A 72089-nucleotide genomic window follows, 5' to 3' on the forward strand; every position below is an offset into this window, starting at 1 on the left:
AATCGGTTAAATTGCCCCGGTCAAGTCAAAGCGTGACAGTTGATGTCAGTTGGTCACTTGGACATGATAAAGTCTGAGTAAGTGAATCAAAGTGACCTGATGGTGACTTAGACAATTGATGTAATTGTCCGATGAAGTCAAGGTATATGAAGCAAAATACTCGTTGAGACGTAGACAATTGATGTAATTGTCCGTTGGATTGTGTTTGATTGGTTGATCAATTGATAGTGTGTGCGTGTGATGGATGGTTGTGGGGAATCATGGTAGCCCCGTTGAGACTAGGTCATTATGATAAATGCCTGATGTAGTCTAGGATTACCATAATCGATTACCTGTTGAGACCCGAAGATACTTGATCAGAGTATCTGTTGATAGTCTAGGTGTGTGGGAGTCGATGTATCTGTGTAGATAGAGTAACTGGCTTGATTGTGTGGATGAATGAGGATGGGAAACACAATCCCTCCTATTAGAGATGGATGGTGATGAACGTGGCTTGATTAGGTTGATGGGAAACGATGAAGGATATGTGATGTTGATTATTGAGATGGGGAGGGTTGGGGGGGTTCGATGTTAGAAGAAATGGAGGACCTATGACTCATTCCTATGGAAGAAGAGGAAAATAGAGTATGCATTATTATGACTATGTATGCATGATATGCAGCTATTATGAATGTATGGATGGTTGAAATGCAACGGAATGCAGTATATACAGATGAGATGGAATGACGATCCATAGTGCTCTATTTTCATCATTGAGCTTTAAAATGTTGTAAGAAAATACAAGCAACTTGACATAAAGATTCAAGATGACCAGAGTATTTCTTACATGGATTTTGATATAGCAAGTTAATACAAGCAACTTGATATAATGGATCAAGTTGACCTGAGTATTGCTTGCGGAACAGATAAGGATTATCTCCCTTCATGCATGACTTGGAACGTCCTCCTTGATCTTAGGCTGATCATATCCTGAGACAAGTGCATACCGTAATAAGAGATAAAACCTTTATCCAGTTTGGATGAGGTAGGAGGAACCAAAGAAAGAGAATTGTACCTGCAAACAAACAATATATACATAAAGAATAAAGAATATGGATCCTTGGTAATGGTTCATGCCCATATGGTCGAGGTATACGCTGTAGTCAGCAAGCCATAGTGATCTATGACTGCATTTTGCATAAGATCACGTAGCTTGGTGAACTTCCCACGTAGAAACCATTAGTACATGTCCCAGAACTTCATCGGAAATAATGCGCAAACGATACAAAACAATGCTGAAAGATCCCGATACAGATAAACAAATGAATTACTCACGAATCAACCAAGCATTTGATAGCTTAACATAATTTTCTTGTCAAAGAAAATGTCATCTTGTCTTTGTTTTGGTAAGGAAGGATGCATCCTTGTTTTAAAGACAGTTTTGGATTGTTGATGTGGATTGTGTGGTTGTTTGGTAAATGGTCATTTGTGTGAGTATTTGTCAATGCTTGTTTTGGTATCTGCATGGATGAATATGTACAATGTGTTGCCATGTTTTTGTGTGATTTTTGATGGGTTTTCTGACGTTTTTTTTTTTTTTTTTTTTTTTGATTTTGTGAAACAATTTTGAATGTTTTTGGTATTTTGAGAGTCATTTTTGAATGTTTTTGATATTTTCTGAAGATTGCCTAAATGAAGAGCATAATGATATATAAGACAATGTAGAATCCACTTCCATCACTAGGGTAAGGGTATTGCCCCCAGTTTGTAGACCTGACTATAAAAAGGTGGGATGCTAGACGCATGGAGTACTTTCTTAATTGTAGATCAAATAACAAGCCATGGTTGGGATGGATGGATGTATGTGTGCATGAATGTGATTACAACGAGCCTGAAAGATACTAGAGCCATTGCCTTTACGAGTGGCACCTGTTTGCCAGGTTTTCACCATCGCACTTACCCAAGGTGCCACCCGAGTGGTTGTTCACCGTTTGGATGCATGATTTTTCTTTACTTTTTTGAATGTTTTTGTATGGTTTTGTATTTTCTTTAGGACATTTTCTGAATGTTTTTGATATTTTCTGATATGTATACCTTAGGTATAAAACCGTTTGAGGTGCATGCTATTGATTGGATCTGCAGGCGGTTCTCCGTCTGATGTAGCCAACTGATATGCCCCGGACCCGAATACAACAGTGACAACATATGGGCCCAACCAGTTTGATTCAAACTTGCCTTGATGTTCTCTGTTTGGTTGGTTGCGAGGATTTTCTCGAAGAACAAGATCACCTACCTCAAATGTACGAGATCTAACTCGGTGATTGTAGCTTCTACTCATGCGCTGCTGATAGGCTTTGAGATGGTTGTATGCAGCTTGTCGCTTCTCATCTAGTAACTCTAAGTCCTGAAGACGAGATACTCTGTATGCTTCATCATCGATGAGATTGTGCAATGAAACTCGTAAGGATGGTATCTCGACCTCAATAGGTAAGATAGCTTCAGCACCATAGACCAATGAATAAGGAGTTGCACCTGTAGGGGTCCGAATGCTAGTTCGATATGCCCATAATGCTGGATTCAATTGAACATGCCAATCACGACCGGCATCATTGACTGTCTTCTTTAGGATTCTCAATATGTTTTTATTGGATGCTTCAGCCTGACCATTGCCTTGTGGGTAATAGGGGGTGGAAAAGCGATGTTGGATATGAAATTTCTCACAAAGCTCACGGACATCCTGATTTTTAAAAGGAAGACCGTTATCTGTGATGATGGACATGGGTACACCATACCGGCAGATGATGTAATTGAGGATGAATGAGGCGATCTGCTTGCCGGTGACTTGGGTAAGTGGAACAGCTTCGATCCACTTGGTGAAATATTCGGTGGCGGTAATAATGAATTTATGGCCATTGGATGAAGATGGATGGATTTTACCCACAAGATCAAGACCCCATTGACAAAAAGGCCATGGTGTTGTGATTGGTTGCAGTTCTTGAGCTGGTGCATGTATTAGGTCGCCATGAACTTGACATTTCTTGCATTTTCTGACAAAGTAGTAGGAATCCTTTTCCATAGATGGCCAATAGTATCCAGCTCGCATGATTTTCTTGGCTAGTGACGGACCACTTGAGTGAGTCCCGCAAATTCCTTCATGTACCTCTTCCAAAGCCTTTGTTATCTCATCTTGTTCCAGACATCGAAGGAGAGTACCATCAAGACTACGTCGGTATAGGGTTTCAGCAATAATGGTATATCGAGCAGTTTGGCGAATGAAGGTTTTACGTTGGTTATTTGATTGGTTGGGAGGAAGGGTGTGATCGCGGAGATAGGTGTAGAACTCACCGTACCATGGGGATTCAGAACCAACAAGGCAACATATCATTTCAGATTCGGGGATATCATAAGCCGGGATCCAAAGTTGTTCTACCAAGAACTCGTAGCGTGTTGAATTCTGTGGAAGATCTAGTAGAGATGCGATGGTAGCCATAGCGTCAGCAGCTCGATTCTGATCTCTTGGTATCTGCTCAAAAGTGATAGTAGTAAATGATGTCTTTAGATTGTCCACCAGTTGCTTGTATGGCATGAGTTTATCATCTTTGGTCTGATACTCATCTGTTGCTTGTCGAATGACTAGTTGGGAATCGCCATATACTTGCAGTTCTTTTAATTTCCATTGTATGGCTAATCTGAGTCCTGTGATCAAGGCCTCATACTCTGCTATGTTGTTTGTGCATGGAAATGTGAGCCTGTAAGACTTCGGGATGCTATCACCTTGAGGTGTGATAAACAGAATGCCTGCCCCCGAGCCGTGCCTAGTGTATGAACCATCAAAATATAGCTTCCATGGTTGTGCTTCTGTGATCATGAATATCTCTTCATCTGGAAAATTGGAAATGAGAGGATGATCGCCTATGAGTGGTGCATCGGCCAATTGATCTGCAATGACCTGACCTTTGATAGCTTTACGGTCCACATACTCGATGTCGAATTCACTTAGAATCATTACCCATTTAGCTAAGCGACCTGTCAATGCTGCTTTGTTAAGTAAATACTTGAGTGGATCAATCTTTGCAATGAGTTGCACCTTGTGTGTTAACAGATAGTGCCTCAGTTTAGTGGCTGCCAAGATTACTGCTAGGCAAGCTCGCTCAATAGGTGTGTAATTGAGTTCATAGCCCACAAGTGTGCGAGAGATGTAGTAAATAGCACACTCTTTTCCTTCTGCATTATGTTGTGCCAGTAGTACACCCAATGCTGTACTTGTTGCTGAGATATAGAGCAATAATGGTCTACTTGGATCTGGTGGCATCAGCAATGGTGGATTCATGAGATAGTCTTTAAGCGCCTGAAATGCTTGCTGGCATCTGTCATCCCACTGAAAGCGGATGTTCTTGTGTAGCAGGTGTGTGAATGGGTGACACTTATCAGCCAATTGTGCAATGAATCTGTGGATAGATTGAAGCCGTCCTTGTAGTGTTCTTAGCTGACTGATATTCTTTGGAGGTGGCATGTCCATGATTGCTTTAACCTTTGCTGGATCGACCTCAATACCTTTGCTTGAGACAATGTATCCTAGAAGCTTCCCGGAGGTCACTCCGAAGACACATTTCTTTGGGTTGAGTCGAACATGGTACTGTTCCAGTCTATCAAAGATTTTATCTAAGATGTGAAGATGTCCTTCTCTAGTAAGTGATTTTGCTAGTAAATCATCCACATAATCTTCCATTATAGTATGCATCATGTCATGGAAGATGGTGGTCATTGCTCTTTGATAGGTCGCTCCTGCATTCTTTAGACCAAAAGGCATTACATTCCAGCAGTATGTGCCCCATGGACATGTGAAGGCTGTCTTATGTTGGTCCTCTGGTGCGATCTTTATTTGATTGTATCCCGAAAAACCATCCATGAGTGAAAGCATGGCATGTCCTGCTGTCAAATCTACTATGATGTCGATATTTGGTAGAGGGAAGTCATCCTTAGGACATGCCTTATTCAGATCTTTGAAGTCTGTACAAATGCGGATGCCCCCTTTTGGTTTGCCAACTGGTACAATGTTGGAGATCCATTCTGCATAATCAATTGGTCTAATGAAACCAACATCCAGGAGTTTCTTGAGTTCTGTTTTGACTAGCACGGCAATCTGAGGATGCATCTTACGAAGCTTCTGCTTGACAGGTTTGGCTCCTTTTGCTACTATGAGATGATGCATGACTAAATTAGGATCAAGCCCAGGCATGTCTGCATATGACCATGCAAAGTTGATCTGACGCTGTTGGAAGAACTCTATAAATTGAGGTTGTTCCTCTGGAGTGAGAAGAGATGCCAGATGTATGATATGAGGATTTTCAGGAGTCCCCACATTGTATTCTTTGGTTTCCTCGATAAGAATCGTTGATCGTTCCTGTTGTGTACTAGCAGGGAGGATGTCAAACCCTTCATCCTCAGGCGCCTCAGAGAGGTTTTCACCATTGGATACGCTCTTTCTTTTTACTTTTGTCGGATCAAATAGTGCCACAGTGTGGTTTTCACTGGAAGATCCATGTTTTATTGTTATATTTTTGCAGCTGAAGGATTTGGCATCCGCCCCGAAGTATGCTGCGCTATTAAGTTCAATGGCGAATCCAGCTTTGTGATCCCCGCTTGGTAGATTATCCCTTAATTCCAAAAAGTCAATGATAGCCTCATCGTTCTGGAAGAGGTCAAGACATGGGGGATTTGGTTGGTTCCATTCAATGAGTTCAGGGTGGATAATGGGCATTACTTCATCGATTAAGTTAAGTGCGGGAGATGTATCAGTGAGGGTTAAGACGGTGTGGTGAAGGTCGTTGATGGTACTCTCCCTGTCAGAATCAGGCGTAGGATGAGACGTAGGGTCTGTGGAAGATGTTTCCAGCTCAGGTACCCAAGTGGTCTTTATCTGTGCTTCTCCGTAAACAGGGATGTCTTTGCGTGGTGGAGGTGGTGATGTGTCTTCCTCATCTGAAGTATTAAGTTGCACTGAATCGAATTCCCACTCATGTGAGTCGGTCTCTGAATCACTTTCCAGCATCCGATTGCTATACCATACTGGGATGTCTTTGGAGTTGAACACGGCAGGTGTGATTGGTTTATGTATCTTTGTAGTGATCGGTGCTGCAGGAACCGTGATGGGGTTAAAAGGATTTGTCACTGGAAGTATTGGTAGTGTTGCCTCAATGGCTTCTGTTGGAATGGCTGGTGCCATAGATGCTGCTGTGGGTTCTGATACAGTTGTTGCTACAAATGGTTTTATTGATGTGATGGCTACCGCGGATGGGATTACTGATTCGATTGGTGGGATGTTTGGCATTGATGACGGTTGCGGTGGGGTTGTGAGCCTCGATGGGGTAGTGGCAATATTGTCTGATGGTGCTTTGATTATGAAAGGTGTCCTCTTTGCAGTAGGTGGGCAAAATGGTTTGCTAGGTTTTCCTTTGAATCTGAGTTTAGGAAGGATCTCTTTTTCAAAACCTAGGCCTGTATTACCTTTGGGCTTGAATTCTGGTAGCAGCGGTTCGTGTCGTCCTTGTTTGCAGTATCCCAAAGCACTCTGACCATCATATCCCATTCTTTGCATAATGAGGAGGCCTTTGCCATATTGTTCCGTAGGAAGTGTAACTTGCGGTTTGTCAGTGGTGATGGGATCTTTATAGATCCAGTCCGCCAGGTCCTCATCTTGTGTCTCTTCCTCTTGACTCTTTCCAAGAATGAAAGGCGTTAAGGCACATGGAGGCGTGATTAGTGGTTGCTGGAGCAACTGCTGTGGTTTACCATGTGTTCTAGGAGAAGTGGGCATTTGTCCCACACAAAAGAGCTGACTCAAGTTATATTCTCCAGGACCTTCCTCTGCTACTTTCATCTTTAGCTTTTCTTGCTTGGGCATAGGGGTGTTTGAACTGGCAAGAGAGGCGGGATTTACATATGATGTGGAGGAAATGGCTTCCCTATTATTAGGAACAGTAATCTCTGGTTGATGGCTGATATTATGGCAAAAAGCAAAAGGATTTGCATCACCCAGGATTGTGATCTCTGCACCATTATGTGGGAACTTGATACATTGATGGTAGGTAGATGGAACGGCTTGCATGGCATGTATCCAAGGTCTCCCTAATAATAGATTATATGGCAGAGGAAGGTCCAGAACCTGACAAATGATGTGCTTTACCACGGGGCCTACTCGGATTGGTAGTACCACAGCTCCTTTGGATGAACGCTCTGCATCATCATAGGCCTTGATGGTGATCTTCTTGCGAGGATCCACTGATTCTATTGCATATCCCAATGCTGTGACCAACTGTAGTGTACAAATGTTTAGGCCTGCTCCATTATCAATCAAGACTCGCTTGATCCTGTGTTGGTTGACAAAGCCTTCAATGTGGAGTGAGGCGTTATGAGGTTGCTGGAACGAAGAGTTGTCACTTTCGGAAAAAGTGAGACAAGGTGATGACTTTAGATTTCCAACCATGGCTTGAAATTGGTCTGTGTTCAGGTTTGCAGGGACTGACGCCTCTTGGAGTGCTTGATCCAAGATTGTTTTATGAGATGGCGATAGGCGTAATAGTTCTAAAATGGATATGAGCGCAGGCGTTTTGTCTAATTGTTCCACAAGATTGTACTGCTTTGGGACGGAGGTGGTGCCTTGTGGAGCTGCCTTGATGGTGACCTTGCCACGACGTGTAACAACATTGCAATTTGAGGTGGGATTTTTGAAGGTTATGGTTGCAATTTGTTCACTGGCATCATACAGGTGATTTACAGTGTAGTTATACGCAGCCTGCGTATAATCAGTGGTATCAGTGCCTCGCCGGGAAGTGGAAGGACCCCTTTGATCTTGTGATGGAAGTGGATTCTTGAACATCTGATGATCATTATTGGTTGTTTTTGGGTCATGCCCTTCAATTTCAATTTCTCCTCGGTCAATAAGATCCTGAATGAGATCTTTCAATCGGTGACAATTACTTGTCTTGTGTCCTCTTCCTTGATGGAACTCACAATGTTCAGTATCCTTCCACCATGCTGGTTTGACTTGGGGCTCATAATTTGATAACTTAGGTAGAGTGATCAAATTCTGAGAAATAAGTTGTCGCATCACCGTTTCAATGGGTTCCCCTAAGGGAGTGTATGTGCGTTTTTGTTTTTGTGGACGGGGTCTTGGTTCATCATGAGATGTGATGCGACCTTGATTAGGAAGAACATTTGTGTTATTTTGAGGTGGAGGATTTTGTCCTGCAAATCGAACCACAGGTTGTGCATTTTGGATAGTTCGAGCATCCACAACTCCATTGTTGACGATATTCTTATTCTTGTTCCAGAAGTTCGGTTTATCACTATTGAAGCGCGGGCGAGGAGCATCTTTTGGTTCATTAAAGATTTTGATGAGTCCTTTTTTGATGAGTGCCCTTTCACATTTTATACCCTTGGTGATCATATCGTTAAAAGAGTCTGTGTCTTTGACATCCAGGTGAAATTCCATTTCTTCGTTTAAGTTGGAAATGAAAATTTCCACTAGTTCTCGTTCAGGTAACTGAAGAGAACGTCTGCTAGACATTTGGCGCCATCGTTGCAGGAATACTGAGAATAATTCACCTAGTTTTTGTTTGGTGTTGCATAGATCAGCCATGGTGATGTCGCGTTCAATATTATAAGAGTAATGAGATAGGAACTTCTGGATGAGTTCCTCAAATGTTCTAATGCCACCTGGAAGTCGGGAAAACCATGATGTGGTTGTTCCTCCCAAGCTTTGGGGAAAAAGGCGCATTAGGTATGTGTCCTCATAAGCTACTTCAAGACAAGCAAAATGAAATTCTCGGACATGATCACGGGGATCCCCCTTTCCTCTATATTTTTCAAATTTGGGTGTTTCAAACCCGCGTGGAAAGGGTGGCATATAAAGATTCCTATCAAACGGATAGGGACAGATGTCGTTAAGTGAAAATTGATTGGTCTTAACACCACTATGAAGTTGTTGGGCGAGATTCTCGACTTGTTGCCGCAACATCTCCATTTCATTTGGAGGAGGAGGTGGTGGGTTACCTCGAGGGATGTTATATCTGATGTGATTTCTACCTCTTTCCTCCTCATGGCGACTTTGTCTTTCTGATGCTTGTCTTAATTGGGCAAGATCAAAGTCTGAGGGGAGTTTGGCTCCTTCTTGAGCGAGTCTTAAAAAGTGAGCATCCGCATTGCTCCTTAATATTTCATCAAATAATCTGTTAAAATGAGGATTATGCTGAACCCTTTCGATTGTTGAAGGAGTGGGAGTACTTGGGTTTTCGTCATTCACATTTCCTCCAAGTGCTTCTTGAAATTCATTGAGGTTGTCCTCTTCTTCCTCAATTTCTATTTCTCGTTGCCTTGATCGCGATCGGGTTTGAGCCATTTTGTTTGCAAGTTTGTGTTGAAGTTGATTGAAGATGATGATGAGTTGGTGATGAAATGAAAGATTGATGATTGGTGATTTGTGTTGTATGTGGATCTCTAGCACTTTAAGGTAGATGTAACCGAAATTCCTTCTTTGATTTGCTTGTTTGTTTGATAAGTTTGGATGTGATAAGGTGCAGAGAAATCTGAGATGTGTTACAGATTTAACTACCTAGCAATGAGAGGATTCACTCATGAACTAGTTTTAACCTGCGTAGATGTGTCTCTTAGGATGAGCTTATCCTAGATGTAGAAACAATCTAAAAAGTGATGTGATGTGTTTTGATTCAAGCAATATCTAAAAGAGAACTTGGGACAAGAACCTCTTAATGTTTTGAGAGTTTTGGGATGGATTGATGATGAAGTGATGATGTATGAGTGGGATGATGGATGAAAATGTTTTCAGCTTTCAATAAAAACTTTGTGTCACAAATGGGACAAACTCTTCTTCTTCCCTTTCAGACGTTGGTGGCACTTCTCGAGCTGTGTTGTAGGTGATACAGATGTTTGGGAAGAAATTGGGATTAATCTTTCCTCCTTGATTTTTGTGATAACTCAGAGCTCTATATTGCATAAAAGCTCTGCGGTTCAATGATTCGGAATCAAACTCGTTTGTTTTACCTTGAAGATAGAGACGCATGCGATGTAGAAAGACTCTATGTGAGACAAAGATTTGTCTATTGAGATAGAAGAATTTCCTCCTTTTGATCAAAGCCTTTGAGCTTAATGGTCTTCTTTTCAAGGTAATATTCTGATGACACTTCTTCTTTCGCAAGATGTGAAGAATGGTCATAAATTTTTGACTCTTTGTTTGTTTGCACTTTGTTTTTGGTATTTTTGGTTGTGTTGACAGATGTTGGATGAATACTTTGTTTTTGGGATTGATTTTCTGATTTTTCTTTGACAAGAAAACAAAGCAAGCACACAAACACAAGAATGTTGCCTCAAAAGGCACAAATGAGTATGGGTCTAGATCAACCCAATCCTTGGACTTGTTTTTGACCCTTCCTTTAGATTTATTTTAAGGTGTAATTCCAAAGCCTGAAGTCGGCTCAATTTGCACTAGGTCTGTAAAACGAACACACTTCAAACACTCTTTATCCCTAAGGTCAAATGGCCAGTTGTGATAAATTTAGCCCACATCTTGATATTTCTTCGACTTTGGTACTACATACCTTATGAATCCCGCCGTGGCAGGTAAGGATGTGATATACTAAGTCTTGCACGAGCATAACAAATAGATGATCCCTATGATGGGGGAGTCACCACTTTTATCAAGCCACAAGTGACTTTTCAAAAAGCTATGTTTCTACTCAAGGAAATATGTATGGTGAGTATCTTGGGAGCAAAACCATCTATGCTCTTGCACTAAATTATATCTCAAATATCCTCAATCAATAGAACAGGTGGGCTACTACTTAAAGGTGTTTAGTCATGTTCGATGTTTTTGGACATAAGTTCATTCTGCAGTGACTCACTTAAGAGCCTTGTAACTGGTGGTGGGGCCCATTTGTCCTTTCGGCCAGTTACACTGTAGGAACAGCTATACCCAAGGCTACAGCTTTCGCTCTCACCTGATTTCTATAGCGGCTCGAAGGATTTACCGCTCGAGGTCGTTCCCAAGAGTATTGATCCCTTGGCAGGCCTCTCTTAAAAAGATAAAATTTGAGCGTTACTAACACTTTTCTCTTGCACCTAGGACCACGAGAGCCAAGGGAGAGGATAGTGTGTGTTAGAGGTAGGACCACTCGACCAACTCTTTTGCACAAGTGTGCCAAACACAAAATTCACTTGTTCCTTTTAATTTGTCATCGCAATGATTTTCTATCTATTTGGAGATGTTGCTCCAACAATCATGGTGTTCTTTTTAATTTTCAAAGGCAATTGTTGGAGTAAACTAGAATTTGAAAATCCTGGTCAACTTAATGAAAAACACGTTTGCATGAAGTAAAATTGCTTTAAAAATGAGACAAGTTGATTGTGAATTTTATTTGCACCAAAAATGGAAGTGTGGATTGTGAGTTTTATCTTGATGCAAGAAATAAATTTTGCCTTGTTTATTTTAAGCACCAAAACGAAGTTTGTTTCCTAACTTGCAAAAAAAATAAAGTTGTTTTTGTATAAGTTTGTGGTTCTTTTTACCTTGGAACAATGAAATTCTTTTTAATAGCCCCAAACAAATGTGTGATTCTTTTTCAAAAGCCCAAATTTGAAATGTGAAGTTAATTTTAAACCAAAATAAAAAGTGAATTCATTTTTAAAACCAACTTCAAAAACAAGTTAGTAAAAAATATAAATCTACTCTTTAATCTAATTTAAATCTGCACAAAAGAGAAAAATAGTTAGTAAAATCTGCCTATTTGGTGGGCTTCTACAAGCCTAAATTTTTTATTTTTTTTTGGTTTTTTATTTTTTTTGGTTACAAAGTGATTTGTACAACGTTTTGTTACAATAGCGCTAGTCTGCGTTTGAACAGAGGCACTATTTAACACAAACGTATTAAAAGAAAGGGAAAGACAGAGAAGGGAAAAGCACTGAAACAGGGGGAATAGCGCCAAAATAATGCCAAACGCACCAAAACAGTGTCAAAATCGCAACCTGTGTGACATTTTCAACATTCAAACATGTTATTGGTTAAAAAAAAAAAAAATTGATCTTTTTGGTGTTTGGATTCACGTCGGGTTCACCAAATGATGCTCTGCAAAAAGGATTAGAAAACCTGTTTGATGGAAACACACACAAGAGCACAAGAAACAAACGTTAGTGTTAGCAACAAAAGATTATCCTAAACAGGCATATCAAGAGAGATATTAAGCATGAAATAGAAAGCATATAAACATAAAATGAAATAGCTAATCAAGATGCTCATAGTTGCTCCTCCCTTGTTCCTCTCCTCTCCAAGTCCCAAATGAGTGTAGCTCTCAGCAGCTTTTTGCACTATGGATGCTTATGGAGGATTGAGATTTAATACTAAGCTTCAAATATGAAATGAAAAGCTAAATACTATGCTAGAGTAGATAGTGATGCTATGAAAAAGCTCTATGCTAATGCCAGTATAACAACAATACTCTAAAATGCTTCTCCTTTGCTTGAGGAGAAGGGTTCTATTTATAGAAGAAATGGGGAAATGAAGGGTTAAGATTGAATGGTTTAATCAAGGGCCAAGTTTGAAAGTTGGGGATCCATGTGCACAATTGGCACCAATAAAATGGTGACAAGTGTCAACATAGGATTGGGTTGAGAGAAGAGGTTGGAGGCATTAAAGGCCTGAGAAGACCTCATGGTTATCTAGAAGGTAAGGGTCAAGTCTAAATTAAGATTACCCATTGGATTAAGAGTTAATCCAAGGATAAACCTTTGTGCAAGTGTTTAAGAGATAATCATGGTCAAAGCATTAATGGCCTGATGAGACCTTTGGGTTGGGTAGAGGTTGAGTCAAAACAAATGTTTTAACCATGTGGGAGGGTTTGAGGTAACCATTAATGGTTATTGGAGACTTTGGGGATTGAGTGGTTGAAGGTTGAAAGCCTTCAATGGTTATCAAAGACTTTGAGCCATTTAGTGGTTGAAGGTTGGAAGCTTTCAAAGGTTATCCAAGACTTTGAGGGTTAATTTGTTGAACACACAAAGCATTAATTGCTTTTCAAAGACTTTGGAGTCTTTGAGAAGTGACTCCAATTTGCTTAGGAATGTGACAATATTTAAGGGATGAATTAGGCTAATTAGGAAGGGTTTAGAAGAATTTAGAAGGGGTTTAGGCATACAAGTGGATTTTGTAGGAAAATGCAAGTGGAAGAAATTTTGGTATTTTCAATTAAAATAAAATCATTTATTTCAATTAAATGGTGTAATTTGCATTTGGATAAATATTCAAATAAATATTAATTTATTTAAATGAGAAAATGAAGATAAAGCATTTAAATGCTTGAAGACTTTGAGGGAAACCATTAAAGGCTTGAAGACTTTAAGGAAAACCATTAAAGTCTTAAGAAGACTATAGAAGGAAGCCATCAAGTTTGAAGACTTTAAAGCCATCAAGTTTGAATACTTTAAGGGAAACCATTAAAGGTTTCAAGTGGGTGAGGATAAATAAGATTTTAAATAAATAATTTATTTAAAATAGTTGTGCAACTTGCTTTTGTAGGAAAATACAAGTGGGTGGAGGATAAAGGTGATTTAAATAAATTATTTATTTAAAATAATTGTGCAACTTGCATTTGTAGGAAAATGCAAGTGGGTGGAGGATAAAGGTGATTTAAATAAATGTTAATTTATTTAAATGTGAGAGGTGGGATTTTGGGGGATTTAAATAAATATTAATTTATTTAAATGTGAGAGAATATTTAATTAAATAAATATGATTTATTTATTTAATTAATGGTCTGAATTTGGTTAAGTGAATTAAATCAAATAAATTGAATAATTTATTTAATTAATAGGAGAAGAGGGTTAAGATGAATTAATTAAATATTAATTTAATTAATTATTAATTGATGGTTAAATAATCAAATAAATACTAAGTATTCATTTAATTAAGTGGACAGATTTATGTGACTACAACTATCTTTATAACATTATTTTGTCATTGATGTCAAGAAATTGATTTTTTGATTCAGTATAATGTTGCCATATCTTAAGAAGTATGTTTTGATGAGTATTAAGTGGTCGGTAAAAGACACAAAAAGAATGTTATAAGAAAGGGGAGAAATAAGTTATTCAATGGGCAACTATTACCGAGTTAGACAATGATGAGATCATGATGTTTAGATTGTTTTGATATCCTACATATGTTGTTGATTGTAAGGTTAATACTATACTATGTTACCAAGCAAAGAACCTAGTCGGTAAACCCTAAGGTTATCGATATCGGTTAATGAAGGCAGAATGTCTACCGAGTAAATTTTAGTATTTACCGAGTTGCAACCGAGTTATGATAGAGTGCATTGGATGGATAAAATCATTATTTAATGAAGGACAATGATGAGCTGGAGATGTATAAATGATTGGTATGTTGTGCATGAAGTTTGTTAAAGGATCTATGGCAATGGAAGATCGACGGGAAGATCTACAACGCAGATTGAACCACAATAACCTTGTGCAAGTTCCAAGAAAGTAATGCAAGTCCCAAGGCAAGGTAAAACATTTTCAAATCGAAGGATACATTGAACCTAGTCAAGATTGAAGATCTGATGGCTAAGATTGATCATGGGGAATGTGATCAAGGAGATTAAGAGGTTAGCAATTGTTTATAAATAAGAAATTGTTGATGAACAATGTATGCGAGCAAGTGTAAGCATAGGGATGCTACATAGTGATTATCGAGCACAAAAGCTTGAAGACCTGTTTGAATAACAGAGTAAGGAGCCCAGCAGAGGGACAAGATAAGTCCTATGACAAGATTGTTTTGAGCAAATAAGAATCTGCTTTAGCATTTTAGATGTAAAGTTTCAGATATAGTTTATTACTGTTATTTTGTAAGTGACAGAAAATATCTTAATTGAGTGGACTTAACAGTCTTATTTGTAAACCCTCTAGCAAGGTAACATTCTAAATGAGTGTTTGAAACCTTTGACAAGGTCACTTCTGACAAAGTGAATATCCTAACAGATCTAAGGGAAATCCCTTAACCGGGTCACATCTAGCAATGTGTTTGTAATCTTTAACAAGATTTGCTTTTAACCGAGCATACTCTAGAAGAGTATATTTCTTAGTGGGTCCAAAATCCCACAGTGGTTTTTCCCTATTTGGGTTTCCATGTTAAATCTGGTGTTATATGTGTTATGATGATTATGTGTTTATGAGTTTGCATGTTTAGCAGTTTTTGGTTATATTGCTAAAGTATAAGTTACCGAGGTTGAATCTGTTGATTTTATGGGATATTAAGTTTGTATGATTCACCCACCCTCTCATCTTGTTAGCTATTGGCATCAGTTCTTTACATTTAGTATCATAACTTAACATTTGGCAGTGTTGAGACTATTGAAAATCAAATCCAATCAAAGAAAAGGGTAAAGAAGGTGGAAGCAATAGTTAGAAGAGGATCTAGACAAGATAAAGCTATCAAAGAAGATGTACTTAAACAAACTGGTATTATTGAAGATGAGTTCGAAGCACTACAGCCAGAAACTCACCTTTCACCAGTTGCAACCTCTTCGGAAAGTGATATGCTAGCTGCATTTAAAAGAGTTATGAGAAAAAGGGAACCTTCACCAGTATCTACACCTTCTCCCAGAAGAACCAGACATAAACAATAGGCAGTAAGGCCCCCAGCTAGAAAAGTAACTCCAAAGAAGAAGTTAACACCCAAGAAGAAGACTCAACAAACCATTGCTCCAATTGACAAACTTCTAGATGAAATTATAGAGGATGGAAAGCTGAAAAACATCAATAAATTGTATGATTCATTATCAACTGATGACAAAGAAAAAGTTGAAAACAATGTAATTCTACACTTGGACATTTAAAAGAAATTTCTAATGCAAGTTGTAGATGAATTACCAACAGAACTATTTAAAAGAGTTGAAGCTAGAAGGCAAGCTGTTGTAGAGCTTGATAAGAAAATAAAAGTTGAAAAACTACTTGTTGTTTATCCTGTCAACTCACCAAAAGAGATAGATGATCTGATCTCTGAGGCTAACCGGTCAGTATTTTCAACTGCACACTGGCATGTAGCACTTATGGTTGGTAGAGTGAATGAGGTAGCAAAGGAAACTGCTAATGCATGGGACATATTCCTTGTAGAGAAGGAAAAGCAGGAAGAATATAGAAACCCTAAACCCATCAAGGTATATCAGAAGGATAAGGGAAAAGGCAAGGTTGGTGGACCACCTAGCATAAAAATAATAGATAACTTATCCCCACCGCCTCTGGATACTCCACCAGTAGTTACCACTAACAATCAACCGGCTAGTGAGAGTATGGACATACCACAAGAGAACACAAATCCAAATTCTAAGGTGTTATATATAGTTGACATTGACACACAAAAAGTCAATATTGTGGTAGATAAGGATTCAATAGGGAAAACATATATGGCTAATGAGTCACCGGTAACAAATAGTACAAAAGGTAAACTGACAGATGACAACACTAAGCAACAGGCTCACACAGAGCAACAAGCTCCCTCTCAGCAACAGGTTCATACAGAGACAGTGCCACTGGCATCAACTGAGCAATCCAAACCTTTGCTTAAAGAAATGGAAACACAAACTAATGTATTAGAGGTCACCACAAGCAAGGAAATTTCTCCCACTGGCAGAATACAGATTGTTGGTTCATCAAATGCAGAATTCAAATCAACTAATGTAACAGAAGTTCTTTTGGATTCCATAAAGAAGATAACAGATTGTAGCTCACAAGCATACAAGGCAATAGATGATACCATTCCAATTTTGAAAATGATAGCACCTAAATGTAATGTAGATAATAAAGATTCTTTGAGTCAACTTGACACTTTGTCTAAGTATATTACTGACAACACTGTGATAGTTGAACAAATAAAAGAGGAAGCATTCAAGGAGAGACTAGAGAAGGAAAAACACAAATTATTTGAGGAGGAAATAAAGAAGTGTACAAGATAATTTGACACTCTTTTACTAGAACTATGTAGTACACTAAAGGAATTTAAAACTTTATATAGGGATACATGTAAAACTAAATTTTTGACAATAGATATAGACAAGAAAATCAACAAGGTACATGAGGAAATAAATCAACTAGTTGATAATTTCATTAATTCATCTGATTCATTATCAGTTTTTGAGCATAAAATAACAAGTTTTGAGGAAGAACTACTAAATTTGGAAAGAGAGAAGGAAAGAATAAAAGGAAAGGCTAAAGATCTAAAATGGAGACTTAGTCCAAAATTGGACTACCTCGCCTCCTTAAGAAAAGAAATATCTGATGCTTTGATTCAAGGATAGAAAACACCGACAGAGCAAATGAAACACCTCACCGATACAGTTCAGAGGACTGAGGCTGTAATAAAAGACAACAAAAAGTTCATTGAAAGCTCGAATCTGGTTTTGGCAGATCTATTTCAGATTGTAACCAACCGGTTACTAGGGTGAAACTGGAAACCATACTCAATTGACACTTTGACAACCTTTGTCATTGATGGCAAAGGGGGAGTAGTGGAATGAGAAAAATAATTAGTAAATGACTCATCAGCTTAGGGGGAGCACATACTCTTTTGGTACACAATTTTGGCAATTCTGGCAGATTCTTTTTAGATAACAATTTTTGGATTTTTCTCATGAGTGTTGCCATCAATGCCAAAGGGGGAGATTGTTGGCAAATGCACACTCCAATGAGATATTGTAGGTGATTGAAGGTTTTGTCATTGATGGCAACCTTGCAATCCTATGACACCGGCAAGACAATTTACTGGCACCAGTAAAGTCAGACTCTACACCGACACATAGACCACCGGCACCGGCAATGGAAGGAAGCATACTGGCACAGAAGCCGACAAGAATTTTGTTTGTAATATGTAGTCACATAAATCTGTCCACTTAATTAAATGAATACTTAGTATTTATTTGATTATTTAACCATCAATTAATAATTAATTAAATTAATATTTAATTAATTCATCTTAACCCTATTCTCCTATTAATTAAATAAATTATTCAATTTATTTGATTTAATTCACTTAACCAAATTCAGACCATTAATTAAATAAATAAATCATATTTATTTAATTAAAATATTCTCTCACATTTAAATAAATTAATATTTATTTAAATCCCCCAAAATCCCACCTCTCACATTTAAATAAATAAATCATTTATTTAAATCACCTTTATCCTCCACCCACTTGCATTTTCCTACAAATACAAGTTGCACAATTATTTTAAATAAATAATTTATTTAAATCACCTTTATCCTCCACCCACTTGTATTTTCCTACAAAAGCAAGTTGCACAACTATTTTAAATAAATTATTTATTTAAAATCCTATTTATCCTCACCCACTTGAAACCTTTAATGGTTTCCCTTAAAGTATTCAAACTTGATGGCTTTAAAGTCTTCAAACTTGATGGCTTCCTTCTATAGTCTTCTTAAAGACTTTAATGGTTTTCCTTAAAGTCTTCAAGCCTTTAATGGTTTCCCTCAAAGTCTTCAAGCATTTTAAATGCTTTATCTTCTTTTTCTCATTTAAATAAATTAATATTTATTTAAATATTTATCCAAATTCAACTTACACCATTTAATTGAAATAAATGATTTTATTTTAATTGAAAATACCAAAATTTCTCCCACTTGCATTTTCCTACAAAATCCACTTGTATGCCTAAACCCCTTCTAGATTCTTCTAAACCCTTCCTAATTAGCCTAATCCATCCCCTAAATATTGTCACATTCCTAAGCAAATTGGAGTCACTTCTCAAAGACTCCAAAGTCTTTGAAAAGCAATTAATGCTTTGTGTGTTCAACAAATTAACCCTCAAAGTCTTGGATAACCTTTGAAATCTTTCAACCTTCAACCACTTAATCCCCAAAGTCTCTAATAACCATTAATGGTTAATTCAACCCTCCCACATGGTTAAAACATTTGTTTTGACTCAACCTCTACCCAACCCAAAGGTCTCATCAGGCCATTAATGCTTTGACCATGATTATCTCTTAAACATTTGCACAAAGGTTTATCCTTGGATTAACTCTTAATCCAATGGGTAATCTTAATTTAGACTTGACCCTTACCTTCTAGATAACCATGAGGTCTTCTCAGGCCTTTAATGCCTCCAACCTCTTCTCTCAACCCAATCCTATGTTGACACTTGTCACCATTTTATTGGTGCCAATTGTGCACATGGATCCCCAACTTTCAAACTTGGCCCTTGATTAAACCATTCAATCTTAACCCTTCATTTCCCCATTTCTTCTATAAATAGAACCCTTCTCCTCAAGCAAAAGGGGAAGCATTTTAGAGTATTGTTGTTATACTGGCATTAGCATAGAGCTTTTTCATAGCATCACTATCTACTCTTGCATAGTATTTGCTTATCATATTCAACCATCTTGAATCTCCATATGGCATCCATGGCTAGTGCTAAAAGCTGAGAGCTACACTCATTTGGGACTTGGAGAGGAGAGAAACAAGGGAGAAGCATCAAAAGGCATCATGGAAGCATCTTAGGGAGGCTCTTCTCCTTTCTTTTATTTTGTTAAACTTCTTTCATGCTTTTTGAAATCTCTCTTGATATGTTTGGAATGGTTTTTAGTTCTTTGTTTTGTTTTTATGGTTGAAACTAACTTATTAACATTGAACTTTGTTGTTGCCTTGTCCCCATTTCCATGACATCATTTGGTGAACCCGACGTGAATCCAAACACCAAAAAGATCAACTTTTTTTTTTTATAACCAATAACATGTTTGAATGTTGAAAATGTCACACAGGTTGCGCTTTTGACACTGTTTTGGTGCGTTTGACATTATTTTGGCGCTATTCACTCTGTTTCAGTGCTTTTCCCTTCTCTGTCTTTCCCTTTCTTTTAGTGCGTTTGTGTTAAATAGTGCCTCTGTTCAAACGCAGACTAGCGCTATTGTAACAAAACGTTGTACAAATCACCTTGTAACCAAAAAAAAAAAAAAAAAGGCTTGTAGAAGCCCACCAAATAGGCGGATTTTACTAACTATTTTTCTCTTTTGTGCAGATTTAAATTAGATTAAAAAGTAGATTAATATTTTTTTACTAACTTGTTTTTTGAAGTTGGTTTTAAAAATGAATTCACTTTTTATTTTGGTTTAAAATTAACTTCACATTTCAACTTTGGGCTTTTAAAAAAAGAATCACATATTTGTTTGGGGCTCTTAAAAAGAATTTCATTGTTCCAAGGTAAAAAGAACCACAAACTTATACAAAAACAACTTTTTTTTTTTTTTTGCAAGTTAGGAAACAAACTTCGTTTTGGTGCTTAAAATCAACAAGGCAAATTTTATTTCTTGCATCAAGATAAAACTCACAATCCACACTTCCATTTTTGGTGCAAATAAAATTCACAATCAACTTGTCTCATTTTCAAAGCAATTTTACTTCATGCAAACGTGTTTTTCATTAAGTTGACCAGGATTTTCAAATTCTAGTTTACTCAAACAATTGCCTTTGAAAATTAAAAAGAACACCATGATTGTTGGAGCAACATCTCCAAATAGTTAGATCACATTGCAATGATAGATTAAAAAGAACAAGTGTTTTTCGTGCTTGGCACACTTGTGCAAAGAGTTGGTTGAGTGGTCCTAGTTCTAACACACACTATCCTCTCCCTTGGCTTTCGTGGTCCTAGGTGCAAGAGAAAAGTGTTAGTAACACTCAAAATTTTATCTTTTTAAGAGAGGGCTGCCAAGAGACACATCACTCTTGGGAACGACCTTGAGCGGTAAATCCTTCGAGCTGCTATAGAAATCAGGTGTGAGCGAAAGCTGTAGCCTTGGGTATAGCTGTTCCTACAGTGTAACTGGCCGAAAGGACAAATGGGCCCAGCCACCAGTTACAAGGCTCTTAAGTGAGTCACTGCAGAATGAACTTATGTCCAAAAACATCGAACATGACTAAACACCTTTAAAGTAGTAGCCCACCCATTCTATTGATTGAGGATATTTGAGATATAATTTAGTGCAAGAGCATAGATGGTTTTGCTCCCAAGATACTCACCATACATATTTCCTTGAGTAGAAACATAGCTTTTTGAAAATTCACTTGTGGCTTGATAAAAGTGGTGACTCCCCCATCATAGGGATCATCTATTTGTTATGCTCGTGCAAGACTTAGTATATCACATCCTTACCTGCCACGGCGGGATTCATAAGGTATGTAGTACCAAAGTCGAAGAAATATCAAGATGTGGGCTAAATTTATCACAACTGGCCATTTGACCTTAGGGATAAAAAGTGTTTGAAGTGTGTTCGTTTTAAAGACCAAGTGCAAATTGAGCCGACTTCAGGCTTTGGAAATACACCTTAAAATACATCTAAAGGAAGGGTCAAAAACAAGTCCAAGGATTGGGTTGATCTAGACCCATACTCATTTGTGCCTTTGAGGCAACATTCTTGTGTTTGTGTGCTTGCTTTGTTTCCTTGTCAAAGAAAAATCAGAAAATCAATCCCAAAAACACAGTATTCATCCAACATTTCTCAAAAACAAACAAAAATACCAAAAACAAAGTACAAACAACAAAGAGACAAAATTTATGACCATTCTTCACATCTTGCGAAAGAAGAAGTGTCATCAGAATATTACCTTGAAAAGAAGACCATTAAGCTCAAAGGCTTTGATCAAAAGGAGGAAATTCTTCTATCTCAATAGACAAATCTTTGTCTCACATAGAGTCTTTCTACATCGCATGCGTCTCTATCTTCAAGGTAAAACAAACAAGTTTGATTCCGAATCATTGAACCGCAGAGCTTTTATGCAATATAGAGCTCTGAGTTATCACAAAAAATCAAGGAGGAAAGATTAATCCCAACTTCTTCCCAAACATCTATATCACCTACAACACAGCTCGAGAAATGCCACCAACGTCTGAAAGGGAAGAAGTAGAGTTTGTTCCATTTGTAACACAAAGTTTTATTGAAGTTGAAAACAAAACATCCATCATCTCATTCATACATCATTTTTCCATCATCAATTCATCCCAAAACTCTCAAAACATTAAGAGGTTCTTGTCCCAAGTTCTCTTTTAGATATTGCTTGAAATCAAACACATCACATCACTTTTAGATTGTTTCTACATCTAGGATAAGCTCATCCTAAGAGACACATCTACGCAGGTTAAAACTAGTTCATGAGTGAATCCTCTCATTGCTAGGTAGTCAAAATCTGTAACACATCTCAGATTTCTCTACACCTTATCACATCCAAACTCCTCAAAACAAACAAGCAATTCAAAGAAGGAATTTCGGTTACATCTACCTTAAAGTGCTAGAGATCCCCATACAATACAAATCACCAATCATCAATCTTTCATCAATAACTCATCATCATCTTCAATCAACTTCAACACAAACTTACAAACAAAATGGCTCAAACCCGATCGCGATCAAGGCAACGAGAAATAGAAATTGAGGAAGAAGAAGACAACCTCAATGAATTTCAAGAAGCACTTGGAGGAACTGTAACTAATGAAAACCCAAGTACTCACACTCCTTCAACAATCGAAAGGGCTCAGCATAACCCTCACTTCAACAGATTATTTGATGAAATATTAAGGAGCAATGCGGATGCTCACTTCTTAAAACTCGCTCAAGAAGGAGCCAAACTCCCCTTGGACTTTGATCTTGCCCAATTAAGACAAGCATCAGAAAGACAAAGTTGCCATGAGGAGGAAAGGGGTAGAAATCACATCAGATATAACATTCCTCGAGGTAACCCACCACCTCCTCCTCCAAATGAAATAGAGATGTTGTGGCAACAAGTCGAGAATCTCGCCCAACAACTTCATAGTGGTGTTAAGACCAATCAATTCTCACTTAACGACATCTGTCCCTATCCTTTTGATAGGAATCTTTATATGCCACCCTTTCCACGAGGGTTCGAAACACCCAAATTTGAAAAATATAGAGGAAAGGGGGATCCCCGTGATCATGTCCGAGAATTTCATTCCGCTTGTCTTGAAGTGGCTTATGAGGACACATACCTAATGCACCTTTTTCCCCAAAGCTTGGGAGGAACCACCACATCATGGTTTTCCCGACTACCAGGTGGCATTAGAACATTTGAGGAACTCATCCAAAAGTTCCTATCTCATTACTCTCATAACATTGAACGCGACATCACCATGGCTGATCTATGCAACACCAAACAAAAACCAGGTGAATTATTCTCAGTATTCCTGCAACGATGGCGCCAAATGTCTAGCAGACGTTCTCTTCAGTTACCTGAACAAGAACTAGTGGAAATTTTCATTTCCAACTTAAACGAAGAAATGGAATTTCACTTGGATGTCAAAGACACAGACTCCTTTAACGATATGATCACCAAGGGTATAAAATGTGAAAGGGCACTCATCAAGAAAGGACTCATCAAAATCTTTAATGAACCAAAAGATGGTCCTCGCCCGCGCTTCAATAGTGATAAACCAAACTTCTGGAACACGAATAAAAATATCGTCAACGATGGGGTTGTGGATGCTCGAACTATCCAAAATGAACAACCTGTGGTTCGGTTTGCAGGACAAAATCCTCCACCTCAGAATAACACAAATGTTCCTCCTAATCAAGGTCGCATCACATCTCATGATGAACCAAGACCTCGTCCACAAAAACAAAAATGCACATACACTCCCTTAGGGGAACCCATTGAAACAGTGTTGCGACAACTCCTTTCTCAGAATTTGGTCACTCTACCTAAACTATCCAACTATGAGCCTCAGGTCAAACCAGCATGGTGGAGAGATACTGAACACTGTGAGTTCCATCAAGGACGAGGACACAAGACAAGTAATTGTCACCGATTGAAGGATCTCATTCAGGATCTTATTGATCGAGGAGAAATTGAAATTGAAGGACATGACCCAAAAACGACCAATAATGATCATCTCATGTTCAAGGATCCACTTCCATCACAAGATCAAAGGGGTCCTTCCACTTCCCAGCGAGGCACTGATACCACTGATTATACGCAGGCTGCATATAACTACACTGTAAATCACCTGTATGATGCCAGTGAACAAATTGCAACTATAACCTTCAAAAATCCCACCTCAAATTGCAATGTTGTTACACGTCGTGGCAAGGTCACCATCAAGGCAGCTCCACAGGGCACCACCTCCGTCCCAAAGCAATATAATCTTGTGGAACAATTAGATAAAACGCCTGCGCTCATATCCATTTTAGAACTATTGCGCCTATCGCCATCTCATAAAACAATCTTGGATCAAGCACTCCAAGAGGCGTCAGTCCCTGCAAACCTGAACACAGACCAATTTCAAGCCATGGTTGGAAATCTAAAGTCATCACCTTGTCTCACTTTTTCTGAAAGTGACAACTCTTCCTTCCAACAACCTCATAACGCTTCACTACACATTGAAGGCTTTATCAACCAACACAGGATCAAGCGAGTCTTGATAGATAATGGAGCAGGCCTAAACATTTGTACACTACAGTTGGTCACAGCATTGGGATATGCAATAGAATCAGTGGATCCTCGCAAGAAGATCACCATCAAGGCCTATGATGATGCAGAGCATTCATCCAAAGGAGCGGTGGTGCTACCAATCCGAGTGGGCCCTGTGGTAAAACACATAATTTGTCAGGTTCTAGACCTTCCTCTGCCATATAATCTATTATTAGGAAGACCTTGGATACATGCCATGCAAGCCGTTCCATCTACCTACCATCAATGTATCAAGTTCCCACATAATGGTGCAGAGATCACAATCCTGGGTGATGCAAATCCCTTTGCATTTTGCCATAATATCAGCCATCAACCAGAAATTACTGTTCCTAATAATAGGGAAGCCATTTCCTCTACATCATATGTAAGTCCCACCTCTCTTGCCAGTTTGAACACCCCTATACCCAAGCAAGAAAAGCTTAAAATGAAAGTCGCAGAGGAAGGTCCCGGGGAATATAACTTAAGTCAACTCTTTTGTGTGGGACAAATGCCCACTTCTCCTAAAACACATGGTAAACCACAGCAGTTACTCCAGCAACGACTAATCATGCCAGCATGTGCTTGGACGCCTTTCGTCCTTGGAAGGAGTCAAGAGGAAGAAACATAAGATGAGGACCTAGCGGACTGGATCTATAAAGATCCCATCACCACTGACATACCGCGAGTTACACTTCCTACAGAACAGTATGGCAAAGGCCTCCTCATTATGCAAAGAATGGGATATGATGGTCAGAGTGCTTTGGGATACTGCAAACAAGGACGACATGAACCGCTGCTGCCAGAGTTCAAGCCCAAAGGTAATACATGCCTAGGCTTTGAAAAAGAGATCCTTCCTAAACTCAGATTTAAAGGAAAACCTAGCAAACCATTTTGCCCACCTACTGTAAAGAGGACACCTTTCATAATCAAAGCACCATCAAGCAATATTGTCACTGCCCCATCGAGGCTCACAAACCCACCGCAACTGTCATCAGTGCCAAAAATCCCACCAATCGAACTAGTAATCCCATCCACAGCAGTCATCACATCAATAAAACCATTCATAGTAGCAACTATATTGGAATTCGTAGCAGCATCTATGGCACTAGCCGTTCCAATAGAAGCCACCAAATCAACCCTGTCGATACTTCCAGTGACAAAACCTTTAAACCCCATCACAGTTCCTGCAGCACCAATCACCTCAAAGGTACATAAACCAATCACACCTGCAGTATTCAACTCCAGCGACATCCCAGTATGGTATAGCAATCGGATACTGGAAAGTGATTCAGAGACCAACTCACATGAGTGGGAATTTGATTCTGTACAACTTAACACTTCAGATGAGGAAGACACATCACCACCTCCGCCACGCAAAGACATTCCTGTTTACGGAGAAGCACAGATAAAGACCACTTGGGTACCTGAGCTGGAAACATCTTCCACAGACCCTACATCTCATCCTACGCCGGATTCTGATAGGGAGAGTACCATCAACGACCTTCACCACACTGTCTTAACCCTCACTGATACATCTCCCGCACTTAACTTAATCGATGAAGTAATGCCCATTATCCACCTTGAACTCATCGAATGGAACCAACCAAATCCCCCATGTCTTGACCTCTTCCAAAACGATGAGGCTATCATTGACTTTTTGGAATTTAGGGATAATCTACCAAGCGGGGATCACAAAGCTGGATTTGCCATTGAACTTAATAGCGTAACATACTTCGGGGCAGATGCCAAACCCTTCAGCTGCAAAAATATAACATTAAAACATGGATCTTCCAGTGAAAACCACACTGTGGCACTGTTTGATCCAACAAAAGTAAAAAGAAAGAGCGTATCCAACGGTGAAAACCTCTCTGAGGCACTTGAGGATGAAGGGTTTGACATTCTCCCTGCTAGTACACAACAGGAACGATCGACGATTCTCATTGAGGAGACTAAAGAATACAATGTGGGGACTCCTAAAAACCCTCATATCATACATCTGGCATCTCTTCTCACTCCAGAGGAACAGCCTCAATTTATAGAGTTCTTCCAACAACGTCAGATCAACTTTGCATGGTCATATGCAGACATGCTTGGGCTTGATCCTGATTTAGTCATGCATCATCTCACAGTAGCAAAAGGAGCCAAACCTATCAAGCAGAAGCTTTGTAAGATGCATCCTCAGATTGCCGTGCTAGTCAAAACAGAACTCAAGAAACTCCTAGATGTTGGTTTCATTAGACCAATTGATTATGCAGAATGGATCTCCAACATTGTACCAGTTGGCAAACCAAAAGGGGGCATCCGCATTTGTACAGACTTCAGAGATCTGAATAAGGCATGTTCTAAGGATGACTTCCCTCTACCAAATATCAACATCATAGTAGATTTGACAGCAGGACATGCCATGCTTTCACTCATGGATGGCTTTTCAGGATACAATCAAATAAAGATCGCACCAGAGGACCAACATAAGACAACCTTCACATGTCCATGGGGCACATACTGCCGGAATGTAATGCCTTTTGGTCTAAAGAATGCAGGAGCGACCTATCAAATAGCAATGACCACCATCTTCCATGACATGATGCATACTATAATGGAAGATTATGTGGATTATTTACTAGCAAAATCACTTACTAGAGAAGGACATCTTCACATCTTAGATAAAATCTTTGATAGACTGGAACAATACCATGTTCGACTCAACCCAAAGAAATGTGTCTTCGGAGTGACCTACGGGAAGCTTCTAGGATACATTGTCTCAAGCAAAGGCATTGAGGTCGATCCAGCAAAGGTTAAAGCAATCATGGACATGCCACCTCCAAAGAATATCAGTCAGCTAAGAACACTACAAGGACGGCTTCAATCTATCCGCAGATTCATTGCACAATTGGCTGATAAGTGTCACCCATTCACACACCTGCTACACAAGAACATCCGCTTTCAGTGGGATGACAGATGCCAGCAAGCATTTCAGGCGCTTAAAGACTATCTCATGAATCCACCATTGCTGATGCCACCAGATCCAAGTAGACCATTATTGCTCTATATCTCCGCAACAAGTACAGCATTGGGTGTACTACTGGCACAACATAATGCAGAAGGAAAAGAGTGTGCTATTTACTACATCTCTCGCACACTGGTGGGCTATGAACTCAATTACACACCTATTGAGCGAGCTTGCCTAGCAGTAATCTTGGCAGCCACTAAACTGAGGCACTATCTGTTAACACACAAGGTGCAACTCATTGCAAAGATTGATCCACTCAAGTATTTACTTAGCAAAGCAGCATTGACAGGTCGCTTAGCCAAATGGGTGATGATTCTAAGTGAATTTGATATTGAGTATGTGGACCGTAAAGCTATCAAAGGTCAGGTTATTGCAGATCAGTTGGCCGATGCACCTCTCATAGGTGATCTTCCTCTCATTTCCAATTTTCCAGATGAAGAGATATTCATGATTACAGAAGCACAGTCATGGAAATTATACTTTGATGGTTCATACACTAGGCACGGCTCGGGGGCAGGCATTCTGTTTATCACACCTCAAGGTGATAGCATCCCGAAGTCTTACAGGCTCACATTTCCATGCACAAACAACATAGCAGAGTATGAGGCCTTGATCACAGGACTCAGATTAGCCATACAATGGAAATTAAAAGAACTACAAGTATATGGCGACTCCCAACTAGTCATTCGACAAGCAACAGATGAATATCAAACCAAGGATGATAAACTCATGCCATACAAGCAAATGGTGGACAATCTAAAGACATCATTTACTATTATCACTTTTGAGCAGATACCAAGAGATCAGAATCGAGCTGCTGACGCTATGGCTACCATCGCATCTCTACTAGATCTTCCACAGAATTCAACACGCTACGAGTTCTTGGTAGAACAACTTTGGATCCCCGCTTATGATATCCCCGAATCTGAAATGATATGTTGCCTTGTTGGTTCTGAATCCCCATGGTACGGTGAGTTCTACACCTATCTCCGCGATCACACCCTTCCTCCCAACCAATCAAATAACCAACGTAAAACCTTCATTCGCCAAACTGCTCGATATACCATTATTGCCGAAACCCTATACCGACGCGGTCTTGATGGTACTCTCCTTCGATGTCTAGAACAAGGTGAGATAACAAAGGCTTTGGAAGAGGTACATGAAGGAATTTGCGGGACTCACTCAAGTGGTCCATCACTAGCCAAGAAGATCATGCGAGCTGGATACTATTGGCCATCTATGGAAAAGGATTCCTACTACTTTGTCAGGAAGTGCAAAAAATGTCAAGTTCATGGCGACCTAATACATGCACCAGCTCAAGAACTGCAACCAGTCACAACACCATGGCCTTTTTGTCAATGGGGTCTTGATCTTGTGGGTAAAATCCATCCATCTTCATCCAATGGCCATAAATTCATTATTACCGCCACCGAATATTTCACCAAGTGGATCGAAGCTGTTCCACTTACCCAAGTCACCGGCAAGCAGATCGCCTCATTCATCCTCAATTACATCATCTGCCGGTATGGTGTGCCCATGTCCATTGTCACAGATAACGGTCTTCCTTTCAAAAATCAGGATGTTCGTGAGCTTTGTGAGAAATTTCATATCCAACACCGCTTTTCCACTCCCTATTACCCACAAGGCAATGGTCAGGCCGAAGCATCCAATAAAAACATATTGAGGATCCTAAATAAGACAGTCAATGATGTCGGCCGTGATTGGCATGTTCAATTGAATCCAGCGCTATGGGCATATCGAACTAGCATTCGGACCCCTACAGGTGCAACTCCTTATTCATTGGTCTATGGTGGTGAAGCTATCTTATCTATTGAGGTCGAGATACCATCCTTACGAGTTTCATTGCACACTCTCATCGATGATGAAGCATACAGAGTATCTCATCTTCAGGACTTAGAGTTACTAGATGAGAAGCGACAAGCTGCATACAATCACCTCAAAGCCTATCAGCAGCGCATGAGTAGAAGCTACAATCACCGAGTTAGATCTCGTACATTTGAGGTAGGTGATCTTGTTCTTCGAGAAAATCCTCGCAACCAACCAAACAGAGAACATCAAGGCAAGTTTGAATCAAACTGGTTGGGCCCATATGTTGTCACTGTTGTATTCAGGTCCGGGGCATATCAGTTGGCTACATCAGACGGAGAACCGCTCGCAGATCCAATCAATAGCATGCACCTCAAACGGTTTTATACCTAAGGTATACAGAGCATCAGGCTCCCCTACATATCAGAAAATATCAAAAACATTCAGAAAATGTCCTAAAGAAAATACAAAAACATTCAAAAAAAGTAAAGAAAAATCATGCATCCAAACGGTGAACAACCACTCCGGTGGCACCTTGGGTAAGTGCGATGGTGAAAACCTGGCAAATAGGCGCCACTCGTAAGGGCTATGGCTCCATTATCTTTTCAGACTTGTTGCGATCACATTTACTTCATACATACATCCATCCATCCAAAGCCATGGCTTGTTATTCATCTATCATTAAGAAAGTACTCCATGCGTCTAGCATCCCACCTTTTCATAGTCAGGTCTAAAAACTGGGGGCAATACCCTTAACCTATTGATGGAAGTGGATTCTACATTGTCTTATGTGTCATTACGCTCTTCATTCAGGCAATCATCAAAAATATCAAAAACATTCAAAAATGTCCCAGAAAATATCAAAAACATTCAAAAACAATACAAAATCCAAAAACATTCAAAAATGATTCACAAAATCCAAAAACATCGGAAAAACCATCAAAAATCACCCAAGAACATGACAACACCTTGTACATATTCATCCGATCAGATACAAAACAAACATTGACAAAATACTCACACAAATGACCACTTATCACTCGACCAACACAATCAACATCTACAATCCAAACTGTCTTAAACAAGGATGCATCCTTCCTTACCAAAACAAAGACAAAAGTGACGTTTTCTTTGACAAGAAAATTATGTTAAGCTATCAAATGCTTGGTTGATTCGTGAGTAATTCATTTGTTTATCTGTATCGGGATCTTTCAGCATTGTTTTGTATCGTTTGCGCATTATTTCCGATGAAGTTCTGGGGCATGTACTAATGGTGTCTACGTGGGAAGTTCACTAAGCTATGTGATCTTATGCAAAATGCAGTCATAGATCACTACGGCTTGCTGACTACAGCGTATACCTCGACCATCTAAGCATAAACCATTACCAAGGATCCTTATTCTTTATTCTTTATGTATATATACTGTTTGGTTACAGGTACAATGCTCATCCTTTGATTCCTCTTCCTCCAAATTGGATAAAGGTTTTATTTCTTAGTATGGTATGCACTTATCTCAGGATCTGATTAGCCTAAGATCAAGGAGGACGATCCAAGTCATGCATGAAAGGAGATAATCCTTGTCTGTTCCGCAAGCAATACTCTGGTCAACTTGATCCATTATATCAAGTTGCTTGTATTAACTTGCTATATCAAAATCCATGTAAGAAATACTCTGGTCATCTTGAATCTTTATGTCAAGTTGCTTGTATTTTCTTACAATATTTTAAAGCTCAATGATGAAAAATAAAGCACCATGGATCATCATTCCATCTCATCTGTATATATTGCATTTCGTTGCATTCCATCCATCCATACATTCATAATAGCTGCATATCATGCATACGTAGTCATAATAATGCATACTCTATTTTACTCATCTTCTTCCATAGGACTCGATCCTAGTCCTCCATATCTTCTATCTAACATTGAACCCCCCCCACCCTCCCCATCTCGATAATCAGCATCACATACCCTACATCGTGTCCCAATCAACCTAATCAAGCCACGTTCATCACCATCCATCTCTAAATAGGAGGGATTGTGTTTCCTATCCTAAGTCATCCAATAAGTCAAGAAAGTTACTCTATCTGCATAGGTACATCAACTCACGCACACCTAGACTATCAACAAATACTCTGATCAAGTATCTTCGGGTCTCAACAGGTAATCGATTATGGCAAACCTAGACTACAACAGGCATTTATCATAATGACCTAGTCTCAACGGGGCTGCTATGATTCACCACAATCATCCATCCCACGCACACACTATCAATTGATCAACCAATCAAACACAATCCAACAGACAATTACATCAATTGTCTACGTCTCAACGAGTATTTTGCTTCATATACCTTGACTTCATCGGGCAATTACATCAATTGTCTAAGTCACCAACAGGTCACTTTGATTCACTTACTCAGACTTTATCATGTCCAAGCGACCAACTGACATCAACTGTCATGCTTTGACTTGACCGGGGCAATTAAACCGATTGCACCAAATTGTCCAAACAATTTTGATCAATTGTATAGCATCAATCCAAACCCCACACTACATCTGCTATGTATCTCTTGCATGACCTCAGGGTACCCACTGGCTTGTTGTTTCTTCATATTCACTCCATTTTCTTCCATTCTTTCATCATTAGTTCTAATTTCTTCTATTCTACCTCCCCTCCGCTTTTCATTCTTTTTTGAGAGATTGCCCGATTTTTCAAAAAAATTCGGCCCATCCCTCGAGGGGGCATACCACCCATTAAATTTACATTTTATGGGGCATTTCTTCACACCTATTTTTCTTTCTTTGAAACGACGCGATAAACCGCACCGTCTCAAAGAGGGGCAAATGTAGTCACATAAATCTGTCCACTTAATTAAATGAATACTTAGTATTTATTTGATTATTTAACCATCAATTAATAATTAATTAAATTAATATTTAATTAATTCATCTTAACCCTATTCTCCTATTAATTAAATAAATTATTCAATTTATTTGATTTAATTCACTTAACTAAATTCAGACCATTAATTAAATAAATAAATCATATTTATTTAATTAAAATATTCTCTCACATTTAAATAAATTAATATTTATTTAAATTCCCCAAAATCCCACCTCTCACATTTAAATAAATAAATCATTTATTTAAATCACCTTTATCCTCCACCCACTTGCATTTTCCTACAAATACAAGTTGCACAATTATTTTAAATAAATAATTTATTTAAATCACCTTTATCCTCCACCCACTTGTATTTTCCTACAAAAGCAAGTTGCACAACTATTTTAAATAAATTATTTATTTAAAATCCTATTTATCCTCACCCACTTGAAACCTTTAATGGTTTCCCTTAAAGTATTCAAACTTGATGGCTTTAAAGTCTTCAAACTTGATGGCTTCCTTCTATAGTCTTCTTAAAGACTTTAATGGTTTTCCTTAAAGTCTTCAAGCCTTTAATGGTTTCCCTCAAAGTCTTCAAGCATTTTAAATGCTTTATCTTCTTTTTCTCATTTAAATAAATTAATATTTATTTAAATATTTATCCAAATTCAACTTACACCATTTAATTGAAATAAATGATTTTATTTTAATTGAAAATACCAAAATTTCTCCCACTTGCATTTTCCTACAAAATCCACTTGTATGCCTAAACCCCTTCTAGATTCTTCTAAACCCTTCCTAATTAGCCTAATCCATCCCCTAAATATTGTCACATTCCTAAGCAAATTGGAGTCACTTCTCAAAGACTCCAAAGTCTTTGAAAAGCAATTAATGCTTTGTGTGTTCAACAAATTAACCCTCAAAGTCTTAGATAACCTTTGAAAGCTTTCAACCTTCAACCACTTAATCCCCAAAGTCTCCAATAACCATTAATGGTTAATTCAACCCTCCCACATGGTTAAAACATTTGTTTTGACTCAACCTCTACCCAACCCAAAGGTCTCATCAGGCCATTAATGCTTTGACCATGATTATCTCTTAAACATTTGCACAAAGGTTTATCCTTGGATTAACTCTTAATCCAATGGGTAATCTTAATTTAGACTTGACCCTTACCTTCTAGATAACCATGAGGTCTTCTCAGGCCTTTAATGCCTCCAACCTCTTCTCTCAACCCAATCCTATGTTGACACTTGTCACCATTTTATTGGTGCCAATTGTGCACATGGATCCCCAACTTTCAAACTTGGCCCTTGATTAAACCATTCAATCTTAACCCTTCATTTCCCCATTTCTTCTATAAATAGAACCCTTCTCCTCAAGCAAAAGGGGAAGCATTTTAGAGTATTGTTGTTATACTGGCATTAGCATAGAGCTTTTTCATAGCATCACTATCTACTCTTGCATAGTATTTGCTTATCATATTCAACCATCTTGAATCTCCATATGGCATCCATGGCTAGTGCTAAAAGCTGAGAGCTACACTCATTTGGGACTTGGAGAGGAGAGAAACAAGGGAGAAGCATCAAAAGGCATCATGGAAGCATCTTAAGGAGGCTCTTCTCCTTTCTTTTATTTTGTTAAACTTCTTTCATGCTTTTTGAAATCTCTCTTGATATGTTTGGAATGGTTTTTAGTTCTTTGTTTTGTTTTTATGGTTGAAACTAACTTATTAACATTGAACTTTGTTGTTGCCTTGTCCCCATTTCCATGACATCATAATATATTTTGTTAATTATTGTAAAATCATTGTAAACCAACTTGGCAAGTTGTAAAATGACTCATATATATAAGAGTTCATTGTAGAACATTTTAATAAGAAAAAAAGAAGATGAAAGGAGATTATTAGGCGAAATAAGGCAGACCTATTATGCGAATTATAGGTTAAGGGTTTATGTATAAAGCAAAGCTATAAAATGGTACTGGATCTGGCATAGTAGATGTTATTTTGAAGCAGTACAAGATATTGGATTTATAAAATCCATTTTGTAAGTCAGTGAGACTTCCCGTTTTGTAATTGAGCAGTGAGCTCTAGGCACTTGGCCTTCCTGCATGTGCAGGCCCCTATTGTAGCCAAATATTCTCTTATTGGCTAGTAAGTGAATATTGTGGGTTACAAATCCCACCAAGGTTTTTCCCACATCGGGTTTCCTCATTAAACTACTGTGTTATGGTGTGTTTTTCATGTGGTTGCTATTATCTTTGTTTATTGCATTACTTTTTGTTTACCGATATACAATATTGATATGCTTTACATGTTTTAAGTTAAGAAAATCATTTAACTGGTTAGATACCGATTCACTCCCCCTCTCAGTATTTGTGGGAATCCTAACAATGTAAACTTCAGTCTTTTGTCTTTCTTGATGGATTCAAGATTGAGTACCAACTGACTTCTCAATTCCTAAGACAAACTATAATCAATATTTTCCCTGATCATTCGGTAAGCTATATGAATAGCTGCAATAGGGATGTTGTTTATCCTGCTAGAATGATATACCCAATATGCTATGACCATTGAAGAAAATTTTACTGTGGGGTCATCAATCTCATGAACAGTCATAGCTCTTCCATCCCATCGTGAGTTGGTCAAGTTTTCAACATCATTCTTAGGAACTGATCTTAGTAATGGAACTTCACCAGTGGAACACAATTTGGTTACTGCATTAATCACTTCCTTGGTGATCTTATGTGGTCGATCAAACCACATAAATTGGTCATGCACATGACTCAAAACATATCTCACAAGATCATCATCAAAATTATCAATAGAATTCAGTGCATGGTGAAAACCTTTATCGGTAACCCTCTTAAATTGTTCCTTCAACAATCCATCCTTATTACACATTACCCTATATTGATCAAATATAGCATAAAATCTAAGGTCTTTCAACTTATAGTGAATGTATGATTGAGTATCCTCTACATGCAAAAATCCATATGGGACCCCGAATAGGGCTCACACGAGATCGGTTTCAATGGATTTAAAAGGTGCCTCTTAAACTCTGGATGAGGCCTGACTGTAACATCTACCTGATGTGGTGCATCCATCTTTAGAGATTCAGACTTAGAAACAAATAACAGGATTTGTTGGATAAATACCTTTTGACGCTTCCACAACTAGGGTTTCAACACTTTCACCAATTACCGATCGTAGGTCACTCCAAATCTTCTGTTAAACTGATCAAATGCTGCTCACACAAGCTCTTCTCTGCTCTTTTTGCTCTCCAAGTGCTCTCAAGAATGTAAAGTACTAAATGATATTCAAAAAGTCCTTTTATTTGCTCAATACCTACTGCATTAAATGTTATTCCTGGTTGCATAAACAAATAAACCCTAAAACACCATTCAATATACTACTGGTTCTCATATCACATCAAACCTACCGGTTTGATCACAAAATCACTTCACAATATCATAATGCATCAAGATATGTAGATTTATCTTACAACACACTAGATAGGGGGGTTTGGAAATTGATCTGACATTAAGCTCCCCCTAAGCCTTTTAACAACTTAGTTTGTCGGTGATGAGTTCTCCACACTAGGTGAAGAATTAGGAACTTCCGATGGTTTGTCTTCAGTTTTATGATCACTCTACTTTTTCTAGATCTTAATCATCTCTTCTTTGTGTTGGTATTTTGGTATAGTTTTGTCATTGATGTCAACACCTATCAACATTTATCAACTCTGGCACTTTGAAGAATTGACAATTAACTAATAAAACTGTCTACCGACATTAAGTCTGGTTTACCGGTTTAAGCATTAAAGTTGGTTAAGTTATTCTTGGTTTGAATTTATTTGACAATAGATTCACCCCCCCCCCCCTCTCAGTTGTCTCCGGGACCTAACAGTTGGTATCAGAGCATAGTCCTCTTTTTGCAGAAGTTTAAGAGCTTGAGGAGATCCAATGTCCTCTAACTATTTCAGGAAGGACAGTCCTAAACTTGATGGAACCAACTATGGAATATGGAAGATCGGGATGGAGACACATCTGAATTGCATTGGAAAGGACATCTAGGATTTTACAAAGAATGGCTATACTGCTCCTACTCTAAATCAACCTAATCCACCTAACTTGGCTAAGATGAGGAAAATGATTGCAAAGCAAGAGAAGCACTTTTGAGTGAATTATCAAATCAGCAAATCATGGGATTATCAGATAGGTCTACTACTAAAGCTATTTGGGACCATTTTGAAACACTGAATGAAGGAGATTCCACAGTCCAAATTGCAAAACTTGAAAGCTTCCGAGTCAAGTATGAAAATTTGAAAATGGAAGAAGATGAAAGGATTTCTGCTTTTATGGAAAGAGTTAATGAAATTGTTTTGGGTATTAAATATTATGGAGGAACCTTAAGTGAAGATGAAAATGTTTCAAAAGTTTTAAGAGGATTTCCACCGGCATATAAAATGAAAGTTACTGCTATAAATGAGTTGCGAACAATGCCTAATACATCAGTAACTAGGGATACATTGATTGGAAAACTTTCAGCCTTTGAAATTGAGGAATTTGGTCATGTTGCTATTATAAAGACAAATTTAGCTTTTAAGGCGTCAACATCATCTGCACCATCATTTGACAAGTTTGATTGGAAAGCCTTTTATGCAAGATAACTTGAGGAAAGCAGGAGAGAAAATGAGGAACTTGAAGAACTTGAAGCACTATTTGCAAGGAAAATGCCTAAAGGTCCAGTTGGAAGTAAGTATGAAGGTAAATCACCCTTTAAATGTTTTAACTGTAATAAGATTGGTCATATGGCTTCGAGATGCCCTAATAGACATGCTAGACTAAGAGAAGAAGCTAGAAGAACATACAAGCCTAACCCTGAATACTAGAGATACATATTTAAGAAGAATAAAGATAAATATTGTTATCTTGCTGATGAAGAAGTCACTGATGATTTTGATGAGGATCTGGCAAACAATGGATGGGTTTTTGTTGCTATAACAGAAGATCAATCGACACCTACTATTCAACTGATAGAACAGGCTCTCGCAACTAAAATTGAAGTTAAGGATGAATGGATCATTGATTCAGGATATGCACATCACATGGCTGGTGATAAAGGTAAATTCTTGAACTTTCAGGAATATAATGGAGGCCTAGTAAGATTTGGAGATGACAAATCTTGTTTGATCAAAGGAAAAGGTACAATATCTCTTGATGGTAAGCATAATACTGACAATGTTTACTATGTAGAAGGTTTAAAGCATAATCTTTTGAGTGTTGGTCAATTAGTTGAAAAAGGATTTCAGTTACAATTCAAGAATGGTAAATGCAAAATTATGAACATAATTGGTTTGGAAATTGCAACTAGTAATCAAACTAGAGGCAACATCTTTCATTTGAATAACAATGAAAAGACATGCTTGATTGCACACATTGATGAAAGTTGGCTATGGCATAAGAGACCCTGTCATGTAAATTTTGATTGCATGGTAAAAATTAGTACTACTAAGGCAGTTAGAGATTTACCTAAGATTGTTAAGCCTCACAATCCGATATGTAAGGAATGTCAATTTGGAAAATGAGTTAGAGCAACTTTTAAAAGTATTCCAGAAAAATCCAATAATGCTCTTGACTTAATTCATACTGATTTATGTGGTCTAGCTAGAACTAAAAGTTTACAAGGTCATAGATATTTCATGCTAATCATTGATGACTATTCTAGAATGTGTTGGGTTACTTTTCTCAGAGAAAAATTAAAAGCACTTGGGAAGTTCAAACTATTCAAAGCAATGGTAGAGAATGAAACCGGTAAGAAAATCAAATGTCTAAGATCAGATCAAGGAGGTGAATTTACATCAAAGGAATTTAGTGCATTCTGTGAAGTGAATGGGATCAGAAGAGAGTTATCAGCACCCCAGACACCACAACAAAATGGAGTTGTAGAAAGGAAAAACATAACTATCTTGGATGCAGCTAGAAGTATGTTATCAGAAGCAAATCTTCCACATGTATATTAGAGAGAGGCAGTAAGCACAACGATCTATACTTTCAACAAAGTTCACATCAAAGGTGAAACCGGTAAGACCCCTCATGAACTATGGTTTGGTATTACTCCTACTCTTAAATATTTTAGAATATTTGGTAGTAAATGCTATATTAGAAGAGATGAGTGTATTGGCAAATTTGATCCTAGAAGTGATGAAGGAATATTTCTTGGTTATTCGTCTAAGAGCAAGGCATACAAATGTTTTGACAAGAGATTGCAGAAAATTGTTGAGAGTACAAATGTGAAGATTGATGAACAATTTAGAGGAACTTCAAGGTATATATACTCTAAACCGGAAATAGAAATACTGACAAATGAACCTACATTGAATCCATCGATACAGAATGAAGATCCAGTTACACCAGTATCATCTAAAAATTCCACTGTAACTGAGGAACAACAACAAACGAAGACACCCCGGTATGTAAGACTGAATCACTCTGAAGATCAGATAATTGGAAACAAGTACAAAGGAGTTATGACAAGAGGAAGACTAGAAAATGAAGAGGTATGTCTTATTTCTCAAATTGAACCATCATCAATTAATGAGGCATGTGAAGATAAACACTGGATTAAAGCTATGAAAGAAGAATTAGAACAAATTGAGAAGAATAACACATGGACATTAGTTCCCCGACCTAAAGAAAAAAATGTGATTGGAACTAAATGGGTATTCAAAAATAAACTTAATGAAAATGGTAAGGTAATAAAAAATAAAGCAAGACTAGTGTATAAAGGATATTCTCAGAAAGAAGGGATTGATTACAATGAAACCTTTACACCGGTAGCTAGAATTGAGGCAGTCAGATTATTCTTGGCTTTTACAACACACAGGAACTACAAAGTATATCAAATGGCTATTAAATGTGCATTTATGAATGAAGATCTTGAAGAAGAAGTTTACATTGAGCAACCTGATGGATTTTCTTTGACAGATAACAAAGATATGGTTTGCAGGTTAAGGAAAGCTTTGTATGGGTTGAAGCAAGCTCCAAGAGCTTGGTATGCAAGATTGGATAAGTATCTATTGAAAATTGGATTTTCTAAAGGTAATGCTGACAACAACTTATACTATAAAGTGACTAATGATGACATCTTGGTTATAGAATTTTTTGTTGATGATATAATCTTTGGAGGAGAAGATGGATTATGGAAAGACTTTTCTATTGAAATGCAACAAGAATTTGAAATGTCTATGATTGGAGAAATAAAATTCTTTTTAAGATTGCAGATTTCACAGACTGATAAACGTATATTCTTGAGTCAATCCAAGTACTTGAAGCAGTTACTAAAGAAATTTGGGATGGAAAACTCTAAACCGGTAAGCACACCTATGACTACAAATGACAAATTATCACTAAGGGATGAATCTACACCTGTTAATCCGACTAGGTACAAATCTATGATAGGAGGCCTACTGTATTTGACACAAATAAGACTTGATATTATGAATGCAATATGTATTGTTTCTAGATTTTAGAGTAATCCTAGAGAAAATCATGAATCAACAGTAAAAAGGATTTTCTGGTACTTACAAGGCACTACAGATCTTGGTTTATGGTATCCTAGAGATGAAAACTTTGAATTATGTGCATACACAGATGCAAATTGGGTAGGAGATGTGGATGATAGAAAAAGTACCATCGGCGGAGCATTTTTCCTTGGCAGCAGATTAATTTCTTGGTTGAGTAAGAAATAAAGTTGTACATCTTTATCAACAACAGAATCAGAATATGTTGCAACAACAACTAACTGTACACACGTATTATGGCTTGAGCAAATGTTGAAGGATATAAAGGTAAAATGCAAGGAACCTATAACTATCTATTGTGATAACATTGCAGCAATTGATATATCTAAGAATCCAGTATTACATTCTAAAACCAAACATGTTTCTATCAAATTGAATTTTCTGAAAGAAAATGTTGAAGCAAAAGAAGTAAAACCGGTTTATGTGAATACTAAAGAGTAGATTGCAGATATTTTTACTAGACCTCTGCCCAAGGAGACCTCTGAATATCTCAGAGATCAGCTTGGGGTCATACCCCCACTGGTAGAGACTTAGACAGTTGATGTTTATCATCAACCGACAGAATTAACAGAGAAATCTTTCACTCCGACTCTGATAAGGAAGCTACTTCTTAGGGGGAGTAGTTGGTATACTAAACTGGTTGGTATTTGTATTTAAATCTGGTTTTGTATTAGCTTTGGCATTTTATGTCAAAGGGGGAGAGATATCTATGGAAAAACACATTATTTTTTTGGGGAGAGATTGATACTTTGAGATGATTGTTTACTCTTTGTATCTGAATTTTTATTTCTTGTTATGATCTCTTTTTGGAGATTGTTGGTTTTTGGTATTTGGCATTTCTACTTTGGCACTTTGATGGTTTTTCCATCTTGTGTTACCATCAATGCCAAAGGGGGAGATTGTTGGTATTTTGGTATAGTTTTGTCATTGATGTCAACACCTATCAACACTTATCAACTCTGGCACTTTGAAGAATTGGTAATGTTCACCGACAAGCAAGTGACTTATGCACAGTCCTCTGGTACACCGGCATGATATAATGTTCACTGGCACTTGGAATGATATGGAAAACACCTAGTTATGTCGAAGACATCATTTGGACACTTTGTCTTGAAGATTTGTTGATTGGTATATTCATGTTTGCATATTTGTTGTTATCGGCAAATAGGTCCAGGATAAGCACCGACAGGCTTATCTATTCTAGATCAGCACGACACACCTTGGAAATGATTTATTGTTGTTGTAAATGCATTAAGCCGACATGTTGAATCAGATATTGCATTGGTCATTGATTTACTTATAATTGTTTTATTGTAATATCTTTTAGAGCCGACCTACTAAAATTGGTCTTAGGTTATGGTATATATGTAAGATCTTATTTGTAAGATTGATATGTGATAAGGATAAGGAATTGTAAGAAGGTATATGTGAGAATAAGCAGAGGTATACACACAGACATCATTTGAAGGTGAGGCAAGGTTTTTGTGAAGACGATCAGAACTACACCGGTACTGAATCCAGCATAGAAAGATGCTATTTTGAGTAGTACATTCTTATTGGATTTAACCATCCAATTGTAGTCAGTGTGACTCCTATTTGTGTTTGAGCAGTGAGCTCTAGGTGCTTGGCCTTTCTGCATGTGCAGACCCCTTTTGTATACACATACTATCTGTAGCAATATCATCTAATTGTGGGTAAGGTTTCCCATCGTGGTTTTTTCCCCTTACAGGGTTTTCACGTACAAATACTGGTGTTATGTGTTGTGGATGTTATTGTCTTTCTATTTCATGCATTAATCTTTACTGGTACTGCAATTAACTGATAAAACTGTCTACCGACATAAGTCTGGTTTATCGGTATTAAGCATTAAAGTTGGTTAAGTTATTCTTGGTTTGAATTTATTTGACAACTGATTCACCTCCCCCCCTCTCAATTGTCTCCGTTGCTAACACTCTGGTCTCTTCCACATCAACTTTCTTCTTCCCTTTCTGGTCAGCAGATTGATTTATCGGTTGACTCATTTTAGCTCTGCAAAACTTTGCAAGGTGTTCCAGTTGGTGACAATGAAAACATGCCAAACTAGATGCTCTCCAGGGTCTAGCATTGCCTTTACTAGTCCTTCTTCTACAATTCAAAGCTATGTGACCGTAGTTATGATTGTGCAAATCACATTCATTCTCTTTATAATCTCATAGGGACTAGATTGGTTAGCATAGGGTCTCTGCCAATTTGCATTTCTTCGGTCATTAAAAGTTCTTTGACAATCTCCACCAGATCTCTAATGCATGTGGGGTGTCAGATTATTTTCTCCATACCTACATTCAATAGCTCTTTGCCGAAACACGTTGCAAGTGTAACAATAACCATTAAAGGTTCTAGGTTTTTATCCTTGATAGGCATTAGGTCTATAACCATTAACAACATTAGCAGTATGTCTTGGCTTATAACAATTAAAGCATACTAGTTTGTATGGCTTCTTGCTGGTGGATTTTTGGATATTAGGTGTAGATTTACCTTCTTCAATGTTGTCCTTTGTATTGGAAGGCTTACCTTTCTCAAAGGTAGTGTATCCCAAGCCATGTGTATCTCCATTCTTCTTTCATGAATGGATTTTCTCATAAAGCATAGCATAGCTCTTGTTAAACTTTGCAAGTGTTTCATTAGCATCAACAAGTTCCTTTGTAAGATCTTCATGTTTTTTCAACAAACTTTCTCATGGAGACATTGCCATGTCTAGATCAGCCTTTATTTTTTCTTTTTCTTCTTTTTCCTCATGAAGATGATGATACAGGGTTCCAACCTCCTAGTTCATCTTAAAGATCTCATGTTATTTTTCTCTGATCTTGTCTTCATCTGTCCTCCTTGCTTCAAGCTATTGAATCATCTGGATGGTTAGGGCTTCCAACTCTCTCCTCAGGTTTGCCTTCTCATCATTCAATTTTTCAACTTCAGTAACCAATGCATCCATGTTTGCTTCATCAGAAGAGCCGTTTTCAGTAAACTCCATCAATTGCTCTGCAAGCTCTCTTCTCTTAGCAAGTGAGGCTTTATACTTGCCTTTCAATGTATCTAGGGCTTCCTCAGCTTCTGCAAGCCGGTTGAACATCTCTCTATAAATCATATCCCCCATGATAGCCTTAGAGATCTTTCCCAAGTGGTTAAGCCTTAAGAGAATTAGGCTCTGATACCAATTCATAAACTTATAAGGCACTAGGAGGGGGGGTGAATCAGTACAAGCAAAAACCACAACACAAATCTGATCACCACTTTAAATAACTTGAAGCTAAATAAAAATAAAATAAATATCAACACATAATCTAACACCCAATATACCAATCTTCGTATAACACAAAGATTTATACATGGAAAACCAAAAGGGAAAAACCATGGTGGGAGTTAATACCCATAAGATTCACTATCTATAGAATATAAATCTTTGACCGATTAAGGTCATACAAACATGCCCAGTTAGGAGCAGCCCTATTAGGAGTCACCTGGTTAAGGGATTTACCTCAACCCTATTAAAGGCTTTGCCTTGTTAGGAGAAACCCCACAAGAGGATTTAGACTTAAGTTAATGAGCTACCCTGTTAGGGGATTTACAATTTCAGGCCTGTTAGGACCTACCCCGTTAAGGGATTTGACTGTCGCAACTGTTAGGAAAAGAATAGTAAAATGATCTGCATGTAGTACCTTTGTGCTTGATAAGATCTGCTTTAGTTTCCTTCAACAACACATCAATATAGAGCTTCTCAGATTACCACACAATCAAGCTCTCAATTCACTCTCGATCTCATCATTCATCTCATAACACATCACACTTTTTATAGACATCAACTTAGTCGGCTAACAACCTTGGAAAAATTTCCTAGGTTCAATGAATCTAGTTAATCTTGCACTACACACTTTACTTATGTCAGCCACCAATATAACAACCTGAAAATAAAACATAATCATTATTGGTTTACCGAGCTTAGTGACTTTGTTCTACCAGTTAGTTGTTCTTCATGATTGTCTGCTCTATACATCATAACTCGCTCATCTTGTTGAATCTACCGCTACGGTGTGAAACATAGCTGCAAGTACCTATTTCCAACATTCTTGCAAAACCGCATCAGCTAACTCTTCATCGATCGCTCATACCAGTTTCTTGAATACAACTCTGTTCCTGTTTACCAGTTGAAGTCCTATCTACCGGTTCACTGGTAAACTATCTCCTCTACCGGTTATGCTTTACCAATTGGCCCAAAAGACTTAGATGACTATCAAAACATAGTTACCATCAATGAAAACATAAAACAAGTCATCAATCAACCTATTACACCAAAACATCATCATCAAGCCAACAAGAAGATGGTTATGCCCTATTGGACATATAACACAAGGATATTGTAGAGTGTTTTGGTTTAGATAGGTCTGCCCTCAAGGAAATCAATAGAGGTAATTTGGAAAGAAATTACCACTATAAAAAGGACATATATAGAAAGGAATTCATTCCTCATTTTAGGAAGAAGCTCTACAAAAATTCATAGAACTATATCCTTCCATCAGAGAGGGAGCCCTTTAGATTAGAATGCTTTGAGCCCTATTTTGTCAAAACCTACTATGCATTAGGGTAGGTGCTTGCAGTAGACTGTGGGCTAACTCAAATGCCCATTGATTTCATGATGATTGCCATTAATATCTATCACCCTACAATAAATGAGCTGTATGATTTTGCAGCCATAATCCGTGATAAGCTCCATGAAGGGTTAATGGAAACAAGGAATAAAAAGGAGAAACTGGAGTTCAGACACTATTCTTTGTTGTGTCATATGATTATTTACCAGAACATGGCTTATTGGGGTCCAAAATTGACAATAAGGACAAATGATCCACACATAGGTCTTCCATGGGAAATACAAAGATGGAATCAGGTGTGGGACAAAGGATCCAAGTTTGGCAATTACTCAATTTTCTTTGATCACTTTGTCATGAAGGTATTGTCAAGGGTAGGAGTGAGGTTTCCCATGCTGCCAAGGAATATTATCAAAATTTTGAGGATAAGAAGTTGCAGGGGTGAAGGAATGGTATATCCAGAGGGATCCTTCATCCATAATTTTGGAGATTTCTTTTTTTATGGAAATTGCACCATTATCAGAGTATACGGGTGTGAGCAAGAACCCCATGTTTTGCCACTTTTTGTCTCTCCCAAGCTAGCATTCATTGAACTACTTTGGCAACTAATGTGGATGGAGAGGGTATAAGTTCTTATAGAGAAGAAAAGGAGACTCCTCCCCAGGGTGGTCAATTTTGAAGAATTCACTGTAGGATGCGACCCCCTAGAAAAGGTGCATGATTTCCTTGTAAAGAATTGTAGGTTGAAGGTTGCCCAAGCTCTGAATTTTGACCCTGAAGGATGTATAAATCACCTTAGAATAAACAAGCTGAAAGAGAAGAGTTATTTTCATTCTTTTGATGAGAGGGAAGATATGATAAGAAATGCTCTCCCCACTGAGGCAAAGCAACACAAGAAAAAATGGGAGCTCATGAAGAAGCTTGAGCAAGAGAGAAAGTAGGAGGATCCCAATTTTGAAGGTTTCTACAGGGAATTCCAAACTGATTTTGCTAGAATGTCCTTCATGATTAGGAAGGTAGATGACATAATAAAGATGGAGATGGAAAGGAGGGATGCCAGGGACAAAGGGGTTAAAATTGAGACAAGGCCTATAGACCCCACCCCTACAGTATACAAAATGAAAGGGCATATAGTGACAGTTGAGAAGACAACTCCTAACACTTCTGGGTAGGCAACTGAACATGTCATGAGAGTTGAAAAGGGAAAGGGAAAGATGTTTAATTTTGTAGATATCCAGGTAGATTTTGATACAAGTGTGCCACCCCTTCTCCCCCTTGAGAGACATTCCATGAAGATGAGGTTGTTGAGGCTCTAAATGACTCAGATAGAGCCATTATTTCGAGTACAATCCCTATTGAGGAGGTGGATGATGAGAGGATAATTGCCACAAAGAATTTTGTAGCAGATGACAATTTTGTGAACTCTCCCGAGTTCAGATCTTTTTGGATAAGGAAAAAATTAAAGGACTTATCTGATGAAGAGACCAAATTTTTTGATAGAAATAGCTTCAATTGCACCCCTGAGGAAGGCAGGCAAATGATTAAAAGCAACAGTATGCTTCTTGTCCCGGGCTAGGATTTTAAAAAAATCTATTTATTAGATCAAATTATGCGGTAGAAGGACCCAAATTTCATAAAAGAGTTCAATGATCGTGGGTATGGGGTAAGTATAGACCTAAAGGCCTTTACTTTATGGTCAAGGGCCCCAAATGTTCAGAAGCCTTTGGTTCTACAAGGTGGACAATAGAAGACATAGGATGTAGTGATTAGGACCCTGGAAGACACCACTGCGTCAGAAGTTGTGGCAATCACGTCACATGCAGTCCAATTTGCTTAACTAGCAGTGGATGACCTTGAGCAAACAAACTTAAGATTTAAATACATGCATGTGGGTCTCAATACAAATTACAACAATTTATGCATTGAAGGAGCAAATAAAGAAGGTGATTGCAGATTCTTGAGGAATTAGGCCTGAAGAATTAGAGGGAATGAATAAAGAATTGTAAAGAGTTAAAGATGAAGCTGAAAATAATTATTTTGAAATAAGAAGAAATTCAATTTTAAGGATTTCAAATAAGATTATTGATAAATTAGGTGAATTTCATTCTTGATGGGGAGGGATAATCAAAGAGAGTCAATCCTTTATCAAAAGGTAGTCAAGTGTTATCTTAGTGGGCTCACTTCTTTATTCTCTAGTCTATCAATCAAATTAGACATCCAAACTCTCTAGGAGTGCTCCCAATCAATATGTGCTCACTGGTTGCTTAGGCATAGTTGAGACTCACAAGGGTAAATCCAACCTTACACTATCAAACTCCTAACATATTCTTGCAGGGGATGTAGTAAGTGTTCATGAGTTTTTCCAAGGAAAATCAACTAGTTTTGAGTTTGGGTTTTATCCTTTTCCCATTTTCTAGGCCTAGTAGCCCTAGAGCCCCAATTAGCCCTACCTAGCCGGTTTTTGTGGATTTATTCAAAATTTTCCCAAAGACCCAGACAAAATCATTTATGATCCGAGTACCCTTTTGGGAGAAATTCAAGGTTCATGAAGTGAGGAAACTCGGTCTGACCGTACAAGTATGAAACCCAAAAATGGCTTGTTTTGAGAGGTTTTAGGGTCTTTTTGGTCTTCTTTCAAGGTTTTAATGCCTTCCTTGATCTACCACACTTCCAAACTCTCATATATGCTCTACCATACCCCACTTGGTCATTCCAAACACTTGGAAACTCCAACCCTACTCATGCCTGCAAGCAGTTGCATAATTTCAATCACTTCCTAATAGGGCTATGACTGAGCTTACCTAGGAAATGATGAATACCAACTTGATTGATAGATTGAGATTGGCCTTTCAATGACCTCCATATAAAAAATAATAATATGTAAACTATACAAATGTTCCATGGCTTGAGTCCCAACAGTTATTGAGAGAAACTCAAGGGATTTCAAGCTCGAACCATGTTTGGGCCTCTCAAACCCTTGCTTAGGCTAGGAGCTCACAAATTCAATAACTCAATTCAAACCTGCAACAAAGACTAACTTAATTTATTCCTGAGCACTACAAGAGCATATACAAATAAAGTATTAAAGAACATCAATGCAATCAATCCATTAAGTACAGACTGCTGCTCTAATTTTGAGAAAACAAAAGGTAAACACTTGGAAAATGGTCTTCAAAATGTATTAAGATTTGCTCCAGGCATTCACCAACCTCATTACATTCATAGAGAATTTATATTCCATTGTGGGCCTAACTAACACTCCATCGGTTTCTTAACCAACCCTTTGCTCAATGTTGCAAAATGTTGTCAAGCAACTTTTACAACTTTTGCCAAAAAGTGCATTTTTGCATTCCATGCTTTGTTTCTCATTATAAACCACCTAGGATGACTAAGAACCACTAATATGACATGTCTCAATGCCAAACAAGTATTTTCAATATGTTTTATAACAAAATGCACATTTATGCCATTTGAGGCTTACAAGGGCTTAGAAGCCAAAATTGAGTATACACATGATCTCATTGACATCCAACCTACCAATGCATATCAAAAACATATGAGGACCTATTAGAAGACCCTTATTCACAATCCAAAACCAAACTATGTACCAACACAACAAAATGAAGAAATTGCACTGAAAACTAGGTGCTCCTGCATCATACTCCCCCAATGAGAAAGAAGTCAAGTGACTCCTTTAGGCAGCAAAGAAAGGGGAACTCCAAGCTTAGAAAAGTCTGCCTTAGGTACCCAAGTAGCCTTAGATGCTGGAAGGTGCTTCTATTTAATCAAGTGCTCCATATAGGCAATATGCCTTGTTTTCTTCAAAACTCTAGAGTCTAACACCTTCTTGTCTTGGGGAATGGGTGCAGTTGGTAAGGGCAGGTCTGAAAGTGCTTGAGAGACCTCTGAGAGTCTACTATCTTCTTCTATAAGTGTGCCCTTATACTGCACCAAATTTGCAACATTGAAGATGGGGGATAAAGCTATATCACCGGGTAGGTCTAACTTGTATGCATTATTGCCATACTTGGCCAAGACTTTGCAAGGACCTATCCTCCTCATTTGAAGCTTACTAGGGACACATTTTGAAGCCTTGCCTTTTTCAAATTAACCATCACCATATCACCAACCACAAATTGGATATCTTTCCTTTTCTCATCTACTCTTTTCTTGATCCTTTGAGTAGTGTCTAATAGGGTCATCCTAACCTGCTCATGAATCTCTTGCATGGATTGAGCCATGTCTAAGGAATGTCCACTCTGTTGTCCCATCTTTCCAACATCTCTGAGCTCCAAAACACCTCTAGGATGAAGGCCATACACAATCTCAAAAGGTCTTTTACCGGTGGACCTATTCACACTGTCATTGTAGGCAAACTCAGCTTGATGGATGATATGATCCCAAGCCTGTCCATACTCCTTTGTCAAGCATATAAGAAAGTTTCTAAGTGTTCTATTGACCACCTCAGTTTGGCCATCCATTTGGGGATGATAGGCTAAACTGAAAGACGAGTTAGTACCCAATCTCTGCCACAAAGTCTTCCAAAAATGACCAATAAACTTTGCATCTCTATCTGATACAATGCTGATAGTTAAACCATGAATTCTAATAACCTCCTTGAAAAACAAGTGAGCAATGCGACTAGCATCATGAGTGACCTTACAAGGAATAAAATGAGCCATCTTACTAAACCTATCTACCACAACATAGATGCTATCAAAACCTGATTTGTGTTAGGCAAACCATCAACAAAATCCATACTTACACATTCCCATGGCCGGTTGGGGATAGGTAAAGTTTGATAAAGACCAACATTGGAAGATGTACCCTTAGCTCTTTGGAAAACTACACATTGTTCCACATATTTCCTGATATCTCTTTGCATCTTAGGCCAATAGTAGAATCTTTGGACAAGTTCCAAAGTCTTGTTGAAACCAAAATGTCCAGTTAGGCATCCATTGTGCTTCTCTTGCATCAAGTTTTTTCTCATAGACCCTTTAGGCACACATACATGTCCTCCTTTGAACAAGAGTCCATCTTGTAAGGTGTAATCTACATATTCACTATGAAAATGGTTTCCAAACTTTTGGCAAACCTTGTAGGCAACATCAAAGTCATCATCATCTTCATACAAATCCTTGAAACTATCCACTCCAATACTTTCGAGTTGCACTTCTTGCACTGTTAGTAACCTTCTACTCAATGCATCAACTACTTTATTACATTTTCCTTTCTTGTTTTTAATGGTAAAGGTATATGACTGCAAATATCTACCCATTTAATATGCCTATGGTTCAACTTTTCTTGAGAGTTAAGAAAGCTAAGAGCTTGATTATCAATATAAACCACAAATTCCTTAGGCAGTAAATAATGCCTCCATTTCGTAAGGGATTGGACAAGTGCATACAACTCCAAATCATAAGAGGAATACCTTTTCTTTGCGTCATTGAGATTCTCATTGAAAAATACAACTCGTCTATTGTCTTGGCTTAAAATTGCTCCAACTGCTATGTTGCTTGCATCACATTCAATGGTGAAGAGTTTGTCAAAGATTGGTAGAATGAGTACCAGTTGAGTAGCCATCTTTGTCTTCAAGAGATAAAATCATCTTTGTGCTTCCTTTGTGCATTGAAACTTGGTTCTCATACCTTCCTTGATTGTCTCAGGCATGGGTGTACATATTTCACTAAACCCTCTGATGAACTTTCTATAAAATTGAGCCAAGCCATGAAAACTTCTTACTTCACTTGTTGTCTTAGGTGTAGGCCAACTAATTATAGCTTCTACCTTAGAGGTATCCATCTTCAAATCACCTCTTGAGATTACAAACCCAAGATACACCAACTCCTGTTTCATCAACTCAGATTTCTCCTAATTGATGGTTAGTTGCTCATCACATAGTTTTCTCAATATAATTTCTATATGCTTAAGATGTTCATCTTTAAACTTGCTAAAAATTAAGATGTCATCTAAGTAAACAACAACAAATTTACCAATATAGCCCTTGAGTACTTCATTCATGAGTCTCATGAATGTGCTAGTAGCATTTGTAAGTCCAAATGGCATAACAAGCCATTCATAGAGTCCTTCTGTGGTCTTGAAGGTTGTCTTCCATTCATCACCCTCCTTGATTCTAATTTGGTGGTAACCACTATTGAGGTCTATCTTGGTGAAGTATTCAAAACCTCCCAAACAATCCATCAAGTCTTCAATTCTTGGAATGGGAAATCTATAGCTGATGGTAATCTAGTTTATGGCTCTAGAATCAGTGCAAAGTCTCCAAGGACCTCCCTTTTTTGGAGCCAAAATGGTGGGTACTGCACATGGGCTGATGCTCTTTTTGATTAGTCCATTATCTAAGAGTTCTTGTATTTGCTTGGCTATCCCCTTGTCATGGTCCGGTGTCATTTTGTAAGCTGCCTTATTGGGCAATGAAGCTCTAAGTATGAAATCAATTTGGTGACTTATGGAACGTTGAGGAGGCAATGTAGCTAGTGTTCCATCACTAATAATGTCCTTGAACTAATTTAGGACCTGGTGCATTTATTAGGAATGCATACTTTCTTTTGTTTGTTGTCTTCTTTTGGCTTTACAATAATGGCAAACCCCACTCCTTATCCTTCCTTGAGTGTGTTGATGAACTCTTTGTCACTGACTAGCAACACATTAGAACCTTTTGATCTGCCCTCTACTTGATCTCCTATGGACTAAATTTTTTAGGTGGTTCCATCCTTTTGAAAGGTATAAACGTTCTTCTCTCCATGGTGTATTTCTTTTCTATCAAACTGCTATGGCCTACCTAGGAGTAGGTGGCAAGCATCCATGGGCAAGATGTCACACAAGATTCTATCCTTGTAGCCTCCTATAGTGAATTCCACCCAAGTTTGTTCATTCACAAGAACATGCTGCTCCTTGTTGAGCCATGTAACCCTATAAAGATCACTATGTGGTATTCTTGGAAAATTGAGCTTACTCACCACTTCCTCTGACACTATGCTATATGTGGATCCTGAATCTACCACCACTCTACATACCTTTCCCATGATCTTGATTTTTATCCTAAACAAGGATCTCCTTTGGCTAGGTTCCTCCTTAACCGGTTCTTTAATCAAGACTCTTCTTATCACAAGGCTCTCTCCAACCTCTGAATCCAAACTCACTACTGATGCTTTCATGTTTGTTGCATCCTCTTGAGCATAATTTACTCTCCTCTCACCTCCTTGGGATGAAGAAGACTTCTCAGGACATCTATAGGTCGGGTGTCTAAGTTGATGGCAATTGAAGCACTTCATGGTGGCAAAATAGGACCCTCTTCCCGATCCAATAGACCTTCATCTACCAGAGTTGCTAGATCCCCTTCCTCTATAGCTGCTCTTGCTATCAGAATCCCCACTTTGCTCAACCAACTTGGATTCCCCTTGGGATCTTTGGTCTACACTTCTTCCACCAAAGCTACCTCTTTGACCTCTGTCATCTCTTCCCCTACCTCTGCCTTTGTTGCTTTGCTCTTATTTCTTCTTTCTCTTTTCCTCCACCTTCAGTGCCAATTGATATCACTTATGCATAGTATTGGGACATAACAAACTCAATTCCTCTTGAATATTCCATCTCAAACCATTCAAGTATCTGACAACCTTGATGCTTTTATCCTCTACCACCTTGGATCTCAGACACAACTTTAGAAATTCCTCAGTGTAGCTACTCACATCCAAGTCTCTTTGTCTCAAATTTTGTCTCCTCTTGTGCAATTGGATCTCATAATCTTTAGGGATGTATGCTTCTTTCACCTTAGCTAGCATTCCTTTCCAAGTGGCTATTGAGTTCTTACCCTCTTTTTACCTCTCTTGGATAAATTTCCACCAAGTCAAGGTTGCTCCTCTCAATCCGGATTTGACCACTTTCACCTTTTGTGCCTCACTGATCCCATCACATTCAAAGTGATTCTACAATCCTTCAATCCATTCCATGACTACCTCAGGCTCCATTTTTCCACAAAAAAGTGGCACTCCTTCCAAGGATTTTCCTCCTAAGGCCTTTATTTCTCTAAGGAAAGATTCTTCAGGTAGAATAGGGTCTATTTAAGGTGTACTATCCTCTTTTAAAACTTCTTTACCCTTCCCTTCATTGACCTTGATTGTCACTTTCTCAGTCTTGTCCTCAACTACTTCTAGTTTGCTCTCCAATTGTAGTAATCTTTCCCTGAGGAGTCTATTTTCTTCCTCTCTATCTTCTACCTTCTTGGCTAACTCTGCATTGGTCACCATCCTTAGACAATGCTCTCCTACTGATTCAGTGTCAGTCATGTACTGGCTTCTTCCCAAATCTTGGTTGCTTTGATACCACTATGATGGGGAGGGATACTCAAAGAGAGTCACTCCTTTATCAAAAGGTAGTCAAGTGTTGTCTTAGTGGGCTGAATTATTTATTCTCTAGTATATCAATCAAACTAGACATCCAAACTCTCTAGGAGTGCTCCCAATAAGTATGTACTCATTGGTTGCTCAAGCATGGTTGAGATTCACAAGGGTAAATCCAACCTTACACTATCAATCTCCTAACATATGCTTGTAGGGGATGTAGTCAGTGTTCATGAGGTTTTCCAAGGCCATTCAACTGGTTTTGAGTTTGGGTTTCATCCTTTTCTCCATCGCTCCATCACTCCTTTTTCTATTTTCTAGGCCTAGTAGCCATAGAGCCCCAATTAGCCCTGCCTAGCCGGTTTTTGTGGATTTATTCAAAATTTTCCCAAACACCCAAACAAACTCATTTGTGATCCAAGTACCCTTTTGGGAGAAATTAAAGGTTCATGAAGTGAGGAAACTCGGTCTGACCATACAAGTATGAAACCCAAAAATGGCTTCTTTTGAGGGGTTTAAGGGTCTTTTTGGTCTTCTTTCAAGGTTTTAATACCTTCCCTGATCTACCTATAGCGTCCTAAAATTGTGACACTTGCAATTTCGACTGCATTTCGGTCTTCACAATGGCGACGCAACACACAACCTGAATGGAGACCCCGAAACCTGATTACGACACTGAAAACTGCATTTTTCAAGCACCCTGGCCTAAACCTCCTTGTACCCTGCTGTCCCGGGAGGTGGGACCAGAGCGCCCAGCGCCCTGGTCCTTCAGGACCAGGGCGCCCAGCGTCCTGGTCCCCAGGACCATGGCGCCCAGCGCCCTGGTCCCTGGGTCCTATTTTGGGCCCGGTCTCCTAAGGGATCTCGGGTCTTTTTGTTTGCAATTTGGAAAATTAACTTTCCTGGTCAGCCTAAGGTCAGGAAAATCAGTCTATCAGCCCCAAATGACAAGTATATAAACTACATTTTTCTCTCTCATTTGGTATGAAGAGGATATGTGTACAAAGCGTGGAAACTATACTCAGGCATTCAAGCATTCAAGCATTCTTTCAAGCAATTGATCATTTCAAGTCTCCATTCAAGGCTAAGTGTTGCATTCAAGTCAAGGATTCAACCATTGAAGAGGAGATCACATACTACATATTACAACAACATACAACATCTATACCTTCGCACATAAGGATACAAACATCCTTAGAACAAGGTATTAGTACTTGTTTTACAGTCATTTACATTTGTAGCACTTGCTCATTTCTTGGTTAATTCCAAAATCGGGGTTTGACCTAAAGGCAAACCCCTAATCCCTAACCCCCCAATCGTCTTCGCTTTTCTATGTGTAGGTTGCAGGTACGCGGCTGAAATTGAAGATCTGGAATCCTTGTGCAGAGACGAACATATCCCCCTTCGTTTCGCGGATTTTTCGGAGGACCGTGGCGCTCGGGCGCCATCGTCCTGGCAACTTTTGCTCAAATTTGCAGGACAGCGCCGTATCGACATTTTACTGCTAATTCCAGGTCCACAGCTTCATCCTATATCTCTATCTCAGTTTATAAGCGAATCTTTTTCACTTTCTATGCATTCCTAGCTTAATTCTTCTATCAACATTCTTTACAAAAGAGGGTAGCCTTGCTTTCTTAACCCTTGAAACACATTTAGCATCCAATCTTGCATTGCATGGGATTGGATCTTGTGGGTTTCAACCCCTCTTTTGAATGTAAAGTCTCTCCCCTAAGTGAAAACCATCAACCCTAGTGAATCTCCCTTCTCTCTCCTCGGAGTTGGAAGAGGGGAGAGCAACTAGGGTTCGATCACGATTTTTTGCTTTACATTTTGGTGAACCCGACGTGAACATCCTTTCTGATTATTCATGGTTGGATCTGAAAATTGGATTCCTTGATTACATTTCCATGTTTGATCTTTTGCAAATTTTAGAGGTTAATTGCATAAAAAACCCTAATTTGAATGGTCTTTTTAACGAGGACATGGGTAATTCCTCTAATCCTCCTAATGATGAAGAAGCTCTCCATGAGGTTTCTGTAGAACAACTTTCGAAATTGGATAACCAATTTGACGATTTTCGACAATGGATGTCTCAAGAATACCCTGATAGTCAAGCTCTTCCTTTAATTGAGGGTCTAAAACGTATGCTTCAAAGTGATAAGAATGGAATTGATATGTTGTGTGGTATTTGACACATTGTGAATTCGAACGTGATGCCTATGAAGAGTTGTGCTGAAAATTTGGGTTATACACAACCTCCTACTCAAGTCAATCATTCTATTCCTTTGATGACTTCTATTGCTAGCATACCTACCTTTACATCAAACATAATGGCTACTTCTACACAAGACATTCCTCCTGTGATCACCAGTCATGGGGGCAATCCCTCTTCTTCAATTAACCCTCTTCCTTCATTTAATCCAACTTCTTCATTCATTCCTTCAATGAGCGTTTCTATTACATCTCCACAAATGAACATGATGCAAGGGGGCAATTCGTTTAACCTTCCTCCTTGTAGTGTTCCTCCTGTCCAATCATCTCCTATGACTAATAATCATAGAGTCCCACCACCTTACTCTTTACCTTCTTTCAATAACATAACACCTCCATCACAATCTAACACATCTAATATGAATTCTTCGACTGAAGCGACCATTAACAATCTTGCGCAAACTGTCTCTTCTTTACAGCAACAAATTGCCTCTATGAATCAATCTAAGTTTAGTGTGCCCACATTTGATGTTGCGAGCCCACTTTCTCTTGACATTGTTCGAGCTATTCCCCCTAAACATGTTGAAATCCCGCATTTGGAGCTTTATAATGGTAAAGGTGATCCTCTAACACATGTTAAGACTTTTCAAACAATATGTACTGATTTTGCTTATGACCAAAGGTTGCTTGCAAAACTGTTCACTAGAACATTAAGAGACAAAGCCCTACAATGGTATTGCTCATTGCCTTCTTATTCTATTACTTCTTTCGAACAACTTGCAAATGCTTTCATTCAACAATTTCAAAACAATATAAGTCCTAAAGTTACTTTGATTGATTTAATGCATTGTAAACAAGGTGTTAAGGAAAAAGTGACTGATTTCATTGGTAGATATAAGCATTTGTATGCTCAAATTTCTTTTCTAGTGCCTGACAATGATATTCAAAGAATCTTTATTTCTAATTTACAAAAAGATATTCGAGACAAACTTCTGTTTTCTGACTTTACTTCTTTCCAACAGTTGTGTGCAACTCTTCACAATTATCAACTGACTGTGAGTCAAATGGAACAATCACATCCTATGGCTCCGAGTGATAAGGGTGATAGCAGTCAACAACCATTTGGGAAGTTTAAACCGAACAGAGATTCTATCAAATTCAATGAAAACATCATCAACAACAATGTGAATGCAGCATCAGGTGTGCCTCCTATTTCTAAATTTTTCAAGAAAGAAAGAAAGTATACTCCTTTGAATGAATCATTGCATAGTATTATGAATAAGTTATTGGAACAAAATGTGCTTACTCTTCCTCCTATAAGGCAAATTGATCCTGCAAAGATTACTTCACCTTATTTTGATAACAAAGCTTTTTGTCAATTTCATCGTCAGCCTGGGCATGATACTGAAAAATGTTTTTCTTTAAAGGGTAAAATTCAAGATTTGATTGATAATAATACTATTTCTATTTCTGGAGTGAATGATAAAGGCAATACATCTGTAGCTCCTCCTAATCAAAATCTTCAGATTTTCACTGATCAATTACCTTCTCATACCTCTAATGCAATTGAGGCTAATGATTCTTCTCTCTCATCTGATGGTCTTGTGTCTATGACTCCGAATGTGATTAACTTTGTAGAGCAGCAAGAAAACCCTAAAGAACCTTCCATCACATTTGATTCCAGTGAAACCATTAGGGCACCTGATGGTCCTTTATACATAGTTGCAAAAGTCAAGAATACACCTTGCCGTGGAGTGCTTATTGATCCTTCGTGCATGATTAATGTTATTACTGAAGAATTTCTTTTTACTTTGCAATTGAATCAAGTGATTTATGACAAAACAGATGTGATTGTGAAACTATTTGATGCATTTTCTTCTCCTGCAATTGGTTCTATTACATTGCCTATTGAGGTCCATAACAAATCCCTTGATGTGAACTTTGCTATTATTCCATCTTCCGAACAATTTCGTGTGAAGCTTGGCTATCCTTGGCTATCTTCCATGAAAGATATTGCTTCTCCTATTCACAAGTGTTTGAAATTTCCCCATAATGGTGAAATTGTTACTGTCAATCATAGTCTCTTTAAACCAACTGAAAGAACTTCTAGCATTCCTCTTGATTACTTTTGGCCTAAACAATTCCAATCTCTTCCTCCGCGAAGTGATCATCTTTTCAAATCTTATCAAAAATGGAAAACAGATATGATCCTATCTCTAAGTGAACCTAGAACACCTAAACTTGATATTCCTATCATTCTTGAGAAGGAAGTTCTTCCTTTGAAAGATAAAACTAATGTCTTTCCTCAAGAAGATTCCCAACCCATCCCTATGGATGTGACTATGTCTATGCCTAATAAACCTCCTAAAAGTAGACCTATAACTCCTCATCATGATGGACTTGGTCTCCTTCCTAAACCAAATATTCCTCCTTTGTATGGAGCAGTTCCTCCTCCTTCTTTTTATAGAGAGAAGAGACCTTCTTCTTCTCCTATTATCCAGCCTAAGAGACCACAACCTAAACACCCAAGTGCTAAGGATGAGAACATTCCTCCTCCTCAATCTTCGCAACTTCCTACTAAGGCTAGACGAAATCGTTCTGCACGTGAACGCCAGCGAAAGCGTCGTCTTAGAGCTCAAGCAGCTGCTTCTCAAACTTTGCAATCTCCAAAAATACCTTCAACAAGCATTATTCCATTTTCTCCTCAGCTGGACGTTGAGCCTAAATCTCCTAAACATAAGATGCATGATGGTCTTGATCCTGTGCGAGTTAAAGATCCTATTTTTATAAATCTTGATGATGATATGGATGAAAATGTTATTCATGATGAAAATATTACTCCTCTTGCTTCTGATAGTGAATATGAACTTGTTGATATTGATAACCATTTATCTAATGAATTTTCTAAAGCACTTATCCTAGCTCCTAGACAAGAACAACGTGGCTCGGAACATGAACATAGCCCTTGTTTGGATCTTGTGATAGCTCCATCTGCTGTGTTGGATGTTCCTCCTCTAGCGTGTTCCCTGCCTTCCCGAAACATTGATCAGCAAGATCGGGGGGTAGATGACGTGCTAGACTAGTTACATTAGCATAGCAGATTCTCTCCCCCTCTCTTTTGTTACTTCTTCTATATGTTATTCTCATTCTTCTATTTGTTGTCCTTAGTGTTGTCTACTTGAGGACGATGCAAAGCATTGAGATCTCTCGATCTCTCTCATGTTGACTCAAAAGACACATGTGTTCCCTTCTTCTAGGTGACCTTCCTTGATTGGGGAATGAAAAACAATTATGCATACATACATATGATATACATGAATTATCATATAGCATACTGACCCTGAGGAAAGCGAAGTCACCTCGTGCTTTGTGTTTTGTGTCTATTATCCTTGGGCTTATCTCAAACTTGGGGGCTAAATCCTTGCGATAACGTGCTCCTTTCCTTTCTCATTTCTTATATGTATCACTACCTTAAAGCAATCACCCCCGGTGAGGCGTGTGCGATCACTTTAACGTAGGGGGGCATACATCCCGTTCATATCTTTTCAAGATACTTGAAAATTTCTTGACAAATTTAACCTTGCCTTGAAAATTTTTGATATCTTTCTTGCATGACTCATAGTGAGGGAACCTTACTACTGACAGTCATGGTTCTCCCTCGTGATCTTCCCTTTTACTTTGTCAATCGAAGTCGTAAGATCCTTAGTCCACTGGGGGCTTGGTGTGTCTTGCCTCCTTGACGTGGTGAAAGCCTTTCAATGTTATTTCCTTGTACTTTACCGGAAGTATGAGCATACATACTCCTGCTAAAGTGGGGGCTAAATGTAGCGTCCTAAAATTGTGACACTTGCAATTTCGACTGCATTTCGGTCTTCACGATGGCGACGCAACATGCAACCTAAATGGAGACCCCGAAACCTGATTACGACACTGAAAACTGCATTTTTCAAGCACCCTGGCCTAAACCTCCTTGTACCCTGCTGTCCTGGGAGGTGGGACCAGAGCGCCCAGCGCCCTGGTCCTTCAGGACCAGGGTGCCCAGCGCCCTGGTCCCTGGGTCCTATTTTGGGCCTGGTCTCCTAAGGGGTCTCGGGTCTTTTTGTTTGCAATTTGGAAAATTAACTTTCCTGGTCGGCCTAAGGTCGGGAAAATCAGTCTATCAGCCCTAAATGACAAGTATATAAACTACATTTTTCTCTCTCATTTGGTATGAAGAGGATATGTGTACAAAGCGTGGAAACTATACTCAGGCATTCAAGCATTCAAGCATTCTTTCAAGCAATTGATCATTTCAAGTCTCCATTCAAGGCTAAGTGTTGCATTCAAGTCAAGGATTCAACCATTGAAGAGGAGATCACATACTACATATTACAACAACATACAACATCTATACCTTCACACATAAGGATACAAACATCCTTAGAACAAGGTATTAGTACTTGTTTTACAGTCATTTACATTTGTAGCACTTGCTCATTTCTTGGTTAATTCCAAAACTGGGGTTTGACCTAAAGGCAAACCCCTAATCCCTAACCCCCCAATCGTCTTCGCTTTTCTGTGTGTAGGTTGCAGGTACACGGCTGAAATTGAAGATCTGGAATCCTTGTGCAGAGACGAACAGATCCCCCTTCGTTTCGCGGATTTTTCAGAGGACCGTGGCGCTCGGGCGCCATCGTCCTGGCAACTTTTGCTCAAATTTGCAGGACAGCGCCGTATCGACATTTTACTGCTAATTCCAGGTCCGCAGCTTCATCCTATATCCCTATCTCAGTTTATAAGCGAATCTTTGTCACTTTCTATGCATTCCTAGCTTAATTCTTCTATCAACATTCTTTACAAAAGAGGGTAGCCTTGCTTTCTTAACCCTTGAAACACATTTAGCATCCAATCTTGCATTGCATGGGATTGGATCTTGTGGGTTTCAACCCCTCTTTTGAATGTAAAGTCTCTCCCCTAAGTGAAAACCATCAACCCTAGTGAATCTCCCTTCTCTCTCCTCGGAGTTGGAAGAGGGGAGAGCAACTAGGGTTCGATTGCGATTTTCTGCTTTACACTACCACACCTCCAAAATCTCACATATGCTCTTCCACACCCCATTTTCTCATGCCAAATACTTGGCAACTCCAATCCTGCTCATCCCTGCAAGCACTTGCATAATTTCAATCACTTCCTAACCAGGCTATGACTGAGCTCACCTAGGAAATGATGCCCAATGGCCTTTCAATGACCTCCAAATGAAAAAAAAGACTATGTACACTGTACAAAGGTTCCATGGCTTGAGTCCTAAGGGTTATTGAGAGAAAATCAAGGGATTTCAAGATGGAACCATGTTTGGGCCTCTCAAACCCTTGCTCAGGCCGAGAGCTCACAAACTCAACAACTCAATTCAAACTTGCAACAAAGACTAACTTAATTGATTCTTGAACACTAAAAGATAATATAAAAAGAAACTATTAAAGAACAGCAATGCAATCAATCCATTAAGTACGGACTACTGCTCTAATTTTGAGAAAACACAAGGTAAAAACTTGGAAAATGGTCTTCAAAATGTATTAAGATCTGCTCCAGGCGTTCACCAACCTCATTACATTCATACTTAGGGAATTTATATGCTATTATGGGCCTAACTAACTCTCCATTGGTTTGTTAACCAACCCTTTGCTCAAAGTTTTAAAAAGTTGCTCAACATTGCAAAATGTTGTCAAGCAACTTTGACAACTTTTGCCAAAAAGTGCATTTTTGCATTCCATGCTTTGTTTCTCATTCTAAACCACCTAGGATGACTAAAAACCACTAATATGACATGTGTCAATTCCAAACAAGGATTTTCAAGATGTTTTATAACAAAATGCACATTTATGCCATTTGAGGCTTACAAGCCAAAATGAGTAAGCACATGATCTCATTGACATCCAACCTACCAATGCATATAAAAAACATATGAGGACCTATGAGAAGACCCTTATTCATAATCTAAAACCAAACTATGGATCAACACACCAAAATGAAGAAATTGCACTCAAAACTAGGTGCTCCTACACCAAATCTTCATATTCTTTGACATCTCGGCTCTTAAGTCAGCCGGATGAGATTATTTCATTCTTTCAGTGAATAAGATTCACTTGGCTACCAAAGAGTCATCAGTTGAAAGAGGTCATGCTAGCAGTAAAAAATGTGGCCCAACTACCTCAAATTGTTGGGGCCACTTAGAAAATTTATAATTTATTAACTAAAGAGTTGTCCAACATAGAAGAAGAGAAGAAATTAGTGCTGGGAATGATCAACTCTTTCCAAGGGCTTAAAAAGTGGCACGTCCCTACAATTTTGACAAATGATGGACATATCAAGAGCCTAGAAGAATAAATGCAAGGCTTCCAAGATGCAATAAATGCAGTTTTGACATCTTTGGCCACTGATCCAAATGAAGGGGATATATCTTTTAATATTATTAACAAAATCATGTAGGTAGATCAAATGTACCATAGATTTACCTTGGGAGCTACAGTGGTACCTACCCATAAGACAAAGGAAGCAATAAGCAAATTGCAAGGGTTGAGGGATTTTTCTTGGCCAGTTGATGAAATAGAAGCTTTACATAAAAAGTACTGCTCCTTGGAGGAGGAGCAGCTTGAGGAAGAAGACTAGCCACGACCTTTCTTTTGATTTACTAAAATTTTGTGCAAATTGCTAATTTTGAGGAGGACTGATAGAGATTTTAAGTCATCAAGGATCATTCTCCAGGTTACATACTATTAATCTTAGAGGATCCAGTTAATACTGAGAGGGGGAGTGAATTAGTATTAATTATAATTTCTAACTTAAAACTTGAACTTGCAAAACTTCACCAAATCAATTATAAACTAGTAATAAACTCTTTACCATTACCGGTAATCACTAATAACCAACTGTTAAACCAATTTATCAGAACTGCTCATTTAAGTATTCATTAACATGCATAAACTGAAATTAAAACATAACAACACATAAAAACATTCACCATATGAACACCATGTTTTTCACGTGGAAATCCAAATAGGGAAAAACCACAGTGGGAATTGGTACCAAAAAATATTGTGCACTCTTTCAGAATGTGCCCTGTTAGGAGCTTAGCCCAGTTAGAAGCTTACAATGATGCCCTATTAAGAGCAGACCCTGTTAGGAGTCACTCAGTTAAGGGATCTAGATGATGAGCCCTGTTAGAACCTTTGACCTATTAGGATCAACCTTGCAAGATGATTTAACACTCAGATGTTAAGCTACCCGGTTAAGGGATTAACAATCTAAGGCCTGTTAGGACCTACCCGGTTAAGGGATTTTGACTGTTGTAATTGTTAGAGAACAACAGTGAATGATCTGGGTACAAAACTTAACTGCTTGCTTGATTAGATCCAATTAAGCTCAAAATCTTCTACTCTCTAGCAGATCTCATACTCTGGTTCGGCTTCACACTTTTCTCAAAACCACCGACACAACAAACATCAACTATACCAACCTATATAATCTTTTCAACTTTGTCGGTTACAAAACTCTAAGACTTACAACATAGATCATCATAGATCTTTATAACTCATTACAAATCATCATTGATCAACATATGGATCATTACAATCAATTACAACCATTGAATGATTACTGCACCTCGATTTGATACACATTCAAACCCTTAGAACACTCTTCTAAGTGCTTCACTGATTCCCAAGAAATTCACTCTCCAAACGCTCCAAAACATCATTCAAACACTTCACGCGGTTTATGCCACATCATCACCAATATTTGAACTTGATTTAGATTACCGCCAAACCAAAAATCATTACTGATTAAGAGAATTCTTTACTGATCTTTAAACCCTTCTTAAACCCTAGCAAACATACAAAAGAAATCATAAACACGATTTCTGATAACCAAAACATGATGCGGTTCCGATCAGATACATATTATAATGATACAAACTCACATTCGAAACTACAACACTTCAATCATCACCAATCGCCAGATCTAATCAAAATATTTCCTCTTTTACCGGTTAAGGTTGCAATTCCCAGTTTATTGTCTTCAATACCGATAAGGCATTTCCAATAGACCAAAAAGACTTAGATGACAAAATACAACATAGTAAACATCAGTTTCCATCAATGACAACACAAATAACTGATCAAAGTCATCTGAACATGCAATCTCAATCTCTTCATCACAATGTCATCACAAACAGTCTTTTACCGGTTCAGTCATCATTCTTCATCTGCATCAGTTATGCCAATCATGCCAACACATACTGCGAGATGCCAAGATTTACTTCAGATCCCAATAGAAGCATGTGTCAAGGTACCAGTGAAGAGGCAAATTTTGCGGACCTACAATCCAGAACATCCAGGATGGTGACTTCCCAGCTAGATGCGTTTAATGAAGCTTAGAAGATTGCACGCATGTTGACAAGGACAAGAATGGGCCTTATGGGAAATTGTAATGATTTGTACTTTTGACATGTGTCTTCTTGGACTAAAGCTTGTTTTGCTCCCTTGTGTTATAAAAGGGAATTCGGTGCCAAGAAGAACGTTTCTGAAAAAATGTGTTTAGTATGTACTAGGATAGCTTTGAAACAATATATTGACAAATAGTCTTTTACATATTTTTAGCATAACATTGTATCATGAATGCATCATTTTATACTGAAAATCAATAAAGAGAACATTCATTTTTCTTGCTCAAATCTGTTGTATGGCGTTGTATGAATTCTATGTCAATGACATTTTCAATCTGTCTTCTTCTATGGAGAATGTGTATATCTTGATAGGCTTCATTTCAAGTAAATGAATTAAATTATGTTTTGAATATTACAACATTTATGTGAGACGTTTAGTGAGGAAGTCAATGAATATATTCTAAGCCTGAATACCTTAAGCAAGTCTTGAGTATTTAGTATTGGATTCTAAAGCTTATACCGTGATATTATCGGTCTTTAAACCTATTATTTGACTCTGTATCTCCCTTAAATAGGCACTGGTCATACTTTTCTGGGTTTTTAGGATCATTTCAATATTCTTATTTCACCTTTTATATTTCATTTTCTAGTTCTTCTGCATTAGGAGTAGAATATATTAGAATAAGTTTTCAATGGAAGTAAAGTAACAAAAACTAAGGTTCGAAACATAATTCATAATATATCTTACTTTTCCCCGATATATTTTCATTGAAAGCATCTGCTAAAACATTGCAATGTTTGTCCATGTAAAGTTGAAATGCTATGAAACATTGCAACAGGGATACCCACCTAGGTTCTATAGAACCTAAAGAGTAGAAGATTGCAGCCTTTGTGCTGGATCTTGTTCGTTGGCAAATACCAATCCTAATTCTGTCGATGAGTTAGTGACAATTCCTCTAGGATATAGGATATGTCGATTTGGGAACCAACATAATGGATGTGTCAAAAGGTATTATACATAATCTGTTGTGATACCCGCATCTAAAATATGTGGTCTCAAATCATAAGCAGTAATGGGAACAACCAAAAACTTTGCATACGCTATATCAAATGACAAAAAAGGACCCCAATCATGTCTGTCCTTGTATCGACACGCATACATGGTAACACCAGAAGGCATATGTTGAATAATACCAAACTATATCAAAATGCGACCAAATAACTGCCTCTCAATGATAAAAGGAGTGCATTTGATTAGATATATGCTTTGTAAAATCAATGGTAATATATGAGTGTCCTCCAACCAAGGCTCACAATGAATATATGTCCTCCAAATAACAGTAACCATGGAATCAAGTACCTATCTCCAATACTTGAGCTTACCCAACTTAGGCTGAGTAATGATACCTCTGTACAAATAAACAAACGATTGACCATCACTTCTAACTCTATCATGTACTCTCCAAGTAACAACAATGTGCTCCCAACACCAGACCTAGAGAAGTGTGCAACCAGTAGAGAGACTAGCTCCACCATCATACACAACCTAATGTAAATCATGACAAAGATGTGCCAACATGCAAATAACCCATACATAATGAGTATGGTGTTGCATCATGCTCTGCAGAATGCCTCCCCATCCAACAACAAAACCCCGCGATCTCCTATCAGGACAAATGAATCTGCCAATCAAACCTGCGAGTATCACTAGGAGAGTCTCATAGTGCACGATCATATCCTCCCATCAAATATCTCTGCCATCAATGCTTTGATCTCCAAACACTACCCTGCATGCCTCAGTATCACCTAGATCTTGGTAATCATACTAGACGAGTTCGCTAGTAACAGGGATGTGAAGGATCCTATATACATCCTCAAGCGTCACACTAATCTCACCACTGGGTAGGTGAAACATGTTGTTCTCGCTATGCCATCTGTCAGCTAATGCAGTCAACAGACCCGTGTTATGTGTAATATTTGGCATGTATAAGAGGTTACATAGACCACACACATCAATGTGTCTGATCTCATCCTGACTCAACTCTGGAACCAAATGGTGCATGGCCAGGAATTTCTCCTGACACTGGAGAACATCGAATTTCTCCTATTTAATCAAACAAGTTGTTTATCAATCATCTATCCTATCAAATCAACATTTCAAGCAAATATTTTATAACAAGCAAATCATGCTATCGATCAAATGATCAACATATTAAGCTCTTTATCAGAGACTAAATCGGCCTCTTCGATCTCCTATCAACTCATCAATCAACAAACCAACAACTATTGATCAAAACATCTATCAAAGCAATCAATCAACAATCTATCTATCAAATCACTTAAATAATTGATCATCATCAACAACTGTCTATCAATCTATCAAATTCATACATCAAAACATCCAATCAATTCATTAGAATGAACTTAAACATTGTATCAATCCAACAAGTTCAATTTACAACAGACTAATCAATCAAATTCGCTAACCAACATATCAGAGGCGCTAAACCATGTAAATGCGCTGACCCACAATACATTAGCGTGAACACAACTAGCAAAAGTGAGAAATCAAGTGAATGTGCTAGCATAGCAAACAAATGCACGAATTTAACTAGCACAGGAGCTAACCTTGTGAATGCGTTAACAAACATAACAAAGGCACTGATAAAACAAAAGCGGTAACCTAATCAATGGATGTGCTAAACTAGAAAACAAAAAATGAGAAACCAAATCATGAAAAAAAAATAATTCAAAATGCCCAGAAACATGCGAAAAATACAGAAAACTTGTACAGAAAGCTAAAACTAAGCTCAGGATAGGTTACTCATTGGTGGGCCGTACTCAGCAGGTGTCTGATATTGACGGACGCACTCAAATCTATGATTCTCATACTGGATCACCATCTTGTCAGCTCAACACTCCAAATTCTTTTTTCTCCAAAAGCTAACAAATTGCAAATGAGGATACAATGGGCGAAGGTTATTTTTATTATTACCTTTTTTTATTTTTTTTTGAAAGGGTAATTAATTTTTCAAAGGGGCAATTTTATTTATTTTTCAAAAGTAAATTTAATTGCAGGGGCCTATTTTTAATCAACTCTTTTCAATCAATTATCATGAGATTAATCGCTAAATCAATTTTTTTAAAATTTCACGATCAATCTCCAGAGGGGGCACACAATCAGGATTTTCACCGTTAGGGGCATCATCAAGACTTGAATTAATCTTTGAAACAATGTTGTCTCAACATCATTTCAAAGAGGGGCAAAATGTATACACATAAAATTGGCTATGAGCAATTAAATTAATATTTTATATTTATTTAATGATTATTCTTCTATTAAATAGTTAATTTGAAAAGGTTAATTTATTTAATTCATTTGATATTCCTCTATTAATTAATTAAATTGAAACATTTTAATTAATTAATTCATTTATATCCCTTTCTTCTAAACCAATTAATTAAATATCTACTATGATCTTATAGTCTCATCAATTAAACAATTTCTTAATTATTTAATCTCCCTTTTCCAACTCATCTCATCTCCACATCATCTTCTCCTTTTCCAACTCATCCATCATGTGGCTAAAGATATTAATATTTTTAAATATTAATACATCATTATCTTCAACTTCTAAATCATTCTTCAAATAATGTGTACGTAAACACATTTCTCAACTTTTCTATATTTTCTCCAACCTTCCTACATCTTTGGAGGGAATTGAGTCCACTTGTCCTCTTATCCCTAAATCTTCTCCGACTATCCTAGATTCTCTCAGTTTTCATCCTTAGTCAAGGTGGGCCTTGTGACACATGGCTTCTCCTTCCACCTTTTCCTCCATCCTGTAGGTGTAGGAGGAACATATTCCACCTTTATCTCTCACATCTCAAGCTCTTTCTCATAGCCATCCAAATTGCAAGATTTAATCATGACCGATGATCTCTACCACCTAAGCTTATGTACTGAAAAATCTATAAATACAGGTCTTCTAAGCCATTTTTGAAACTAATAGCTAATCTTATAGTAACTAGGAGTCTTAATCTTTGCATCCATGAGTTCATTTGTCTAAGCAATTTTAGAGTTTTTGAGCAAATTAGCATAAATCATTTTCATAGCATAGTTTTGCATATCATATCATCTATCAGTCCATTCCACACTTGCCATCTTGGAAACTACCAGTGCTTGCTTGAGAGAAAATCATGTGCAACCAAGAACAATGGGGTTAGGACACAATGAGACATAATCCATGAAGGTATAACAATTTTATTTTCTTTATTTCATGTTGTTTCATTGGTTGAAGCTTGAGTTTATGTAGCTTTCATATATTTGTATGATGGACTAACAAGTTGCAAGTTACTTCTGAGGTGAAACTTAAGTTGATACACAATGTATACAACAAGTGAGAGAATGTTGGGAAAATGGTGTTGTACACCTTGCATAATAATGTTTCATTGTTGTATTATTTTATTATTGGGTGAGGTGGAAATGAAATTATATTGTAATATCATATTGTATTGTTGCACTTAGGAGCACCTAGATGGACGTGCAACATGTAGAGATTCCCTTGGAATATTCTTGTAACCACTTGATGAGTTGCATCGACACATTGGTATTATTATATTGTATTTATTTAATATTGGGGAATGCAATTGTGATGAAGTACCCAATATTAAATGTGGGTCAAGGGTAGGTAGGAAAAATATTATATTTTATTGTCACATGGTTTTGGGCACATGGTTTTGATGTAATACCACTTAGTGGTTTTGTGGGAGCTTGTATTTATAAAAGAAATCTCAAGGGTAGTTGTTTGGGTTAGCCAGGTTAGCATTTGTGAAGGAGGAAGCATGGCATGAGATGTGTAGATTCATGCTTGGTCACATGGAGTGCTTGGTTATGGTAGGGTTTTCAAAGGCTTTCCATAGTTGTATTGTAATGGACGCATTGCTGACAATACATGGTGGATGATGCTTTTGGAGGTTGGGTTTTTTTACCTCATGAGGGTTTTCTCAAGATATATCTTGTGTCACATTTTCATGGGTATGCTGTCTATTTTTTGCATATGGCTTCTATGTATCGATTTGATTGAAATCTTAAATGGGTTATGTGGAAATTGTCATAAAGATGGCTGCAAGTTTCCTTACAATCATGAATGGTAATCTACTTTTAAAAATTCAATTTGCACATAACAACAATGGGACTAGACCTATTCATGTGATGGATGCCACATTTCATTATGTTCTTTTTGCTCCAGCATTCTCTTATCAATTTATCACATTTCTCACTGGGTTGAGATTTCACTCGTAATTTAGTTTCAATCATAATTTAGTGGTTATGAGTAGGTTGCATGGGTAGTGTAGTTGGCTAAGGGATTTGGGTTCTTCCCATATAGGTCTCGAAGTTGATTCACGTTGGCCAAATTAAACCAATTTGTGTGTTTTGTGAGCAACTATGCACATCTCTAAGGGATTAATCTTGCTTCCTCTCGCCCCATTGGCACCCCAACTTGGCAACAAAAAGTAAGCCCAAGGCAAGGTCTAGTAGGTATTGTTGGGAAGAGTCATGGGGATATCTCTACGACCATAAAAAAAATAGTGGTTATGAGTGACATGCACAATGGCTCTACAATTATAGTGGAGAGAGTAGATCATCAATCTTGGCTCCATATATTTTTTCTCAATTCTCTTTGTATCCTCGTTTTACTATTTTTATCGCTCGTTTTGATGAAGTGAGTAAGTTATGGAATGAGTCTTTTGGCCATCTTAATTGCCACTATTTGTATTAGTTCAACCAACAATGCATGGTTATACGTTTTCTTGCTTTAATTCAATTTTCTACTAGTGTTTGTCAAGGTTACATTCTTGGTAAGAATCTTGAAGAGAAGTTTGATAAATGAAAGGTATGGAGAGCTTCATATATACTAGAGTTGGTTCATAGTGATTTGGTTGGTCCATTTCCACACCCTTCCTTTAGTAGGATCATATATGTTTTAACACACATTATTGATTTCTTTAGGTATGCTTTCATTGATAATAGGACTAGGTATGTTTTAACATTCATTGATGGTTGGGTGTTTTTTTTTCAAACAAAATTGAGGTATTTTAACATTTTTAGGACTTCAAAGATGTTTTTTTAGAGAAATAGTCAAGGAAAGCCATCAAATTTTTATGCACTAAGAATGGTGGTGAATATGTCAACCATTATTTTAATTGGTTTTGCACTTTAGAGGGTATTGATTTATATATTATGTGGTTTATAATCAAATAAATATATTCTTGTTGCATGGCTCTATCCAAATCAATGATACCAATATCCTTTTAAAAAGATCATGAATTGGAGGCACTAGTAATGTGGACATTTAGAGAACCCTGAAATTATGAACAAATTTGTCTAGTGTCTAATGGATCCTTGACCCAATCACCTATAGCCTACAATGTCTAGTTATGGAAAGATATCAAATGTGGACATGTAGAGAAACCTAAAGTTATGAACAAGTTCATATAGTTTTTGATGGAGTTTACATTGTGTGTAATCAAGCATGCCTTTATGGAAATGATTTGGCACACATAAAAGTGTTGAAACCTACAAGATTTACCTTGCTAACTATTAGAAATTGTTTCACTTGAAACTCTAATATCTACTAGTTGGTAAGGATTGGTTGTATCTAGAAATACCTTAACGAAATTATTAAAAAGTGTGGGCTCACATTCCTCTTAGTCAACCCTATGTTTTATCAATTTGACAACCTTTGCCAAATGTTTGTAAATAACAATCAAGCATGCAAGTGTCTTAGATGATTATGATATAGATTAGGTTCCTCTCATGTTCCAAATGAAGTATTACTAGAATGGTTTTTCTCTATATAATTTATAAACATGAATATGTTCTCTTGCTTATGACTAATGAACATTATATTCCTTTATTTTACCAAGAAATTGAGATTAACCACATACAATATGTACTAAGTTGGCTCATATGTTATTGAAATAGGCAAGAGTTACAAGAATTTGAATTTGAAATTTTTAAATACTAGGGGTAAACTCTACATGGTGCAAGATTGCTCCTATGTGCTATATGATTGATCTAGAACAAAGAAGAGAAAACATCAAGGTGGGAAATGAATGTGTAGGTGTAAATTTATGTACAACTGTAATAAATGGGTTCTAATGGTGAATGTATATGATTACGTGCAAATGAACATAGAGTAAGTTGAAATATGTGGAAATTTGTATAAATGGGTATAGTTGAAAAATCGTGGAATGAGCCCAACTTAGATAGGTCCTATTTGTCAAAATATAATTATGTTATGAGATTCTATTAATATGAGTCCAAAACCAAATACAAATTGGCATTGGTATGCAAATTTCACTACTAAATTCTGTTAATGATGATGAGCAGTCATAGTTAAAGATACATTAAGCTTTCCTTATGAACTAAATCAAGAGGATAAGTTTTCCATGACTTTGATAACAAGAAGAAGTAAACCACAATTTGATCTCTTATATCATTCGAGAACTTGTTTCTTGATTATTTATTTGCTTGCATAAACAATCTAGAAAATATATTTTAAATTTTAATACGTGGAAGACCATAAGAGAGTCAAGTATGCTCCAATCAAGTTGAAGAAACATATAAGAAAGGTCAGAGAAAAGAAAAATAAATATAAGATTGTTAAACATAATTAAAAGACAATATATCATTTCAACTAAATTTAAGATACAATAAAAATTGAGACAAAAGTCATTTTACTTTTATTTTTTAATTATTTTCATTTCTCTCCTCATTCTAAGCATAGATTGTGACACAATTGAGGGGAAATTCATGTTACTTTTATTTGTTAATTGTTTTCTTTTTCTCTCCTTATTCTAAGCACCTAATCTCTGAAAGGCAAAATGTAGACCCCAAAATCTCTTTGCTTGTGGCTACAATGAATTCCATGGATATCTTTACTTGTATCTACAGTGAAATCTATCGATATTTAAATCAAGAATTCAAAATATAAGAAACCCACATGGGGGAAGATGGGTCAGAGGTTAGGAATTGCAGGGATACGGTGTAGACTGGGATATCTTTAATGGGGGCCAGTCCTCAGCATAGATTTAGAGCGTTTTATATCTACATGGGAGTAAGAGCCCCTGTAAAAACAGTTGGTCTGCTGGGTATATAATGTTGGGTACTGAAACAGCTCTGCAACTTCTTGCTTCCTGCTCTCCAACCATTTTTATGCTTTAATATATACCTGCTATTTTAGCAAGTGGGTCCTATGGGCCAAGCACAAGTAACCACATAAAGAGACAAGACTGGCCACCATAAAACCAGCTGCCTATTTTTCCCACTGTTGTGTAGCACTAATTAGTTTCCAATGAAGTAGGAAGACATGGGAGCAATGACCACATCACCCTCACAACTCATTCAGTCAATATATTAACTCAAAGTCAGTCCTTCTGGATGGACATTTTGACAGTTTGTTTACCAATATTGATGTGGGTTTCAGAGCAGTTCAGAATGTGCATTTTCTTCAGTTATGTTGGTATTTTCAAAGCTGTGAAAGCTACCACTGCTAATGTGGGACAAGGTTTGGTAGCATAGCAGCACATGGTCTCCGGGTATGCACATATTAGACCAGCTTTGCCTCTTGAATTCCGGTTCTTAAATGCTAGTGGG

Source organism: Cryptomeria japonica, chromosome 5 (assembly GCF_030272615.1).
Source record: "Cryptomeria japonica chromosome 5, Sugi_1.0, whole genome shotgun sequence".
NCBI lineage: Eukaryota > Viridiplantae > Streptophyta > Pinopsida > Cupressales > Cupressaceae > Cryptomeria > Cryptomeria japonica.